We start from the raw sequence: 72,089 nt of genomic DNA, 5'->3' as shown, positions 1-72,089 counted from the left end.
GCCAGCGGAGCATCTGCTGTGCACTGCATCTTCTTCCAGAGGTTAAAAGCCAAGCTTACAAAATTTGCCAGGGAATCTTTTTTGCAGCATTTAGCAGCCATAGCTTTCTCTGCCTCAGTGGTTCTCCAGCATGTTCCTCCTGCAGCTCAGTCTGGCTTTTGGCTTCCCCCAGCACTCCTCAACCATCGCCCCCTGCCTCGCTCTCCTCCTGATAGCTGTGGTTATGCCCTATAGCAGAGATTTTTAAGGATTATCCTCTACCCCTGCTGGTTAGGCCAGACAGGAGGGCAATTGCTAGGAGTGCCTGTCTCCTTCCCAGCTGATGCATTGTGCTTGCTCTCTCTTTTATGTGTGCTGGCATGACTTGCAATAGGTTATTTCACTTGCAGTCGTAACTAAGGCTAATAAAATGCTATTATGGTTAATTATATTCACCAGTGAGGCACTTAAACTTTACATGAAATGGCATCCCAGTAGGCTTCAGTTTTCATAACACATGGCAGTTGGAATGGCAAGGTTTTAAAAACCATGTAATTTCATTAGAGAAACAAGACAAGCACTTGAGTAATTTTTTTATGACGCGCTTAATGGTGTTGCCATATAGATGGCTTGTAAATAAACAAACAAAAACCAAAAAAAAACCTGGTGGAAGGCTAGAGGATGTAAGGGACACATACATCTGGCACAGGATATTCCAGCATGCTTCAAGCACTTGCTGTTTTAATAAGCATTTCTCAGCACCTTGTGCTTATGAAAAGGTTCAGTGAGGTGGTGTTCATTCATGCCCATTTCAAGAGCTGACTTGTATTTTTTTTTTTTAAGAGGTCTGTGAGGTTATTATAAATTCTCTTCAGACCATTGGAATGTCCTGCTGTATACCAGGGAGTTTTCTCTCTTTCTTTGTTGACTAGAAGACATTTATTCCATACCGGCCTGAATGCTACAACTTCTAAGCTAGCTCCACAGTTTTGTGATGACCTTTTTCATCTTTTGGGAACCTTTGAAAATTATTTTGGAACACTATGTTATTAATTAAATGGTCTAATGTTAACCTACTCTTGTCAGTTTGAGCCTAGTTAAGACTATTTATTTCTGAAATCCGAAACAATATTACAAAGTTTTAAAGGTGTGCAGATGACAGAAAATAAAATCATATTTACCTATGAGATCAAATCAGGGAGTTTTATTTTCCTCTCCATACCCAGCTGCATAGGTGTGAGCACTCCCAGAGAACCAGGCAGCTTGGTTGTGCACAATTCGAGGCCATTTGCAGAAAAGACTCTTCAGTTTATTAAGAGTTTTGCTTGTCTTTACCTGGGGTTTGTCAGAGGGTTCATGCATAATCATATTTTATCTCTTTTCAGTTTTTATTCCTCAGATTATTGGACTTTTGAAAGATAGTTCTGAACTTCTGGGTTAGTAACTTTTCTTAATGTTTTGGAAATAACTATTGTGTCTTTGGCAAACTTGATATTTGACAGTAATTCTGGCAGATCTTTACCTGTAGAAAAGTGAGAAACTTCTCTGGGTTTCATAATGTAATTTGCAACTATCAGACAAAATGTCTCTGTTCTCCAGAACACACAGCTCATATTAACATGCAGTTAAAAACACATTTTACAGAAGGCAACTGCTACTGAATCCTGGCTGAAACTACACGTGATGATAAATAACCAAGACAAAGTGTTAATCTCCAACATGGCATGACTCCATCACTCAGCCTTGACTCTTTGGATATACTATAATAAAACACTTTTCTGGTGGAATTTATATCAGTTGTCCAATCCAATCTGTTAAACACTTTTTGCCATCAGAATTTTGAGTGGTTCCAACTAAGTCTGTGAATCAGGAGTGCTCGACAGATGCACAGAAAACAAGGAAAGGAATTAATAGGATTATTAAATCCTGGGGATAGGACTGCATTTGTAGGGAGTATGGAAGCACAGGATTAAGCAAATACATATGTGAAGTGGAGGAAAGCTGTAGGTGTCCTCCCTAGTGTAGGGAGGTAGACATGAAAGAGGCAGATAGCAGGTTACTGGGGGGAAACTTGCAGAAGGACAGGAAAAACAGACTGAAGGGGAAAGGAAAGGAAAAGCCCTTCCCTTTTCAACACAGTGGAAGAGGTGAGGGTGGGAAGGACCAAGAGCAGCAGAAGCATTATGGACAGCTTGGAGAGCTTGAAAGAACTGAGACGGTCATCGGAAAATGAATTTGTGGTGAATCATCACAAAGTAGGAAATCATGGTTATTGTAGAATAAAGGAAAGCCATCTTGCTTTTAGTTTCCCTAAGCTATATTTTTGTCCTTTTAGTAGGTGAATTCAGGGCTCTTTAAAGAGCAAAACCAGTAACACCAACTTGAGGAGCACAAACTGTGAACAGATGTTTTGCAGTCTCTTGTGTGTCATTCTGTCCCAGTATCTGCCACGTCTGACGTGACCTATAATAAGAACAACTCTGAATTTTCACTTCTCCTTTTAACCATGGACTGCAATAGTTTGGGACTGTGTGATGACTTTGTAATGTTGACAACTGAGGACCAAGAATAAGGTGCTAAATGCTTTTTAATAACAACCAAACATAAAGAGGCAAAGTGTCTAGAGGCAACATAAACTGCCAGCTCTGCTTTTAAAAATATAATTTGCTAAAAAGCAATCCACAATGTATATATCTATTTTCTTTTAAAACACTCATTTAAAACAAAAAAGTACTAAATCTTGGCAGAGGCTTTTGGCTAAAATGCAGGAAATATATTATGAACAGATTTTTACACTATTTTTTCATGTTATTTTTCCTATATACTCCAGACCTATGCGATATATAAAATAATATATTTCCCCTTTATGTATGGAAAATACTCATCAACTTTATGGTTTCATTAAAGCCAGAGAAGAAAGAAATTTCCAATGTAGTTAATGATAACAGTTTTAAGTGAAGAAATGGTGTCTTGAAATTGTGAAGGTGGCATTATCCAAGACTGATATTCAGACTACAAATAAGATAACAAATGAATCATTCAGATACTCCTTCATATTTTCAAAATATTTTCTAGTTACTTTGTTTCCAAAGACCATTTTAACAGTTCCAGAGGAAATCTCTTCAAGCCAAGGTAGGTTCTTCTTAAATTCTTTCCTTTGTTCCACTGCAATGTAACACCAATTTTTAAAGTGAGTTTAGAAATCAATGAGATAAGGTTTCTGAAGAACAATGAGCAAGCATGGAGCACAGGACATTTTTGGACCTTTCGAGTGTGCTTGTATCTTAGAAGCATTCCAGTTTGTGGATGCTTTCTTTTTCTGTCCTATTGCATTCTCTACTACAACAATTCATGTGCGTAGTGACCATCACATACATTATGACAGCAGTATCTCCATTTTACAAATAAACCATACAAGGAAGGAAAAAAGTTTTTCCCCTAACCCGTACAGAGGGCAAACTATAGAGGCCAGACAAGGATAATAAAAGGGTATGACTGACAGCTGACAGTATGCAAGTGAAAATTTCCCTTTCCCTTAGGGTATTGTTTTGATAATCTTTGCCGATTTAATACTTTATGGAACTAGAGATTTTTTTGTCCAAATGGATAGTTTTTGAGGGGTGGGGGTTGCACTTGTCAATTGCACATCAAAATAGGGTGGATAGACAGAGAAGTGAAATGTAAACAACAGCTCTAGGTTTGTTTTTCTCTTTAGGCTGTTGGGGGATGTTTTTGTACATGAAGGTTAATGGAGCACATTAATGGACTTCACTTCTTAAGGATGTTTGGCCGATGCTCCAATACAACCAACTGCAATTTTATTACCTGGTTTTGTATCCTAGAATTAAAAAAGTATTTTCTGAAGTTTATCTGTAATACAGCATAATGTGCTTACCTCTTAATGATATTTAAAGACTACACATTTGCTCAGAAACTTTTATATAATTTTCTATTCACAAGCCCATCATTTCGCCACATTTCTATCCACTTGCCATTGTCTTTTTTATACATCCACTGGGTTTTTGTGAGCATGTCCTGATGTCCAAGCCACCTGAGACACTGAACCCAAACTGTGCATGCCCTCATCATGCTGGGATGACCAACCTGTGGGGCTTTACACGAGTTCAGTGTCCTCAGGCTTCCCCAGCACAGCCATGGTGACTTCCTTCTGCTCACCACTGGCGCAGCTTTCTTGAAGCAGCAGCAGCTGCTCAGACTGTGTCCTTGTCCCCGTTTGTCTTCTGGCCACCCTTTTAGCTTATCACAAGGTTTATGACTTGCAAGGTGTGTGAAATTGTCAAGTTTCCCTCTTGCCGCTAAGCTGAGCCTGCAATGCACCAAATAATAAAGCATAAACAAAACAAGCTTCTCTTGCAGAATTTTGCAGATATGACTCCAAATGCACTGAAGAGAGAGATCTGTTGAGTTAGTTGATACCTTTTGTAGAAACATGATCAGTTTTTCATCTGGAATCTGAATGTCAATTTTTTTTTTTCTTTTGAATTCAATGACTCCATATAAAATGTTCTTGTTTTGCAATTAAAATATAATGTTCACTTTGCAAACTAAGGTACATTTTTTTCTACAATATTAATATGAAAACAATAGGACTGTACAGGCAAACCTGTACAAGTTACCTGTACCTCTACTAATTTCAGGTTATACCTTCTGTGGCACAGGTGTCCATTGTACTTGGTAGGATAACACCTTTGTTATTGATTGGAATTCACTAAGTTCTGTAGATGATGATTCATGAGCATTTCACTTTTTTTCAACTGAATGAGCTGTAGAGTTGGAAAGGGTGGATGCAGATATTTCTGCCTACAGATCTAGCAGGGACTACTTTGAGCACTCTTGGTCTTGAGCCCACCTCTGGTCTATCTACACCAAAGCTGTAGTGGGGCTAAATAGGGTGAGGTCAGCTTCACTCTGAATTGAACCACTTCAGTCTCGGTATTTTGGTACCAAAAGGGGCCTCTGATAAAAAAGAAAATTAAATAAACTGCTTTTGAATGTTACTAGATATAATGAATTTCAGTGAATTAGTGCCTTTTGAGTTAGTTTCTTCATGAAAACAATGTGCTATTCAAAAAATGATAAAAAAATTACACTCCACATCAAGTTAATTTATCACAGAGAGGTTTTGGCTTGGTTAGGTGAGATGGGTGTAGGTGCTTGAATACATTGCATTCATTTAGCCTTGGAGACTAATCCTGTAAAAATATGTCCAAATAGCCTTTCATACAGGCATGTTCCCTCTGAATTCAGTGAGGTTGTACTGACACATCTGTGACCTGGTGGTTGCTTTCACATAAAATATCATCTGGGTAGGCTCTGACTAATTCACTGGCCTCTGAAGAAGGATTCATGAAGTTTTCTTCTGTCTAAAGTATACCACATACAATTTTGCTATTGATATGCTATTGGACGTCTAATATTATTGTAAATAAAATATCTTCTTTTGTGCTCTTAGCCCTTTATGTCTGCCCTATGCCCATTTCTTTGTGCCTGGGGATGACCCTGTGTCATTTTTCTTTACTTCCTTTATGTAAAGGCAAATAATTATAGTTGTCAATTTATTTGTGGGTTTCTCAGCTGCATAGCTAATGCTCTTCTGCTTGATAGGATGTCTTTGCTTTCTGTAATTATAGTTCTGCTTATGCCCTTGAGGAAGAACATCTGCTGCTTCCCACTCATGAGTTACATTTCATCCTCTTATTTCCTCAGTGTTATTCTGCTCCACAGTGGTATTGTGGTCTTTGATGCCCTTTGCAGAAATTTTTCTTGGTGTTCTGTATAAGGTCCTCAGTCTTCCTCTCCACTTCCCCCTTCCTTCACCAGCCTGTTGTGCTGTTTTCCTCAGCAGGAGTGATGCATTTGCTTCTCTGGTTCCGCTGTGAGGGACAGGGCAGAGGTGTGCAGGGAGCTCCTACAGCAATCTGTCTCAGTGGGAATGTATGTGCAGCAGAAGCCCAAGGACAACACTCTGCAGTGCCCTCACCAAAACCAGCAGTGTCTGCTGTCAGCGTCAGCAAATATGACCACCCAGTTAGAACAGAAGATAAGAGCAGAAAAACCCTCATCTTCCCTTTTTGGACACTTAGCAGTTTAATTCTGAAAACTTGGCATATTTTTCCCACCATATTTGTTGTCTTTGTTTTTCACTGTTGCATGTAAATCAGCTGAATGATCTTTTTTCGTTCCTTTTTCTCACGCATTTATTCCCTCCTTTCAAATTAGTTTCTTTATATGCACACAAAAACATATTGTGTAGTAGGCAAATTTGGAGGGTTAAAAGATGCATTTTTTTGAAGAGGCAAAACAAACTGTTTGGAATTTCTAACACTTTTGTAATGTTCACTCTTGCATAATATCTATTTCTATGCATAATTCAATGTGCTTTTGGGCATATGGTATGACTCTTGGGTATGGCTCTGTGCAGGACCAGGAGTTGGACTCAATGATCCTTGTGGGCCTCTTCAACTCAGCATAGCCTGTAATTCTGTGATTTTGATGAATATTCAATGCATATTTTTACATGACCAGAACTGGGTGTGGTGTATGCCAACTAAGGAGACCACAACAAAGAATTTGAAGCATTTATGTTTCAGCAAGAGCTGGGAAGAAGAGGCCATTAATCACAGCCAAAGGGAAACAAAGGAGAAGACAAAAAGTGATAGAGCCTCATACATGGATTCTTGACTGTCAGACAAAGCTCACACAGTACAGATCTGGCTGGAGGCTGGCCTGCAGGAAAGGTGCTGCCATCCCTCAGCAGCCCTGCCAGTGCTGAAGTCAGTGGAGTGACCTGAGAAGGGCCAGTCCCAGCCTGTGGAAGAGGTCAGCATCCTGAACTTCCAGGTATTTTTTTCTTCCCTGGCTCAGCAGTTCAGCAAAGTGATTTTTGAAATAAAACTGTGGCAGTGTTGCAATAAAAACTGGTGAGGGGGGCTTTGCATTGAGATCAGCTGGCAGAAATGTGAACTTGGTATGAACACACAAGTGAATAGCTTTCAGTGTCAAGGGTAACTTTTGTTATAAATATTTGTAAAGAACTGGCAGAGTAAGGGAGCGTTCTATACTGAATATATAAATAGAATGGCACAATAGCAAACTGACTGTGTGTTGCAGGATTAGAAGAACTGTGTGGTACTGGGTATTTTCCTTTTTTTTAGAAGACAATTTACATGGGGCTTTATAAAGGATGAGATCCTTTTGGGGAAAAAAACCCCAACCACTACCTTTTATGTTTAATAATAGAGGAATAAACTAGACAGAGGCTAGGGGAGACATGAGGGTGACCTGAGAAAGGCAATATGGAAAAATTGTGTTTAGCACTTGTTGCTAACCTAAGTGTTAAGGGAAAGACAGTCAACTATAGAGAGTCCTACTGAATATGAGACTGGTCAAGCCCATGGAAGAGCTATGTGAGAAGATGGACAAAACCAGGAACAATGAGCATCTCTTGAGTGAAATGACCAAAATCACAAATTTAACAAAGTACAATACAGAGAAATAGATGAGAAGGCCATGTAGGAGATTCATAATACGGGGGAGACAGGTCTGTGAGCAACATGTGCAGTGCTTCACAGCCATGAAAATACAGTTCATTGCATGGGGACACCCTTGAAAAAAACACTAAGGAAGAAAACTATGCATGAAAGGCAATCCTGAGATTGCCTTCACTCTTCCTCCTTTGCATTGCTAAAAGAATTGTCTAACAAAATTGGATCTTTTATAGAGAAAAAGGAGAAGACTGAAAGTCAGTCTGAGAGCAAACATCTCTTTTTCATCTCAGACAGAGGTGACAAATATACCATTAAAACTGATATTTCAAGAGTAAAAGAAGTTAAAAAGCAGGAAATATTTCAAGAACCAAGGAGTAACTGCTGGGACTAGTTGCTATAATTAAAGAAGTGTCATCAGCCAACCTGACAAGAATGAACCAAGAAGAAAAAATATGGTTGAGGCATAAAAGTAGTTAAGTAAAGGAAAACAGGACAAGAACAGGAACTGAGGGGTTAAGGGTGGAAAAATCAAAGGGTGATGAAGAAGTGTAAAGAAAACAGAAGGGAATGAGCATACCAAATGAAATGAAAGGGGAAAAGAGAAACAAAATAGAGCAAAGCAGTGTACAATCAGATCTATAAACACCATTTAAAATTGTCAGTGCTTGCTGCAGAGTGGTTACAACGTTGTCTGGAAGCTTTGCTCTCATTGAATTGAGGAATGGTGAAGATGGAGTTAATTATTTGGGGGAGTGACAGCAGCACTTGGCCATGTGGGCCCTAATGGGATCGCCAGCATCTGATGGCATCCAAGGACTCTCCTGTGTTCGAGACAGGACAAGGTCTTTCCTTCCTTTTTCCCCTCTCCTCTCCTCCCCTTTGGGAGGGGATGGTGGGGATACTTACTGAGAAAAAGATAATTTTTCATGCACATGCAGATACACACACACACACATGCTCAGTTTCTTGGAGAAGCTTGTACTGCTTTCTGAAGGGAGACATGGGAAAAGATGCAAGCCTAAACAGATTCGGGTTTTTTTTTGGAGGAGGGGGAAAGAGGGACAAGGGACAGGCGAGTGCTGACATCTGGAGAGTGGTAACAGCTGTGAAGGCCTCGGGGCTGAGACTTTTGGTTCTGACCTTAGGGAGAAACTGGAGAGTACTGACCACATGGAGTGGTTGCAAGGAAGAGTGAGGGCAGAGGGGAGATGGAATAAAATAAGGGGTGGCAGCCTCTTATTTTTGTATCCTGGAGCCTTGGTAATATATCTCTGTAAAGAGGCCAGTGCATGTTCATATGAGAAGTTTCTCCATTCTGTCTCAAGTCACGTTAAAAATAACTCTCTTTGGGCCTTGGGGCATTCACTATAATGAAGTTAAAAGGATAAATGCTATTAAATGTCTGAATAATGTTGCTAACATAGCTTGTCTTCCTGATCATTTTGTTAAACTGCAGTAACATACAATCATGTCACCATTAATACTTCCTGCATGTGCAGGAAAGAAGAATACAAAGAGTATGAAATATCAATTGATTTTAGGATGGTGTGTTTTATATTGAAACCAGATGAAAAAGTTATTTTCTCATATGGTTGGTGGCTAGTACTGGAAACATCACACATTTTTATTGTTGAAACAGAGTGCAAACTATTCAGAGCGATACACCTACATCTGTATCATATTATACTCCATGCCTGGCTGCCATCATTTTATGGACTCAATATCTGTCCAACCATTATTTTTATTGGGTCTCATAACTCCATACTTGGTCCACCTGTAGAGCCTGCGAGTTATCAAGTTAGAGTCTTTTGCCATTGTCATGTGTCCAGTTTTCAAATTAGAGTGGTTTCCAACTGGACTACAAAGAACCAGAACTGCTATTCTTAGAGTGATTTTATTTTAACTACTCCCATTCCTATTTATCATTGCAGTCTGCTGGAAAAAAGTCTAATTTCCAACACAGAGGGTTATTTTTTTGGGTGGGAAAAAGGAACATGTACATTCTTCATCTCCTTTTTATTATTATATAATTGTTCCCACACTTGATACTTGTTTATAGCTATCACATTAAAAAGTAGGAATAGTTGTCCAGTTCCTGGGTTGTAAAATCTCCCTGGCATGCTCATGAGGCTCACACAGACAGTGTAGATTTATTCAAACAGCAAGGGCAGCTAGAATCCAAATTCTCCTTTGAAGATAAATAGCCATCACTCAGTACATTCTGGGAAAAGCCCTATTGCCTTTGTTGACTCTGATTAGCACTGACCTGAACAAAACCATTTTTTCTTGGTCTTTTCTATCATGTATGTCATTCTCAATTTTTTTTGGGGGGGGACATCTGTCTACACTCTTTTTCCAAATTTCTACCTTCCTCTGACATATCCATTTTTATTTCACAATAGGTACGTCTTCATGTAGCATTTCTGTCTGGTCCCTTCCTGATGTCCCACTAGGTGATATCGCTGTCTTCTGCCTTCCTTCTTTTCTTCCTCTGTCCAGTGTCCTACACTCAAGTATCTCTTTCCCTGAAGCTGTGCTTGCCTCTCCAAAACTTGCTTTCAGTTCCAGGCATATTCAGAACCTCAGCTGATCGCAGGCTGCAGCACTCCCAGGGTCCTCCCACTGCTCTCTGGGCAGATGCTGGACAGATGCCTCCACAGCAAGTCCGTGACCCTCAGGTGTGCTGGTGGTGCCACAAAACACACTGGCTGTGTGACAGTGGACAGTCTGAGCATCCACAAGGTGTCCCAACACCAGGATAGCCCCAGGCCATGGGAATCCTCAGTTCTCCATAGGAGCACCAAGAGCTGTTAGGAAAAAGGCCGCTCCTCTCTGGTCTGCTCCTCCCTGGCACCACGCTCCTTACTGCTCAACACTCCAAGCTCTGCCAAAGTAGCTGGCAATGTGCCACTGTCAATACCAAGTCACTTCCTGTATGGAAAGGTGTAAGCTGACTTTAGATGCTGCAGAAATCTCACAGGTTGCAACATGGCTTCTATTTTCAACCACCAAAATGACCCTCTGATTAATTTTAAATTAATTACTATGTTCCAGTTTCTGTATTCAGCTGATTTCACAATTGTTTACAAACCAGCTTCTACAGTTCCAAAATATTTTGGCAATTTTATGGACTAGAAGTACCAGTCTGAGGTTTTTCAAGGAAGCCTGTGGTACTAGAACTTTTACTAGGACTTTATGAGATCTAAAATGGGCAAGTTCTGTGGACCACCACTGTGTTATTAGGCTTATTAAGTTGTCTCTAATGTACCCTGAAGCCTTTGCAGTCTAGGAAAGAAACATCTGGTCCATGAAGGTTTCCATTTAGATCTGTTTAGTTAACTATTTTAAGCAACTAAATAGAAAAATGCATATATATACATATATATATATATATATATATATAATGCAATGAAAACAGAAGGATGTAACACTAAAATATTTTGAGGTCAAACTAGTCACAAAACTGTCTAAAATATCACAATTATTACAAAGAGCAATCACTCCAAGATTTTACCCATAATTAAGGAAGAGAATAAACTTTATTCATCCAATACTCCCCCATAAGAGATCAGTATCCATAAGTAAAAATATCTGTTTGTCCCCAGATGTGGATTTATTTCTCCCATGAGCTCATTCTGATTCAAAGATGATTACTTACATCCCTCAAGGACTAGGTCCCATTAATTGTGGTCTGCTTCTTCCTTATTTTGATTTTGTTTTGAACATTTGGGCTTTGTGTTTTGCCAAGAGAACCAAACAGCTTCAGGTAGGGCACTCACTGGTGGGCCAGGAGGAGCATTCACATTTGCTCATCATGCATGTGGAAAGTGTCCATCACCTCTGCAGACGTGCTCCAGACAATAGCCTGAAAGGGTAGAGCATTGAGTCACACCAACGTTAAAATTCCAGTGGATAATCTCCCATTGTGTAAGGCAGACTGAGAAGTTGTCGATGTTTTTCTCTCATTAGCAAGGAATCATATAAAATGGTAGTGGGAATGGTGACTTACGTTTTGGAGCTAGGTGGAATTAAATACAGACAGATAAAGCAGGTGAAAAAGGTCTTTGAAATGTCCATTTCCCCTAACTGATTGTAATGGAAATTTACAAGGCTAAATTTAGGCGGGTTGAATACACTCCGCAGAGCCCAGACTGCTGAAATGCCAGTACCTTATATTTTTCATGACAAATTATTTCCTTCCGCTTTATTTTTCTGGTAGGCATTTATTCCAAATTAATTGCCCAAATTTTCTTAATAGCCATCTAAAACAAGAGTTTCCAGAGGGTAATTCATCCCCTGTCTTGGCCATCTGAATTTGACTGAGTAAAATAGACCTCTAGAAGCTTCCATGTCTTTCTGCTGAGTATTATGCAAGCCTGAACAGCTAGCTCTATTACTCAGATAATTCAGAGAAAAACATAATCTATGGGGTATATTTTATCAGTCCAATCTTTTTCCACAGTCTTAGGGAAAGTTCAGAAAAGACAGGATGGGAGACCCTGTAGATGAGGAGCTGGGTTCTGATGTTGACTATTTAGAGTGAAATTTTAGAACTCTTTTTTAACATCAATGTCTCATTATAGCACTCAAGCATGACATATATAAACATTGTGCTGCTTTCTACCTGTATTGCTCTGTCATATTTTTCATAAGAACGACCATGTGATCTTGAAGTCATAAATAACACTGGAGTTTGCAGGCATGAAATTTTTATTTAAGAAGAAACCAGAGAGGAGAGAAATTGCTGGACAGTCCTGGATAAAGATGAGTTTTGCTGGGCCAAAGATAGAGGCAATGTGCACTTCCCTCTGCAGAAGAAATTACAGTGTGAGGCCAAACCCATCAAGTTTATGCAAGGATTATATAAAACTGAAACAGTCACCAGAACTCCTGGAAGGGATATATTTCCCTGAAAATCTAATATTTATTTGAAAAGGTCAACCCTTCTGTCCAGAGTATAACTATGTAAAAATGCCCAGCTAACTTGGCTGTCAGACTACACAAAATATTTGAATGAAGAAAAGTAAGAATTGAATTGTCCTTGAGCCCTGAAATGTTAGAATTGGTGGGAAACTAAATTCTCAGTGGCCATGAAAGTTATTGGGACAGTCATTTTACATCACTATGGTGAAAACTGGAGTTGGATCTATATGTATCACAGCACTTCACATATTACAGACTTCAGCACATTGATAGAGAAGGAGACACAGATGAGAAGACTCTGGCCTTAGTCCATGGGTTTAAAGGGTTTGATTCATTTATTTAGACTGGCTTTCCCTAGAACAGACTGTAAGACATATATTACCATTGTGAAATGAAATAAATACCCATGAGATTTTCTTTTCACTTAGAAGCACATAATTTACAAATTCAATACCTGTCCACTAAGATTGATAGTGTCATGGGGAGTGGAATAGTTAAGGCTTACTGGCAGTTCCTTAAATAAATATAAAAATAGCCTGGTGCTTATGTTTTCCTGCTGAGAAAAACATGGGTTTTGCAGTGCTTAGCCATCTTCTGAGTGTAAATACTGGCTGAGCAGTATTCACTACTTTTGAACTAAAGTTCACTCCATTTCTTGAGTATGATGTTTGACAACTCCTGTTGAAGTCATCATAGTTGGGGTTTCACAGGGCCATTTTCCTCTTGAGCACTGCACTGTGAGAGCTGCCCTGAGCCCAGGGATGTGAAGTGTCCTAAATCACTGCTGCAAAGACCTCAGCCACTGGCCAGTGTTTTATTTTGTTTAGGGGGAAAAAAGCTGTAATACACATGTACTGAATGAGAAGAGTTAGTGTCTTGGAGAGAGATGTCTCCCAGATAGTAGAGTGTAAAAATATAGAAAAAGCAGATTATATGTGATTTTCTGCATTTTCAGGAATTTACAGGAAACTACTACCTTACATGCTCTCAACTTATATATTTAATATTGGTGTATTTTCTTACTGACTAGTTCATATATATTTGCTTAGACCAGAAATGCCCTTTTTGACGTTGCTCATATCTAATTATTGGAAGGACAGGAGAGCTGTGACAGCTTGGAGACCTGTAAAACTGAGGACACACCAGGACTCAGCTGCAGCAGCTGAAGTGTCATCCCTGTGTGCCCATCCCAACACACCTCCCCTGCCCCAGTTATCAGCAGGGTGTGGAAGCAAGAGGATGAGAACAGAGGAACAGAAACCCCTGTGGAAGAGGCAGAGAAAAAAAAGGCATGAAAAAGTCTAACTCAGTTGCTTCTAGGTGAAATCTCTTTCTTTCTGCTCACAAAAGCTGACCTCCATATCCTTATTCTATCAAAGGCTTGAAATTTAAGCTGAGGAAAGCACCTGGGCAGTTTTAAAGGTCAAAGCTGTCATCAGCTTAGCTTTGAAGATTTTAGCATACAAAATTGGTACAATATTTGATGTAATATTTTAATACCAATATAGTAAAGCTGTATTGGTGCTAAAATGTTGATGGTTGACTTTGCTTTTAATGGCCTGTGTATCTCATAGTTTAGAGCTTCCTGTCTCATAGTGGAGGGTTTTTTTTCTTGAAAATTGGTGACTTCCTCATTTTCTGCCTAAAATACTTTTTTTAGCTGTATGTTAGGCAACTCAATTTAAACCAAAGCCAGAAAAATGGGACTCTTTCCAGTATTTTGATCTGAGACAGGCAAACAACAAAACACATTGGGGTGGGGGATGAACTGGAAAGTCAGCCTAAAGCTCATCTCATTTAACAGATAGCAGTAAACATCTTAAAAGTGATTGGCTTATTATGTACACTTTAAGCATCCACAGAAAGCAGCTTTCCATACCCACAGTAAGGTCATTAGTGAGGGAGAAGGGAGGGAGTTAGCTGATAGCACAACCTTCTTTCCTGTGCAGACAGTGACCTGGAAGCTTTGTGTTCTGACATATTTTTCTCAAAATAAAGATTCTCAGTAAAGTAAGGAAGAAATATTAGTAGCAGCAGAAAAATAACAAAAGCAGAATAGTAGCTTTGAAGAACCTCCTAAATTTAGACCTACATATGTGTGGATTTTGCTCCTAACACAAGTTCAAAGAGATATATTGCTACTAGGTATGACAGCAAAAGTAATATTACCACTATACTCCATTATCATTCTTTCCAAAATCAATATCAAAACAACCCAAGTCTAGACACATAAATGTCAAACTATTTAACAAGAAGCAGTTAGTGCAGAAAAAAACACTTAAATGGCAATTGAGGTAGTCTGATGGATCTTAAAGTAGCTTACCAGGATTTATGTAAGATAAAAACAGTTTAACTAAGCATGTAGAACAAAGCCTGGGGGCTTATGGCAAGAACAATATTAGAAGAACATCTAAGCTCTTTATCATACCTGTCAGGTCCTTGTACTTGGCTGTTCTGTCTAAGATGGAGGGCCTTCTAAATGTCCTCATTTTCATCTTGATTTTAGGTTTTAGGTTACTTAATAAAATTACCCATCACCTATTACTCAAAAGATAGAGTGACCAGTTCACAAAAACACATTTGAGCTAACCCTGCTACTCCTACGAAATCTATCATTTTCAGAGTGCTTTCTCCACTTTTTAAATGTCATTCCCTATTGAGAACTGACAAGGAGGTTGTTAGCAAGTGATATCCTCCCAGAAATGGAATTTTGGATTGAGACAGGCAGCAGAAATTAACACTTAATTAACATACTAAAATGGCTAAACATTGAAACCCATTTCAGTCAAGAAAAAAGGTATGAAAGAACTCAAAAATACAGATGCATTAACTTAAATATGATCAAATATTTAGTTCCTAGATTCTAAAAATGAACTTTGAATTCAAGTTGTTTTCTTTTGGCTTTCAAATAGACTTATAAAAAAGAAAATTAAAACCAATAATGGCTTAGGTTGAGAAAGCAGTTTTACATGGTGCATAATTAATTTTTATTGGCTCACAGATCATTATTTCTCTGTGTGCAATCAAAAACCATTTTGATTCTGACATGAATCAGTCTTTTTTATGTGTAACCACAGAAATTAACCCATCTGAAATGAAACACAGTATTGCAGTGCTGGAAAACCCCCGTATCTTCAATGTAAATAGAGCTAAAGGAGATTTTATTGTCTAAGACATCCTTCATTTCAAAACCTTCAACATAAGTCATTAACAGTCTCTCAGGACATGAAGTGAAAGGCCTCAAGGTGTGGCACAAATCACCCTGTTCCTCTGTGCATGCTGTCTCCAAAAGCAGATCTCGTCTGTACCCAGAATTACTTCAGGCTGACCTAGGATTTTCAAGTGAGTAAAAACTTCTGTTCTATTTTGGTTTTCTTCAAACCCTTCCACACAGCAAGAGCAAGAAATTTGCAGTGCATTTTTTAAGGGAAGTGATAATTGTCATTTGTCTATTATCTGCCAGGCCACTGGCAGCAGGATAAGTGGACACAGTCTTGAGCTGCAGCAAGAGACGTTTAGGCTGGACATTAGGATGAAATTCATCACAGAAAGGGTGATTAGACATTGGAATGGGCTGCCCATGGAGGTGGTGGATTCACCACCCCCGGAGGTGTTTAAGAAAAGACTGGACATGGCACTCAGTGCCATGGTCTGGTTGGCAAGGTGGTGATGGGTCCAGAGGTTGGATTTAATCTCGGAGTTCTTTTCCAACGTAATTGAGCCTGTGGTTCTGAGCGATGTTCATGTAGATAACTAAGCTATGTCTGACATCAATTATGACAGCAGTCCCATTAAGTTTATGGGATAATTGCAGTCTTAATGTTAGGAAAGGATTTAAGGATTTTGCAATCATTGTATTGTCTCAAATATTGTATTCTGCTTAGGACACCCTGGCAAGCTAAACTGCAACTCACTATTTATGACCCACTGTCTTCCTCAGCTGGTATGTGACCCCATGGAGGAAAACAGCATGCTTAAATTGGGATATACCAACCTGTAGAACAGGATTTGAGTGTTATGGCCTGTGTGTTCATACTGTGGGAATGTCAGCTTGTACTTGGACAAACAGACTTCAGACTTTTCCCCAAGTTCCATAAAACTGAACTCTCTGGCCCTAAAGGCAACTGCAAAGTCTCTGTGTGGTTATTGTGTTAATCCAAGGAGGTTGATGCATCACACTGGAAAAGTTTGCAGTTTGTAGTTTAGGTCTTCCATTTAAATTATATCCTTGTATGGAAAAAATCCCTGAGCACGGGGAATAAGGGACCCTCCAATCCTCTTCTGCCAGTTTGGCCAAAGTTCCTTCATTAAGACTCAACCCATCTTCTGTACCAAAGAGATGGAAGTGACATTAATGGGAACAATCACCATCCTTTCTGCTTATCTCTGAGAAATGCACGTAGTAACCATGCAGTCTGTGTGCTGCTTGATCCTCCACCCCCATGCCCTCAATTATTTCTGTAGCAGGGTCTCAGCTGAGCAGAAGGCATTGCAGCAAGGAGGTGGGCTCCCATCTGCCTCAGCAGGTAAAGAAACACTCCTGCAAAAACCATGTGAGCTCTCACAGGCCTGGAGAGGGTTAAGGGATGGACAACAGCCATTATCACTCTGTCAAAGAAACTCTGACATAATGAGTTGCTAAATTATTACAATCTCCACCACACTGTGTTTGGGCTATGATTTTCAATTTTGCCAGGAGTTTGGACCATAAATCCTGAATAATGTCTCTTGTAAAAAAACTTGTAAGTTATAATCCACATATATTTGTTCTTGGCTGAACACATGCATTATTATCAGACCAAAGCTGTAATTTGTTTCATACTCTGGACTTCACACTCCTTGAAAAGCTTGGCAGCTCAAGGTGGTACCACCTTTTGTGCCATGGCTTTGCACAGCCACATGCTTTGACCACAAGCACTTTGGGAAAACATAGGGTATATAACTACTGTAAAAAGTCACAGACACACAGAATGAGTGCGCTTATTGTCATCATGAGACACAATTTGCTGAAGACAGAAGTTTAGAATTAGTGCTGGAAGTTAAATATACTAGCTATTTTGAAGTGAAACCAATCCTTTAAACACTTAAGACTTGCTTAATTTTCAGCATATGCCACAGACTTCAAAGGGTCAAAGTCCAATAGTTTGAAGTAATGACAAGCAATAAATGCACTGGAATATTGGCTAAAGAAGAAAATATTATTATGGCAAGTGTTTTTAAGTGCTACTTTTATATTTAGCTTTTCAAGTCCCTGGCACATGTGCAAAATTTCCATTTGAGATGACACGTACATTTGCCTTTTTAACACCAGAGTCTGAAAAAAGCTAGAGGACACTGGTATATTCTATGGCCTTTCCTCTCTAATTAAGTATTTATTATTAGGATAATTATTCTCTGACAACCAAAAATGACTGTTAAGCAAATATTCCTTAAAGAAATAACTGCCTGGAACAAAATGCTGTTTTACCAATTCTACCACCAGGCCTGGTTTATATACATAAACAAAACTATTTATACTTAGAATATACCCAGACATGGTGTCACTGGTTTCTCCTTCCCTGAAAGGCTGACTTACAGGGCCTCAGGCTTAGGTTATTCTCTGTGCACAGACACTTGTGTCAGAATGGGGTATTTGTGTCAGAGGGAGCAAGGATACATTCTCATCACACTAAATGTGAGCCAGAATAAAAGCATCTGAATGACTAAAACCAGTAATTAAAATGTCTTCCCTTCTTGTATGTGACAGTCATGATTTAACATCCAGGACAGAAACACTCATGACTGCAGTAGCAAAGGATAGGTTGAGGATTACACAAAATCATTTCCTGAGGTCACTAATTTTGTAACACGCACACATCACAGTCACTCTGTTCTTGCAGTCAGTGTATCCTCCTTTATTTTTTTTGGGTTTTTTTGGGTTTTTTTGGGTTTTTTTTTGTTTGTTTGTTTGTTTTTTACCTTTCATCATTTATTTGGTATAAGATCTTGAGCAAGAGATTTAGACAGAGGAAGAAGAAAGGAGGGTGTGAAGAAAGAAAAGGCTGGTTCAGATTAAATATTGAAATAGCTTAAGGAATCAGCATAAGAGATGTTTGGGAAGTGCTTAAGAAAGCACTGCAACAGGAAGGAGGAGTGAAGAGTCTGGAGATGTCTTCTGTGTGAGGGATCCATGAGTCTGAACATCACTCTGAGTCACATCTCTTTTCTGTGTTTTAATCCCAAACACATTGGATGAATGACTTTGACCTTGTTACAAACCCTAAAAAGAGAAAAAATTAGTCATATTGCTGTATATTTTTTTTCCTAAGGTGACAATATCTCAAATGACAATCACTTTCTTTTCAATAATTTTTTTCTTGGGTATATAGCTCGCTCTGGTCTGTTCCTTTTACTCTTAAAATAAAGAATATAAATTCCATACAAAATTAGTAAAATTTCTATTTGTCATGAAGAGTTTAGATGATAAGTGCAACAAAACAGCATACAAATTATTAACTAAATTTTACATTTCCTGCCAAACCATGGTAGTCTATAACCCCCGAAATATTACTAACTTGTGTAGGGGTCTTTTTTATAAAATACTGATATTCATTCATCAATAAAGCTGACAGAAAAAAACCACACCCAAAAATGAGCCACAAAGATTATCTGGGACCTCTCATTAAGGAGTCTTTTCGTATCAATCACAGCCTCACTGTCCCCACAGCGAGAGAACAAAACGATGGGATATTTCACCTTTCCAGATGACCAGACCACTTTGCTTTCAGGAATGTCTAAGTGAGAATACATTGCAGCTGGTAGCACTATTGAGAACAGTTGGATAATCCTTCAGTCTCGAGCCCTGACAGAGCAGCTTCAAAGCATTCCCTGCCCATCTCTCATCCTCGCGTGTCGGGCTGTGCCGTAGGCGATGTGACAGCTCAACATGTGCGGCGTAGGTAGGAACGTATGTCAGTGCTCAGGGCTGGGCTCTGTCTCAGGGAACTGCTGCATGGACTTGTGTGCACACACATAGTTATTTCCAAGGTGTGGTGGGAGCGAAAACATGTGAAAAGTTAATTCGTTTTTGCACCTGTAGGTATTAGAAAGAAAGATGCAAGGTTTGAACTAGTTTTGTTAAATCTCTGGTTGAGCATGGGCTATTTTCACCTGGTTTCTAACAGTAATTTATGTAGCTTACATTCATAGGATTTCCAAATTCCCAAAAAAATATCTCATTGTTTAGATTAGCTTTCTGCTTGGGCAGAGCAGTTGGACCAGATGCCCTCTAGACATCCCTTCCAACCTCTGCAATTCAGTGGTTCTGGGGCCAATGTGACAGTGTGCTGTAAGGTACACCCCAGCTGAAATGTTAAGGTTTATATGAGTAGCCTTTGGAATTTGTATAAATTCAAAAGGTTGAGTCTCCTCCACTTCTGAACACCCATTGAAAAGGAGGCAGTAAGGTCATGGGCAAATTCAGGTCTCCAGTGTGATATTTCTTCTGATACTCTCATGTTTAGAAAGGCAAATATTATGATCACATCCTATAGGAGCAAAATGAAACTCCTTAGAGATTTTGTATAAGACAAGTTCTTTATAGGATTACTATGGCAATACAGTGATGGCGACACATCTAGACCAGTAAGTAGCATTTTTAAATAAAAGACATGATATCTGTTACCACAGAAGCCGCTTCAAATTGTTCTCAGTATGTGCTATTTACAAGGCTGACTTTTTGCTCTAAAGATAGATCTCTTTTAGATCTCAATGAATCAGATTAACTCTACTAAAACTCATGAAATTCTTACATAAGCTGGTACAGGTGAAAAGGAAACTAGGTGTTGGCATCTCACCTTGCATCGATACAGGAGAAAAAAAGGCAATAAAAAAGTTGATTCTGCCTTTCATATAAATAACATTGTTTGCACAAAACCCCCCCAAGACAAGGGAAAAAAACACAACACAGTAATTCTTAGGCTTCCTGCTATTCCTTTCTGTGTAAAATATGTGGTTTTTTCTATCAGCAGCTGGTAAAAATGAAGTGATCATGGTAACTACTGCACACTGGGTCATTCCCAACGCACCTTCTGTGGTGCAACAATGAAATTAATGGGTGGTTCAGAGATTCACTTGTGATTCTGCTCAAAGAAGTGACACAGACACCCCTTCACATTGTAAAATGAAGCATAGTTTAGAGGAGAGTAGGTGTGCTGTGCCAGGAGTATGGAGTATTATCAGCAGATTTTACAATGTGCTGCCTTTAACTGGGAATCCCACTGAAGGAACAACACCAGAAGTTTCCAGTGACAATAAAAAAGAGGAACAGTACTGCCAATTATTTGTCCAATGAGATAAAATTCTTCAATTCTTTTGTTATTACTTCTAGATAAAAAGGAAAAAGGGCTGGTTTTTAGTTATTGTTTTGTCACTGAGACCAAAATGTAAAGTGACAATGGTTTTGCAGGTTTTCAAGTTTCCTTTTTCTCTAATAAAAGGAAGAAAAGGAATCCCAAACAAAAAAGAAAGTGATTCCCTCCACCCCTGTGTCTCCAGAGGAAAAATACCAAAAATAAGTGGAAAAAGGCCAAAATAATTTCAATTATAAAACTGTTTGACATAACCAGCTTGTTTTCTGGACTATTCATGAATAGAATAATAAGTCAAATTTGTTATCACAAATGATTCATGCACTCAATCTTTCATCTCACAATATCATAACCAGCAAGACCTCTGGTAATGCAGACAGTCATGCTCCTTTATAATGCTTGTTAAACTAGCTAATTTGTACAGTTAGAAGCTTGTTAGAAATGCTCACAAACATCAGGCTTGAAAAAACATGGAAGAGTTAAGACTAGATTAGTAGTTGTCTCATCAGATTAGACTGCTCAAACAGTGAAGGAAAAAGATTGGAACAAAAATAAAAATCTCCATGCAGATTGCATGAAATTAGGGCTAACCAGACAAAACAGGAAGCAAGGGAGCCTTCCAAATTCTGCATTGGTGCCAGCCCAGCACTCATGCCCTTACTCTTCTCACCTGCCTGGGAAACACCTCTGGCTTCAAATCCCTGGATGTTGATTGTGTTCAGGGCATCACCACTGGTTTTTGCTGTTTCCTTACCCTTGGAGAAGTGTCTGGTTTTGGTGTTTCCCCCACCTCACCCCAAACAGATGTTAGTGCTCTGAATGCTGCACTTGTTCTTGACTCCACCAAGGAGTGAGAGGGCAGGAGCTTGTCAGTGACCCCAGGAGGCAAATCCTGCAGCCTGGGGCAGGCTCCAGTGAGGATGAGATGGACAGAGGGGTGCCACGAGGCTGTGGGGAGCTCTGGGGATATCAGCTCAAGCCCCAGTAAAATTTGACTATTAGTCCTGCAAAATAAATGATGTTACAACTGTGGAAAAGCACTGGGGAGGTATCTTGACTCTAGAAACTGTGATCAAATAAAATGCAGTCAGAATGATCCAGGAAATTTTTTATTGGCTTCAGAAGTTATATGAAAGTTAACAAATGTGATTTTACCTGACTACTTTTGCCTTTTCTGCCCCAAACACAAAGTACAAAAACTAAGTATGTAGATGGCCAACTCATTTGAGAAACTATCTCTACAACTTGATGATAGAGAAGTCTGTTGCCATGCTGGAAACCTCTGCTCCAGTTCCTGCTCCTCCAAACACTTGTTTACACAACTGTTTGAAAAAAACTCTGCAACAAACCACATGTCAGACAAACCCCTGCCAGCACAAGTGTTGGGTTTGACTGTGCTTCAGATCAGCCTCAGGAGATGTGTCTGGGTCTGTCCTGTCCCACCCAGGCAGTGTGACCAGCAGGCCACTGACTCCTCCCCAGCTACATTCTGGGTGGGAACAGAAATTTCCTCTGGGACCTGGTTGCTGCTCCAGCTCTGTTGATTGAACAGTTTATTGTAGGTCGTACCAGTTTCCTACAGCAGAAAAACTCCAGGACACCCCATTGGGAAGGTGTGTTTTACAAGATTTGGCCTATTTGTCTTTGCTGATGCTATTGACTATACTCCCTTCCGCCCCTATGATCACTAATTTATTTATTTCCCTCAAACAGCCATTTATCTTCTATTTTTTGTTGGTTCAATGAGCCACAATTTGGAAGGGAGTTTTCTGTGCACAGCAGGACTACAGAGGAGCAGACATCCAGCTGTGGTTGGGGTTGAGATCCCTAGATATCTTCCTGCCTAATATCTTTGGTTCATCATGAAAGCTGTAGCAGTATTTTTCCATTCTTTCTGATAATAAATACTCTTCTCTTATAATCCCCTTTCTACAGAACAAAATATAAGACAATATTTTGCTTTATGATCATATCCTAAATATGATAGACATTAACAAATAATCTCAAATATGTTCTTCAACAGCTTAACTGGAATTGCCTTAACATTTAAAATTATTTTATTTAGATTTTAGATAAATGAACAAAATAATAAAGATGACTGTTTTTCATTCCATACATTCAGTAAATTGAGCTTATATGATAACTTTCATAGGATAAATGTTAGTTTAAATTATCTGCATTTGACCTTTAAGCTAGTATTAAAATGCTAAACCAATTTATGCTGTTAAAATGCATTGAACAAATTATATGACAATAACTCTTATACAATGTGAAGCAATTTTGATGATCTTTAAAGATAGTGGATGGTATTTATGATAACAGCTCTAAGCGCCTTTATATCACAGCTGTGGTGAGGCTTAATGTGGCAGGAACTGTCAGACTGGATCAATACATGCTTTTCAGGCTTCTTTTGGTGCCATAATCCAGCCCCTGCAAGAAGTGACCTCATGAGCTGCCTAAGCTCTTGTTGTTCTTGTTCTGTTTTGTTAATTGAAGAATATCGAGGCTTATGAAAATGACAAAGCTGAGCAAAAGCTAATTATGAAAGAAAAACAATAAAGCCAGGGGTGAGACTAGGTCAGCTTTCAGTGGGAGTCCAGAGTCTACTATATTTTTTCTGCCATCTGTCTGCTGGTGTTTGAGAGCAGAAACTAACATTTCTTGCATACTAAATTAGTGAGTAAAAACTAGCGAGTATTTTAATTTTTCCAGAGAAGCCTTTTTGCTTTGAAAAGAAAGCCATCCATTCACTAAGAGGAAGCTGTAGGTGACAAGGAACAAACTGCAGACAGATAAACCACTTGTCTTTTCCATTTAGTTCTCTCTCCTTTTACCTGTGCCCCCCTGCACCCCCAGCTCTCCGAGTGCTGCTCGCAGCCGGGCTGCGGGATCGGGCGCTTCAGCGACACAAAGGCAGTAGCACCTTGACTTATTCAATCTAACAAGGGCTGCAAGGATTAAAAAAAAAAAAAATAGAGCTTTTACCATGAAGGAGGAAACATCCTTGGCAGTGAAAGTGAACAGTGTTAGAAACCTCAAGGGAAAACACATAACTGTTGAAATGAATTTTTACTTTAATTTAAAAGCCTTTTGTACGGAAGCGCCAGGGCAGACAGCTTAGCGTGTTCAGCTGCTCAGGACTCAGTTGACTGTAAGCAAAGATATGACAGATTCCTAAAGTGGTGTGTAAGAGATTGTCTAATACCTGGACAGAGTCACCAAGTAACAGCTGCAAATAATTGCCTGCACCTTTTCTTAAATATTTTAGTAATATACAATAGATTATTAGCCATAAAAAAAAGCACCCTCTCACTGAGATCCCAGTCTTTGAGCAAGATCTAATACTCCACCAGGAATTCTTTTCTTCTCTGAGTCTCAAGCTTAATTATCACAGAAATTTCTCTGTCTTTGAAAAAGTTCTGCTACACCAAAGCCAGATGTATTTCTTATAGGCTAATAGCTCCCTATGCCTTTTGTAGAAAACGCTGTGCTGTGTCCAGCTGTACATTATACATTTGATATGCAGACACTAAATTAAAATATAAATGGACTATGTAAGTGACATGTGGTTGATATAAATGTTTAAAAAACCTACAAATGAGATTAAAAATCTAACCTAAACATGTAAAAAGTTCCTTATAGTTTTCTAGAGGACAATTTCACACTACAGAAGTTTAGGTTTATGTTTTTAAATGCAGAGTATTAATATTTTCAAGCAATCCATATGAGATCATACAAACATATTCCAGAGCCATCTTTTCTGCATCTGAAGCACTTGAATATAATGTCACTATTGACATATGAGCACAGCTTTCCTTTTCTTATCCTTAAAGTTAAGTGGGCAAATGGAATTTATTCTTTTCCTTAAACACCAAAATGTCACAGTAACAGAAGTACAGTCCCAATAGCCAAGCAAACTGAAGATCCCCCAGGATAATACACATGGACAGGGCAGTGTATTCCTACTTCCTGATATAAGCAAAATAATCTAGTATTGACATATCATTACCAAAAGCTGCTTAAATCATGTTGATCTACAAAGAAAATCAGAATGATATCTTAGATAGAATAAGGTACTGAGTCCTGCCTAAGAATTTAGACAGAAATCTTTGAGTCCCTTTAGGATTAAGCTGACCCACAAGGGATTTTTGTTCAGAAAGACTTAAAATACATATCTGGGTACAATTAAAACTCAGAACTGAGAAGCAAAACTTGTGGTTTAATATTTGTTTCTGATTTTTCCCAAAGCACCCTTGGATTTTGCAGAGGATTTCTGCAAAATAAAGCAGCCACAGGAGCAGGCATTTGGGAATTTTTCCTGTGTGCATTTCCTCTGGGTACTGGGCACTCATCTGCACCAGCTCTGGGCCCAATGGCTTCATAGCCCCATGAAACAGAAAGGTCAGGATTATATTAAAGAAAATACAATGGTAAGCAATAGGTAGAAGGAAAAAGTGCAAATAGCAAAACTACCAAACCCACCCAGGAAGAACTCCTGCTGTCACAGTGCTGACAATTTGGTTTGGCCATCCCAGCCTTTCTACTTGCAGGATGTCATGGAGCATCCTCAGCATCCCCCAGCCCAGGTTTGCCCATGCAGGAATGCAGTCCCCATTGGCATGAAATCCATGCAGGAATTCAGTCCATCTCTGCAGCTCTCTAGGGCCAGCTGCAGAGGAAAACCTGCCTTGTTGCTGCCTCAAGTGCATCTTACAAGTCTGAACATCTCCAGGAGAGAGGAGCAGTGCCCATGATCCAGCTCTGCCTGAGCCCTCCCTGGCTGACCTCACAGCTTTACCCTGGGATGTAGCTGCCAGCCCACCTCAGCCTGGACTGAACCCCAAAACCTGCTTTCCCCAGCCTCTGCACGTTCCAGGGCTGAATCCTGCCTCACAGGCAGTTTTGGAGATGCATCTTGTGATGAAGGATTCACTGGGGCTGGGGGCAAATCTGCTCCATCCCATCTGTGCTGGAGCAGCCCACCCACAGCAGTGCACCCACCCAGGAGAATGAGGGTGGGCTTGTTTGGGCTTTGTGGGTTTTCTAGATTCCCTCCTTTAAACCAGCTGAGGGAAATGAAAATGCTGAGTTTGCTGCAGCACTGTCTTTGTTCCTCTGTCTCCTCTGCCCCGTTCCCATGGGGCTCCTTGCTGGGGCTGGGGACACGTGCCTGTGGAGTCCCCACCAGGCACAGGCAATCCTGCCTAGGAATTCTGGCTATGGCTAATTCACATTTTTGGGCAAACTCCCACTGCTTGTCTGCATCTCAAGCCTGTAGGTTAAGAGCGGGCTCAGGCTCCAGTTTCCATCTGCTGCCCTTCCACTGCAATCTGTCTGGGGGAGCCATCCTCCAGATGCTTGAGGAAACCATTGCCAATCTTAAAATGGATTAACATTTATTATGAATAATGCTGATTATTAGTAAATCTGGAAGAGTTCAGTCATTAATTGAGTACTTTTTTCCCTAGAGTTTGCTCACATTCAGAGCTCTTTCAAAAAGCTCACAGTAACAGTGGTGTTTGTTTCCCACTATTCATGGGTGGAAGAGAAATTACTTCCAATCTAAACACATCTTTAATCTAAAAGCAAATATTGCTGCATGAATCCAACACTGGTCACATCTTTTTCCAACATGACAGGAACTGAACCCAGACAGGATTTTTTTTTCCTGTGCTTATTAAAAAATCCTTTGAAGCTGGTGGTGACCCCTGAGAAAGTTTATGCAGAATAGCCATGCTTAAGGAAATCACATTAGAGTCTGAAAAAGAGACACATTTTAATTTCACTCCCTTTATCTTTGAGGAAAGAAAGCGGTAGACAAAAACTGACAACATGAGACAATGGAAGTGCTTAAAACTTGTAAGTCAAAGGTCTTTTTTTTTTTTTTTAATGCAACAAATTGCCAAATGCATCAATTAAGGAAGCTCCAGGAAGGAGCAGAAAAGAGCATTAAGCAGAGAACACCAGGAGGGAGAAAGCAACATGTTAAGGCATCTAAGGAACTGCAGAGGAAAAGAAGTGTCAAATGAAATATACTTAGTGATGTGAAACATACAGTCACCCGACATTGCTTTGCATTTTAAAAACAAGAAGATGGCCAAAAAGGAATTTAAGATCATGTAAAATGGAATGGAATGTATGAAGAACAGGAATTCCTGAAGCATGAAAAAGCAGCCTGCCAAAAGAAGCCCGACACACACAGTTATACTGAGCACGCTGGGCTGTTGGGGTCTTTCTCCTGGGTGCACAAACTCACACCAAAACCTAAAGCCTGTGCTCCACACCCAGTCCTGCATCCTGGCTTTGTGCACTGCAATCAACAGGAGCAGCACTGGGAGAGACCTTAGAGCCTCTCCTGCACACCTGGGGTTCTGTACCCAGGGCTGCTGAGTGACCCAGCCCAAGCAAGCAAACACTGCACATTGCTGGCTCACTGCCTGCACCTAAATGTGCTCCCACTGCAGTGTCCAGCAGCCTCACGTGGGGTGCACAGACCAGGACCAAGGACAAGCATCTTGGTATTTTACTGCTCTGTGTTATGTCCTTAGCACAGACCTGTTAGAAATGCACCACATAGTGACCTGGAACTCATTTCCTCATGATGGGCATGCTGCTTCACCAATCAACTTTTTTAACTTCATATATTTGTGCAATGCTATATTGATTTATGAAGGTGTAATAGATACTCAAAAAGCACTGGAAATAATATGTAGTAATAGAGGTGTATATTAGTCTCACTCCCACATTCTGGACTTCGGATTATTTCCTATATTAAAATCACTGCAGTGTTTCTTAAAATGAATTATATTTTCTTATGTGCTCAGTTTTAAATAGCTTTTCATGATTTAAAGCAGGATTTTTTTCCTCTGTAGACTTCAAAAATGCGATAGAGTATGGTCAAATATTTTACTATATTAAAAGTAATTTTTAGTTCTGTTTTGAAGCCATGCTCCATGCACAGAGAGGTGGAGCAAACAGCTCTTCTAGTCTGTATGCACTGCATTATTTGTGTGTAAAACCAGAACACCAGCCAGGCCTCTCTGAGCAGAACTTTGCTGCCTTTGACTGACTGCTGTGTACACTGGTTGTCTAAGCTCCCTTTGCAGTCAGTGAAATCACCTCCACCATCTTCTAGGACATTATTTTTGGTCCACTGACTGCAAAGAGAGCCTGAACAGCTATCTTAAGTTGCCACCTAACATTTTCAAACCAATGGATGAGCAAGACAACCCCCCTGCCCTGCTGTAAGGGTCTGTTTGAACACAGATGAGCAGAAGAGGGCTACTAGGAGTGAAAGTGAGAATGCACACATTGGACGCATGCATATACACAGCAAAACTTTTTATAATGTTTTATGTGGGAAATACAACCATGAGAAACAGATGTTCCTCTAAGATGTGGAGTTGAACATCCTCTTCAACTTCTCATGCCCTTATCCATCAGGGATTTTTTTTCAGGGAAGTGACAAAGGTGGATAATAAATCATTTTTCTTTAACTGGCAAAGAAAATGAGCATTTGTAAAGCTGGATTTGCGTTGGTTTTCTGCATGTGGAACCCTGCTAATATTAGTACCACTTGGCCTGGTTATAAACAAAGGATCTGGGTTTTAAAAATTGATGCCTGGCACATACACTTTCATGATCCTGAAGGTTGTGTTTGTGCTTAAAACCTCTTCAGCAAATTATAACAACAGCCACCAACTGCAGAAAAGGAAGAGAAAGCTGGTTATTGCTTTCTGTCTTTTAACCTCTTCCTCATACACAAAAGCAGGAGGATGGAGCATTATTCAGAGCTGGTTATTACAAGGTAAATGCTTACAAGTAGAGATGTTCAAAGACAAAATAAGTGCATTTGTAAACTGCTCATGGCTATGCCACAAACAATGCACTTGCCTTTTACACAAGTAACCCTTCATGGTGCATTTGCTCGCCCGTGTCTCACAAAAGCAGCAACACTGTGAGCCATACCTTTTCATGACTTAATTATCACCAGTCTTTGTTAGCCTGTCTCTCTTCATCCTTGATGTCAAAGTTACAATGTGCACAAAGCTGCCAGGCTCCCAAGTCACACCTGGCCCTCAGAACATATCACACCTATGTGCTCCTATTTAAACTGGCTTCTTGTCACATTTTTGCCTGGACTTTCAAAATGCTCTTTCCAATCTATGAAGCTTAGCACAGAGTCACCATTTTTGTGCAACAAACCATTTCTGCCTTTCTGCCCTATTTGCTCTTTAACAGTTCCTGGCAAAGGTTGTCTGGGGTCAAATCTTCCCAAATTCCACTGTAAACTATAATCTCCTTTTCTTTTCTTTTTTTTTTTTTTTCCCAGTATTTTAGAAATGAGGGAAAGTAGAGATAGACAACTTCAAAAACCATATTGTAAGTCCAAGTAAAAATTCTGTAATAAGTTACTTTTTTAATATCACAGACTCAAAGCCCTAAATTATATTTTGCAGCCTGGGATCAATTAATGGGACCTCAAACCTGCAGCTCTGTACCCGAACTTGGAAACTGCTTAAAAAATTTTGTTTACACACATTGGCAAAATTTAAAAGTCTGTATAAATGTAGTCAACATTACTCTAGATATTTATCTACTAGCCTTGTGAGGCTGTTTGGGGTTGAGGCTAGGTAAGGATCTTTTTAAATACAATACAATTGGCATATATCTTTCTCCACGTGTAAAATAAGTTTGGGGAAAACAAACAAATGAACAAAATTAAAAAGTCATGGGGTTTTTCTCCTGCAGAACAGTCCTCAAAATTATTATTAATATTTGTATCAGTATTTTCCAGTGCATTTGCTGAATACAGACTGAGATTTGGTTGCATATATTTGAAGTTTTTCTGTGCCTTGACATCAGGCACTTGGTCTTCATGGGTTTCAACTTTATAGAAACAACTCCTTCTTCAAGGAAACCTGTGATTTCTTCAAGACCAGGAACAGGAACTGAAATGCTAAAAGTAGGAAACCAAGCAAGAAAGAGCCATGGTCTGTCTCTTGTTTGTCTCCTTAAAGATCACCATGCATCGAGAGACAGGCTGTGGATGCTGAAATCTTGTCCCTGCTCAGAATGCTTTGGGAGGGTTTGTGGGTTTGCTTGCTTTATTTTCTCTGAGTCAGAGCACAAGAGTGCTGGAAGCACCAGGAAAACACTGGCTGGAACTGAACTCCAAAATCTCCTTTTCTTGCTGTTTTTTACTTTGTCCATTCCCACGTGGGCAGAAGGACATTGCAGCCCACTGGATTTGCCAGGTTGCATGCAGTTAGCCCCCAGATGTGCAGAACAAGAAGGTGTGAACCAGGGAGTCGGCAAGAGTGGGCTGGTCAGTTATAGCTGTGGCCAGTGACCCCTTTGAGAGCATCCTGCCCTGGTTCTGGAAATGCTACACAGAACTGGGAGCTTGAAGAAACTTGCAAATGGTCAGACCCTCCTGGTGCCCCATCTGCAAAAGCTCTATTTGGTTCCTAAGAAAAAACTCAACAGCGCTGAGGTTTTATCAAAATTCACCACACACATCATGTGCCTGTTACACAAATGATAACTCCAAACACCTGGCTAAATTCCTGGATCCAGGATCTGACCCCAAACCATGTGGGTCCATATTGCTTTGCTGCAACAGTAGAATTTGCCAACTACTTTTGAGCAACTGAGGGGGGAAAAAAAGGAATAAAACCCTCCTGCGAATCCAGATTCACTTGAACCAAAGTCAAAGCCTTCAAATTTTAAAGGTGATAAGAACAGGCCATGAGTGGTCTGTCACTTATTGTGGTAGACAGAAACCACATGTTTCTCTGGGCTCCAAGATTGCTTCTCTGCTCATTCTTCTGGCTCTGGACTAACAGTGAAAGTTCAGGAGAAGCCAAGATCACAAATTTTCCTTTCTCATCAGATCTGAGTCCTTGCAGTGGAAGAGTATAATGTTTTGCTAACTCAGAGATCTTGACAATCACTGTAATCTTCAGAACCGGGATTTCAATCATTAAGAAAAGTGTGTGCAAAAATAGTCAGGCACTCAATAATTTACGCACTTCATCTCCAAAAAACAAACATGACATTATCTTAAACTTACAATTTAAAGCTGCACTTCATGTCTTTAACAACTGCCATGTAACATGCACATATTTCTCTCAGTTTCTTTGGAAAAGCAGGTTGTATCAATGCTACGTGCACTCTTGTGGAAATGAACTGTGAAGACAAAGTATAGAACAGATAAGGATTTGCTTTGCCTTTGCCTCACAGCTTTTTGGAGCTGCAGAATGACATGAAAACCAGGTCTCTGATAAGGTAAATTATTAGCATTCTTCTGAAGTCAATAGAAATACAGGAGCAGGACCGAGGAAGATTTGTTTGATTTTTAAATTACATATGTAAAGAGAAGGCTGTCAATTGATAATAGACAGTGTTTATGTTGGTGTTTAAATAAACAATTTAAATAAAATGATGAACAGAGGATGGTAAATCAAATGGTTACCCATCACTGAAAATGTCAAAGTTCTACTGCCAGTAAGTGCCAGATACATACTTAAAAAGCCAACAAGGTGACTCTGCTTTCAAGAAAAAAAAAAAAAAAAAAAAAAAAAAAAGAAGACTGTGCAAACAGAGCTTGTAGTAGCATTAATATCATCTGGTTTTGCAGTTTAAATATGTTCTGCTCAATTTCCTACACCAAAGATAGTTTATGGGCCTTAATCAATGATGTATGGTCAGTATCCAGTACACTTCATGACAGCAGATACCGGACAGGCTCTGTGCCTTCCACTGGAGATGCCCAGCTGATTTCTTTGATCTCCTCTTTTTGTGTTCAGGCCATGTCCTTCAGAGGGCAGGTCTGTGTTATTGCACACCTAGCTCTTTCTCTACTGAAGTTAGGCAGTGCTGCTTTGTAAAAAGACTTTTTTTTCAGAGATTCGTAGGCCCCCAGGATAGCTCAGTTCACAGAGGAAAGAAATATTCTGCTTTCACTGCTTTCCAAATCAGTTCCCATTGAAACCATTTTTCCTCAGTTGTAATTCATTACTGGGGGACTCTGTGGCACTGCATCCTCCTAACAGCTCCGCTTCACAAAAAACACACTACACCTAAAAAGCCCTCTCCTCTTTATATGGCATGAATTGCTGATAAGGAGATCATAGGGGATAAAAAAGAAAAGGGCTATGAGATATTTTGCTGCTCTGAAGAAGTAGCTTGTGAAGAAAATGCTTTTCTCCACTGCTTGGGATGACTAGGGAGCCTGGTGGACCCTGGCTTGTTGATGCTCATGTGAACATGGTAATCCCTGAGGGCTGGTTGTGCTTAATTCATCCTGCAATAAATTTGCTACCGATGGCGCAGATTTTGTCCTTCCCTCCCCACCGCCATCAACAAAGCAGGAAAATCACTCAATTAATTTCCTGGCGGTGGCAGGAGCTGCCTGGCAAGGGGGTACTGCCCTTCTGCGCCAAAGTAGGGCTATAAATTTTTCCCTGTGAGCAGGGCGCATTACGGCTGTGTGCTCCGAGGCAGGGAAGTGCATGCATGCATGTAATAGGCAGCTGATCATTCCCATGACAGCTGCTGGGCAGGGGAAAGGTGTGCCCAGCGCCCCGTGCGCCGCCTGCATGTGACCCCGGCCGAGGGGATTTCTCAGCCCGTGGCTGCCTCCCAAATGAGGACTTCCTCCCCTGGATGCTTGTGTTCCAGTCATGTGCCCCGTTAATTTGAGCAGCGGGATTCGCCAGGTTTGCGACGGATGGATCTTTAAAAACACAGTGTGCTTCCAGCTCTGGAGCATAGGGGAGCTATCATTTAGTTTTTAGCTCTTTGGCAGAGGAAAACTGTACATGAGGATGAGCAGGTTAGATTTGACTGGGTAATTACATATTATTTTGCATGAATAGAAATGTCACTGCTAATGACAGCTGTGGTGTGCTCCAAAATATTTGGGATTAAATACATTCGGTTTTATACACCAGATGCACATAAATATTTGTAAACATTTGTATGCTTTTAGTGCATCTGAGCAATTTATTCAGTATTACACATGCAAAGCAGCAATTCTCAAGGCTTCATGCTCCTGTAGCCACCAACCTGGCCCATATTCGAAGAAAAGACTGTAAAACACAAAGGTGTCAATTCTCCTCCCCACTCATCTCTCCTCCCTCTCCTCCTTTACTCAGAGATGAAAATAATTTGACCTCTAAATCAAACAGTGCAAAGCAACTTTTAGCATTGAGCTCAGCTTCTCAGGAACCTGGGCAGATATGTCCATGCCACTGGTTTGACTGCAAAACTTGGCAATTGCCAGAAGATTCTGAATTCATTGTGCCAGTTACAAATGGAAAAATGGCCATATTTATCTTTACAGCTGCTGTGTGGAGCAGTTAAGAGCAGTTAAGTGTAGGAGTTCTTGAACTACAGCTGAGCTTGAAATCAAGTTAGCCCTTTCTGTTTTGCAGTGAGTGTTTTCCATTCATTTTGGGGTGGATGATCTTTCTCACTACTTTCACTGTGATCATTTCCATGACCCATTTATGTGTGGAATGTTGTCAAAAGCTTTCCAAAATTTCTCTTGGCTTAAAGCTGCAAAACAGGGCTGTACAAAATACTTGCCGTACAATTCTACAATTAGTAAAAAAATGAAGTATTTTTTCATCATTCCCAGAATTCCTCTTGGAGGACAGATGGAAGAAGTATTTCTGTGAGAAATGGTAGCTGACATAGAAGCTTTTTAGATGCCTCCAATAAAGTTGAATTCATCTTAACAAATTTCATTTGGGAATCATTGTCAAGATATTTTTTTCAACATAAAACATAGAGATACATGGCTTAATCGTTTACCAGTACTTGCTAAAGAGCTAAATACTAAAGAAAACAGTGACCTATTTGGTAAGTTATACAGTCTCACTTTCTTATTTCAAATAGTGGTTTTCCTTCATAATTTCTTGCTTGCATCGCTACCACTGCAATTTCAAATTCACTAGGAGCTGGCTACAGGCTGGTGGAAAGGCTCCCAGTATAGGAAGACATGGTCTCTGCTCGTGATATGATTTGTAACAAGATGCAGCATGTTGGTTTTTAATTTCATTTGTACTCATTAAAGCATAAGCAGTTGCTCATTCTCTGTATCTTGGCACACAAGATGGATGTTTAAATTGTTCTGGGAGTAGGGAAATTAGGCAAATAATATCAGCCATAAGTGAACACCCATTTTGGAGAGGAAGCTTCTATATCTAAGAAATTCCTATTTTCACTTTAAGGTTGTGGAGTTCAAGTTGTGATGGCTCTGTTTCAAACAGGGAAAAGAAGAGATGCAGGATTTGGAATTGTTGCAGTACAAAACCAACTCGGTCTATTCAATGGAGTTTATTTATATTTCAGGAAGGTGAACAAAAGCTCTCTGAAAAAGGCAACAAGAACACACCACAGGAGGAAGGAAAACCTGGCAGAGGTCATTGTTTTGCCTTGATCCAAATTTCCTACTTGCCTGGCTCCTCCTGCACTATTTGGAGATGAGCAGACCTTCATTCCCTTCGTAGACTTTTCCAGTGGTTTTCAGTGCCCTTCTCCAGGTGTATTTCCACAAGATCCATAGGAGGCATGTCTCTCTTCACATGGCTGCTGTCTAAAGTCTAAAGCTTTCCAGTGGTTTCAGCAGGATCTGAGAGCATGGGGTCTTAGAGCATGGTACTACTCATTTTTCAATCAGTAGCAATCCTGTCTTTCATTTCAGTGATTCAGAAAATAAAGCCCTTAAAGCAGAAATTGCCAGACTATATTGAATGCAGAACCATCCTTTTAGTGCTCTTTCTTATTCACTACAATAAACAATGCCATTTAATATAATTTCCAAATCTCAATTTAAGAGGGGAAAAAAAAATCTCATTTAGCTGTTACTCTGCCTCACAATGGAAAGCTGCCTCAGAGCATGTTACATTTCAGAGGAGCCTGTGAGATTTTGTTTTAATGGGAAGCTAAATTAAATGTTTAAATTTTAAATCAACAACAGAACATGTTCAAAGAGCTATATTTATAGGGTTTAAGTGAAAAATGCTCTGGCATCACTTTTAAATAATGCTGGCAAGCAAGGGAGGAAAGAACACCACTCACTGATTCTTTGCATGGCTTAGTCCACAGACTTATCCAAGGCTCATGTATAATGTGAGTTGTTGGCTGTGATACTCTGGTTGTAGTGCTAGTGGAATTCACTGTAGGCAAAGACTTGTGATGTTAAACAAAGTGGACAAAAGGCTTTTACAGAATAATAAAAATAACAAGTCGCCATTTATGACTTAAAGTTAAATGTTCTCAGTGAAGACATTACCCAGTAAATAACTCTGTGGGAAAACCTCTAAAATATAAATGCCCTGGCAAGATGGGGAAGGCACTGAGGGTGATAGAAATGCTTGAAGTCAAAAGGGTGAAAAAGGACTTTGTGTCTTGCTCAAATCTCAGAGCTCTTTGCTGAATTGCTTTGCTTGGGGCTCTCAGTTCTAGTTCAGCTGATGTCGCCAGGGAAGCAGAGTCCCAGTTTCAAGTGTGCTGAAACTATGCTGGGATTTTGTGCTCAACTAAAATAATATTGAGCTTGTGTTTCCATGGAGAACATGCAGAAATGGCTCAGAAGTAAAAAACAAATATAGTCAGACTGTGGGCAAAGGAGCAGAAAGAAGACTGCAAATGAGAATTTAATGACAGAAACTGCTCAATGAAGCCTAATTTTTTAGTAATGTTCCAGGTTTAGAGAGAAACCTTGCCAGAAAGCTTGGACTGAGGCAAAGCTCTGGGTGAATTGCCTGATCCCCATTTGAATCCTGATAGGACCTGCTATCAGCTGAAGAAGGCTGCACCAGGCTTTGTGTATCAGGCCAGAAGTATCTCAAGAAGTTGCCAAAAAGTATTTGTAGCTATACTCTATTCCCTGCAGCTATTTGTATTCCTGTATCCCTGTTTTCTACTGGGGTACAAAAAAAGAGAGACATTTCAAATCTGTGTGAATGGTTTAACCTGAAATAAGTGATGTGTTGACAGAGTTGACTGTCCTCACTAAAAGAGGCCAAAGTATGCAAAATATTTTGGGAAAAGATTTGAAAACATTTATGTTTTCAAAAAAATAAAGAGTGAAGTTTCTCCTGTGGTATTCATTCTTCTTATTATAATTATCATTATCATTATTATTTGTTCTATCATTTTTATCCAAAACCTTCACCAAAGAACAATTTTAATTACCATGAAAAATGCACTTTTGTGGAAAAATGCTAAAAGTTAAATGTGAATAAAACACCAGAGGACAATATGGAAGGCAGGAACAGGAAGTTTTGATGATATTGTCAATTTTTAAGTAATAGAGATTTTGCTTTTATAAGAAACAGAAACCAGAAATTACTTTGTCTGTGGATACTTCTCAGTGCTTCATTCTTTCATTCAAGAGTGCTGACTAAAGGCATAACATCCTTATCTCACCTTTAACCATGAGATCTTTAGGTTTCCAACAGGAGCGTGTGCCACTGCAGCATTGCTCTCTATGGCATGAGTGCTTGCTTTGTTCATTGTCTGCCTTGGCTGTAAGGGAAAGGTTTTGCCAGAAGAAAACAGTGGACCTGAGTGCACACCCAGTTCTCAGCCTGCCAGAGCACGCTTTCTGAAGCCATATATCCAATGCTGGAAAATTCCTGCACGTCCCACATCTGCCTCTTTGAGAGGAGATTCAATGTCACCTCCAGGACAGAATCAGTATAAACCATCAAACCAGCCACAGAGGGCCAGTATTGAGATTTATGTCTGCCTCCTTTGGGGATAGATCAGGAAGATAATTCTCCGTCTACAAACACATTTAAGAAAGAAAAAAATATTCTTTCTAAACTCTGTGTGTAGGTGTGAGTGATGGAGATGATAAGGGAATAAAAACTATTTTCTGTTATGATAATGATATTCTATAGCAGTAGTTTTAGAACAAATAAAAAATATTTCTCCTTGCAATAAGTGCTTCACTCTAAACTAAAAATTGTTTAACAAGCATAAGGAATTCCCTCAGAAATATGGGATCTAGGCAATGATATTTCTGGCTGCATTCCCCATGGAATATAGGATGCACATTCTGATGTTCTCAGTTGCTAGGCTTTGGAAATTTGTGACTCTGGGCTCCCTAGCTGTACAACCAGCCTGCCAGGGAAAGAAGAGGATGGCTGATTTCAGATAGGTGGCATAAAGTAACTAAGGCAAGTTTTGTTAGAATTATAATGTTCCCACAAATTTGGATGAAATGGATAAAAGTTCTGATGGGAAAGCATCTGGGTGGCTCAGAAGAGGCCAGCATGGACCCATCCTGTTATCCTCTTCATCCCCCACAGCACAGGTTGGTGATGCTGGTGCCCAGGATGCAGCTGCACCAAGCCCAGCTCGTTCTGAGCAGAGGCTCAGTGAGTCTGACATTGATGGAGACATGCCCTTGAGGATCATTTTTCAGAGGTGCTACTCAGCCCTGTCATTTCCCCTGCTGGCTGTTGAGGATTTTTTCAATCTACATGCAAAGGTTCATTAGGGAAATGCATTTATTAAATTAATATGGAGGTCATCTCTGATTAATGATCACTTTTCTTCTAAGCAAGAGCAGCATAATTCAACCTCTCTGTGGTTCTATTCCATAATCCCTTGCTCATTTCCTTGCTCAGTTATTTTCTCCACATGCCCATCTGCAGCAGCAGCTCTGACATCCCTGTGGTGTGTCAGGTTCTACACCCCCACACACAAGAGCAAGACCAGAGGTTGCTCTAAACCAGGCTATCTTAATGAGTTTGATTACCCCAAATCTGAAGCTTGTAATTAAGATTTAGAGGTACTAAACTGATTTTCCAAAGAGAGGTGCTGGCCATGGTGCATCAGTACAAGGTTCCATTGCTGCATGCAATTTGGGTTTCAAAAGCAGGAAAAGTAAAACCAGAAGACTCCAAATGAGCAAATACCCAGTTAGGAGACTTGAGCAGAGAAATACAGAAATGACAAAGTGTAAGTACTCAGAAGCAGGGCTGCTGAAAGAGAAGGCTCATGTAGGAGATGATGATGTCTGCTTCTGTCATCCACATTGCAGCACTGCTACCCACAGGGATGGTGTTTAATTTGAAGATCACCTTCACTAAACCATTGCATACAGAATATGTCACAAGGTAAATTGAACAGCTAGACATATAATCAGACAGAATGGCACACTAAAGTAATTAAATACAGGCAGCCCCAGGATGCCCCCTGTTTAATGTAGAATGCTAATTGGTACTCGAATACCACACGGTGTGTGTGGGAGAAAGACAGTGTAACTAATGTACCTGTGTGTTGTGTGTAATAATACAGCGTGAGACCTTGAGGGTACATCTTCCCCTGAGGATTTCACACTGCCAGCAGCTGATACCAATAACAACAAAGGAATGAATTTCCCCTGGTATTTTCCTGACATATTCTATCCCAGTTCCTGCTTCAGTGCAATATGTGTGAAGCTCTAAGAGTGATATGGTGCACTGGAATTAAATATAACTTATAAAATACACATATCCTAGTTTTAGTAGTAAAAACCCAGCAGACAGAATTGTGATACCAGACTATAAATCCCTGACTCCTTTCTTTCATCCAGTTGATTTGAAAAATTTAAATAACCTTTTCTCTATGAAAAACATTTTTCCTATTATGATTTTATGATGCTTCCATTTTTAACAGCTACAGTTTTCTGACTTCAAAGTATATGGAGGAAAACTTCTGTTGGCTTAAAAATACTGTTGAAATCTTCTTTTAAAAGAAAATGATAAATACATTAATTTTCACATTTTTGTCTCAAAGTAATTTAATGACAAACCCTGTATTTTTGGTTTTGTTGTTGTGGGTATGCTTAACTGGTAACTAATAAAATATATTGAGGCAAAAATAAACTTTTTATATATTCAGAACAAGACAATATATTTTTAAAACTGTAGAAAACATTTGCACCAAAAATACAGGATGTGAAAATCACTCCTACAGCAAGCAACTTCTAAGGCTCAAAAAGCAAAACAAAAAATGAAAGACAAGTTGCAATACACACTTGAAAGGAAATATTGTGGTCTGAGCAGTGGTTATACATGTTGGAAGGTGTTATCCCGGATCTTGACAAACAGTATTCCACTTAGATAAAAGGAGCATTTATGAAGTAGATCTCTATGAGTGTGAAGAGGTAAAAAAACCATGTTCATATGTGCATGGGTATATTTGAGATGGTGCTCTTTAAAAAAAAAAAATTATCTTAGAATTGGTTATAGCCTGACAGCTATAAATATAGTAAAATACTTACTGTTGTGCATAGATTCATTACATCAGAAACATTGATCTGCAGAATCACACTTGTTCTGTCCTCCTCCCAGAAGATTTTCCATTAGTGACCAGAAATCCATTCTGTATCCCTAAAATTCATTTCATCCGCACTTCCAGTGGGAGGTGCTGCTCCCACTTGCAGAAGGAAAGAAAAGTGAAAAAAAATAGTGGCATACATACAGAAAAAAATTAACTATGGTTAATCCCAGGTTGGATTTCAAAAGTATTCCACAGCACCCTGAGTCCCAGAATGGCTGAATTTGGCAGGGACCTCTGGAGATCATCTAGCCCAAGGTCCTCCTCAAGGCTGGGATCACTGCAGCGGGTTGCTCTGGACCATGGTAGTCAGGTTCTGAGTGTGTCCAAGGAGAGGGACTCTGTTGGAAAGGATGGATAAATATGATTGCCTGGCAAAAGGTTCACAATAGTACAGACAGGATGAAAACAATCCTCCGTACTGGCTGGACAATGCCCTTACCTACAGATAGGTCTAAAAGTCAAATGGACTGTTCCATCTCAACCCCCAAAATGTATGGTTCACCCTGCACCTGTAACCCTCCCCTGGAACATCAGGTGCCTGTGACCCCATTGGCCCAAGTCTTGTTCCAGCCCACCTTGAAGCCCCCTGATAAGGGGTCTCCAAGGGGCCAGACGCTCTCTTGGACTTCCCCCCTCTTGGATCTTTCACCCTCTCCTAGAGCATCCTCTCTACCTCTTGTCTCTCCCCTCCCCTACCCCCTCAGGCCTTGCCCCGTGCTGCATCTGGCAGCTCCAAGCAGGACCATTCTCCATCCCTCCATCCCTAACAAACCTGATATCCCAAGAGCAGCCTTCAGAGATCTCTCGTCTCCATTCATCTAAACCGTCCTGGAGCACAGCATTCCCTACAGGACTCCACAACCTCTCTGGGCACCTGTGAGAGTGTTTGGCCAATTTTTTTACATTTAAATGGAATTTCATGTGTTTCAGTTTGTGCCTCTTGCTACCCTAAATACCACTGAGAACAGTCTGTTTCCCTCTTCTTTGTTCCCTCTTCTTCAATTTTCAGATTAAGCATTATCAGACACTTATAAAACTGAATTTAAAGTACAGTGAGCTCCAGCTACAGTGATTGAGAGGTTGGTTTCTTTAAAGTGAACATGAAAATTCTTTGACCAGGGAAGGGAAGGGAAGGGAAGGGAAGGGAAGGGAAGGGAAGGGAAGGGAAGGGAAGGGAAGGGAAGGGAAGGGAAGGGAAGGGAAGGGAAGGGAAGGGAAGGGAAGGGAAGGGAAGGGAAGGGAAGGGAAGGGAAGGGAAGGGAAGGGAAGGGAAGGGAAGGGAAGGGAAGGGAAGGGAAGGGAAGGGAAGGGAAGGGAAGGGAAGGGAAGGGAAGGGAAGGGAGAAACCTTCCCTTTAATGACTTCACAGGAGAAATGTTTTGCTGTCTTTAAAAACTAAAAAAACTTCAAGAGTCTCACTTCCTATGTGAGGAGCTTCCTTAGACCATGGCAAGAGCTCTTCCCAGAAAGCTTTCCGGCTCAAGTGGAAAGCCCTAAGAGCCAAAATACTCAAAGATATCATGCTATCTTACTTCCCACCAATATCAAGGAGAGCTGGGTACACACAGGACATAATCTAGAGTTAAAACAGCTGATACCACCTACAATAGTGTCTTCAGCAATATCCATTACCAGCAACTCAGTATGTCTCAGCTGCAGAGCAGCCTGGCTAACTTTAAGGTGTCTGGTATTTAATTTCAGTACTGGTGGTTTTAGATGTTACAAATGCCACATTTGTTCCTTACAGATGGCAAAACTAATAGTAGTTCAAAATAAACTATTTCTGGTGCTTTCAGCAACCTGGTCTAGTGCACAGTGCTCCTGCCCATGGCAGGGGGCTGGGACTAGATCATCTGTAAGGTCCCTACCAACTCAAACCATTCTATGGTTCTTATGGAAATATTCTTTTGTCACTAATTTATGACATCTCTCATTTTCATATCCTGACTGTTAAAGCATTTTCAGCTGGCAAATGCTGGTAGCAGTTAGAAACAGCAAATGCTGACTGAAAGGCCTTGTGCTATAGGGACAAGAACTGATTCAAGTATGTTCATTCTAACAAATAACAATTATTGTTTTAAACTATTTATTTACTGAATAAAATAGCAATGCCCAATAGGCATTTTAGGATCTGGCAACAATAGTTATAACCTGCTTCCAAAAACTCAGAACAACTTGTATTCTCATTGAAACAATAACAATTTTCATAATGGATAGGCCTGTCGAGTAGAAAGGAAAAGAATAATTCAAATAATGATTATTACAATATGCACCAGTTATGCACAGACAATGTCACACACATAAATTTTCTTCCAGTCTGTTCACAGCTATTCCCTTTGGTGCTATCGTTCCATGATAAATTCTGTTTACATTCCCCTACTTGAAATCCTTTTATTGAAAACTCCCAAAACACAATACAATGTTTTTTGGAGATCCTTAGTAAGAAAAGATTGTGGCAGATTCTTTGCACTAGCATGTTTGCTAGGCCAAACACCAGAAAAACGCTAACAATTTGGAGGGTGACCTAATTTCTCTCTGTTGGAGGGAAAGCGGAGAGGGAGGTACCAGTCTCTTCTCCCTGTATCCAGTGACAGGACATGGGGCAGTGGCTCAAAGCTGCACCAGGGAAGGTTTAGGCTGGACAGTAGGAAGCCTTTCTATACTGAGAGGATGACCAAACACTGGAACAGACTTCTTAGAGCGGTGGTTGATGCCCCAGGCTTGTTTGTGCTTAAGAGACATTTGGACAAAGTCTTTAACAACATGCTTTATCCTCAGGTCAGCCCTGAATTAGTCAAGCAGTAGGACTAGATGGTCATTTTAGGTCTCTTCCAACTAAAATATACTTTTTTGTTCTATACTATTGAATATTTCATGCAGTAAGCATACATGAGAAGAGAAAATCATCTTCCCAGTCATTTTCCATCAAGGATGAGAAAATGCCACGTCTTGACCTGGCAAAGTCCCCACAGCCAGGGATGATGTGCAACTTCCCAGTCACCATCTGATTCCACTTTCCATGTCTTAGTCCATATCAGGACTGACTTAAAGAGGATTTAGTGCAGGATGTACCAAGCACATACACCTAGAACATTGCTGGATGCTTTGTGTTATCTAACACATGTCCTTCTGAAGAGCAGCCAGCCTACCCCCCTGGAAATTCCCATGCCTGAAATGACAGAAATTCCCTGTGTTTGAGCACTCCAGATTTGCTCCAATAGACCAACAATCGAAAACTGCTTTCAGTTCACCTCCAAAAGTTTGACTGATCTTGCCTGCCTAGGATATATTCTGCATATTATTGAGCACAATTTATCAGCTGATTTATGAACAATTCACATTGTTTTGAGAAAGAGTGAGAGAATGAGCACTCATAGGCAACAGACACAACACTCTCCAAAGTGTTTTAAAACTCAAAGCACATGAAGTAGATGCACAAAGCTGTGCACATCAGTAGTACTCCTCATCAGTCAGACCCAAATCCAAGATTGCCATCCACACGACTTCATCTATACAAATTTCCTTTAGGAATAGAAAAATCCATGGTCTTTACTGAAGACAATGAGTGTTCTTGTCTTTAAATTGAACTTTACATAAGCATCTCAGATATGTTTCAGTTACAAGAGTAAAAAATGCATGGAAATAAAAGTGGCCAAGGATCAGGTAACATACCTTATTTCCCCATCAAATACTTTACTGGGGTCACATTGAATGAAAAGCTAAGGTGGTAATTTCAAACCAATATACATTTATTTTAACATGTACTTATATATAGAATATATGTACAAATTTCTGGGAAAAGACACAATAGATTTTGATCTGAAATGTTAATAAATTACTTAAAATACTTGACCTCGGCATGCTAGATATTTTTTAATCTATGTGTAAGCGTTTTTTACCCTTGCCTTCAGCCACAAGGTCAATGTTGTTTTTTTTCAACATATATATAGGTAAAGTTGACTTTGAAGTATATGTGTAGTGAAATATTTAGCCAAATAAACACTATGCTAGATTGCACATGGATAGAAAATAATAAAAAATATAAGAAAACCCCTAAGAGAAAGATAAATTTCAATGTGCTGCAAAAATTTGTTGGCCTCATTCTTTTGCTTTCTCTTTCACCATTCTGATTTCTATTACACCCTTAAAATATTTAGACATTTTTCTCTGAAGGACTTTCTGGTTTCTCTAACTTTCATAAGTCCTAAAAATTTGGAACTTTCTCCTGCTGTTTAACAGCATCATGTAATAAAGCATATGTGTTTCAGCTGTCACTGATAGTTACATCAGGCTCTGTGTGACTCATGCATCATGTTCATGCTTTATATTTATTCTAAAAGGACATTTACAGAGTTGGAAGGAGGTAATTTCACTTATCTTTATTCCCTCTACTTAGTAAACTGGTGGGTAAAAAAATCACTGTTTTGACAGAGATGAGAATCAGTTTGAAGCTGAAATCTACAGCATGTAAAACTGATGAAAATCTACTCAGAGAGATGTTGCTCAGTGGCAGTGTTGCAGGGCCCCACCATAACATCAGCTGGAGTCAGCACTGTGGGTAGATCCAGTTTCAACAGCAGCTTTCCAAATTGTTTTCTACCACTGAACATTGTTGTTGCCATGTATTGACAAAAAGATAAAGTTCAACAGCAAAACAGAGAAATTCACAGGATTTTTTTTAATGTGGGTTTTTAAGAATCTTATCATTTTCAGTATAATAGAACCACTAAAAAGAATAGTTCATCACAGTTTTAGAAGTGGTGTATAGTTTTTCCTAAATAACTCCACAATTGAGTTAATATTCAGTGTAAAATTGAACCCCCTGTTCGGCTTTTATTTACTTGCTTTTAAAAGAAAATATAAAGTTCCTGTTCTCTTGTGTGTCATGTGTAACTTCCCTCAAATCAAAGGGAATTATCTGTGCTCTGCAGGAAGATAAATTGACCGTGAGCCTTGCAAACCACAAAACTAGGGAAAGGAAAAGTAATAGCTCATGCTTAAGAAAATATCTGCAGTTGTGCAAAATGCTCTGTGAATTCCATCTTGTATTATAGTGCTATTTTAATAAAGATGGATGTCTTGCAGAAAATTCCACTCAGACAATCAACTTGATGATCAGAGGAAAAATCTCCATTTCCACTGAGGAAATGGACCCCCAGCAACTCTCTTTGACTGCTGTTTAAATACTCAGAAGTCAGCTGGAATGGGAGTTCTTCTCTGACTCCTATCACTGTGCACCCAGCTGGGCTGTAGTTCTTGGCTTTCTCCCCATTGAAACCAGGGAGCAGGAGGCGATTGGTGGCTGCTCAAAGTGTCAGCTGGGAGAACACGGAGTTTTGCAGCTCACAAGTCAGGAGGGCACCTGAAAGAGCATCCTGAAAATTACCACAGCACCATTTCTGTGCCATGCAGGTCCTCGGAGAGAAGCTAAACTGATCATTAGCAATTCTTAATCCCAAAAATGCTTAACTTTGCTGGACATTTCCATGTTAGACCAGCAAGCACCTCAGCTGGTCAGGCCCTGTGTAGAAACACTTGTATTTCAGTCTGTGTAGGCAGGTGTTAGAGCCCAGAGATGGAGAGCAGTGTGGGATTTCATGGCACAGAACTCGGACTGTTGGGCCTTGTTCTGTAAGGACCTGTGTCCTGGAAGGGATCTGAAGTTTGGCAAATCCTGAGCAAATTCACACACAGCCAGTACTGAGATCAGTACCAAAGGCAACAGCTGTGGGCATGTTCCCTTGGAAATCTCTCTAGAAAAGCTTACCTTGACCAGTCAGCTTTAATCCATGGAGTGACAAATTAAGGATAAAGAACCTTCTTACCCTGGGGAAATCCAGGCCCATTTTTGACAGAAAGGGGTAAACTCCCAGGTGGTTGCCTGGGCTGGGTGGCAGGATAGTCACTGCTGGCCCTCCTACTGAAGTAAAGCCATTGTTTTCTCTGGTGTGCAAAAGTCAAAGCCTCAGCAGGAGGGCACGCTAAAGAGAATTATGCTGCACAGACTCATAGCCTTGGTACTCAGCTAGAAAGATGGAACTGGGCTCTGCTCCCAGGACTATTCCCATTTACAGCTCTAAAATGTAGCCAGCATTGCAGAGCAACTGGAAAACTACCAAAGGGCCAAAGATCAAGGATAAGAGGACAAAATAGGACAAAATATAAAGTATTCATCTTCTATGTTATGTTCCTGCCACTGTATTATAGAAATAATTATTCCCACTTAGTCTTCCCTTGGTTTGATGAGAGCTGCCTTAAATCTGGGGTACTTTTAAAACACCATCAAGGAAGGAGGCAGAGGTCTTCAACCCTAATGGTTAAACAGGAGTGGGAGGATGAGCATGGGTTGGCATGGCCACTTGTCTCTGTGAATTCAGATTACCTTTGGAGATGTAAGAAATCATACACATTTTCCATTTCCCAGGCACACATTCAAATATGCATGCAAATACCTGCATTCTTAGGTGAAAACAACATTTACCAATCTGAGTGGGTCTTACAAAAGGTGGTTCTTGTTCAATTACATACCTATAGTCACAAGATGAGCTGCAGTTTCAAGTAGATAAAAGGTACACATCCTCTTGAATCAGAAGTCTGAATTCACTCAAGAAAGATAAAAACACCACCCCAGGTTTTGCGTTCTGTTGACAAGCCTTTAATCCTTTGGAAACATCTGACTATTAATCAATCATGCAGGAGAGAAAGGTTCTCTAAATCCCCCTAGTATCTCTCCTCCTACTAAACTGTCACACCTGCTGGGTTAATGCAAAGAAAATTACTTTCTGCAATGTGGTGTCTATCCATGAGTAAATCAGGGAGAAAATAATTTTGTTCATGTACACCAAGCATGCTTTCACTCACCATCAGGAATGTTCAAGATACACTTGAAAGGCAGCTGATTTTCTGTAATCTGTACCCCATTTATTGTCACTTTCTCCAGATGAAATAAATTCTGCAGTTGCCTGCAGAATTCTTATTATGAATTTCTGCTGTGCCACAAAATTGGCATGTAAGGGAGCCCTGGCATCTGAAGTCCTGCCATTGCCCATCATTCATGCTGCACTTAAAGAGCAGATCTGCTGCAATTGCACTTGCTTTGTAGATCTAAATACACTGCATGTGCAAGGCAGAGGGCTGTGACATGTCACAAACTTCTCTAATTTCTGCTGTACTTTGGCAGCTATGGTCAACAGAATACCTATTAAGTAGTGAATTCTGAATTCTGGTTTCAGGCCATGATATACGTGAAAAGATGATTTACTATTTCTTCACCCTTCAATATGAACTTTGGTTGATTCCAGTCAATGAACTTAAGGGATTTGTTAGGCAGAAAGTTACCTGCTAGGGAAGCTTGTCCTTTCAGACAAACACTATGCTGGATCACTGGATTATGTCAGTATATTCTTAATTTAAGAAAATACTACAGTAAACTATGGACATATGGATATAAACTGATCTGAAGTGAATAGATTGCAGACAAAATTCTTCTCTCATCTGGAGTAGATTCATTGGCTTCAGTGGAACTATTTTGGATTTACAGTGATGTAATTTGGAACAACATCTGGCTTCAGATATATAAGAAGGGCTCATTGTAATGGTTTATATCACTGACTACTTATTGAATACTTTTTCTATGCTTTTCTTAGCTCTTACTAGCTACACATTACTTGTGGTTTTACATCTTACTCTTGTATTTCATATAAAAACCTGTAAAAGCCTTGCAGAATGAGGAAAGAATACATTTCCTGCAGGTCATCAGTGTGTGGCATCTCTTGTAATTTAGTTAAAAACAGACTACAATTTTTTAAACTTTTTATTTTGATATTGCATTACAAAAGGCAGATAAATTGAAAAGTCCTCTCTGTTGTATTTGCTCTTCACAGGGTGAGTAGTTCAGCAAGCCAGTCACATTTACCTGGAAAGCACCTTAGAATTTGTGTGGCTTTTCCCATAGACTCTCCTCTGTTCTGGGGCCAATAATATGATGTGTTGACAGGGATTCATTCAAGTCACCTTAGCCCAGGTTTTTTATTATTCCATTATGGATAAATAAGTCCAGGGCAGAACCTGTCTCCTCTCAAACCTGTGGCCAAACTGCCTCTCTTTATCCATGACAATATAAACTCAGTGTCACTACAGGGCAAAAGGGAGAGGTAGGATGAAAGGCACTGTTTGCCTGTCATCCTGTGGATATCTTCAGTATGTCCTTTTTTCATTGCAAGGCTTTCAACATCCCCTTGTGTGCACCCTTGCCACAATCTTCTCTGCCATCAGAATTTGCTAATGTGATGTTTTGAATTTTAATAGAAAATTGTTTAATAAAACTACAAGACAATGGGGAATAAATATGCAAACGTGCCAAATACCATTTAGAAATCAACATTTGCTGTTTTACCACACGTGCAGCTGTGGTTTTCTGTTATGCAAAACTATAGCATCTGAGCTTTTAATGGCAAAGCTGTACTTTACAAATGTGTTCGGAAATTCACATGTGTTTCTGTTTAATCTTATGACACTTGCTTTTCCAGCTTGAAAATTTAATTCAAATATCATACTTTGCTTAATTAATGTGAGATATGTAATAAATATATTGTTTTAAACCAAGTTGCTACAAGGTCATCTGTGGTAGCCAAAAGAAATATTTGCATCATTTGCATTTCTTTGAACTCCTAATTATGTGGCACATGCTTCAGTAAAAACTAATATTACAGTTGACTTCATTTACTCTCTTTCATTACATCTGGCTTCCTTTTAGATATTTTCCCAAAATCTACTCACAGAGAATATATAAATTATATACCATTATCTTTTTTTTTTGAAAGGCAGCTCCATCCATCATAATGGATTACAAATTTATCACCTTGAATCAATTTCTGTTCACAAGTTCAAAAGGAAATATAAGTGCTTGAGGGTCCAGAAATATTTATTGTACATATGGATATTATTACACTTTATTGAAATCCTTCACCAATGAGAATTGTTTCTGTTTTGTTTTGCAACACATACAGCACTAATGCTAAAAAACCAACGCCTTTATTGTCTAAAAACTAAATTGGCAATGCAGCATTGATTTTGAGGACTACTGATTCTGACTAGATGTACTAACATATTTATGCAAGCATTCATTTAATTAAGACATGACAACCTCAGCTTGCCTAATTTAGTGAAAATTTGTTTTGACATAGTTTCTTGTATAACATTTTCCCACGATGACGTCTATTTTCAAGTAAAAAATACTTCTGCTAGCAACATCGACAGTAATTCACTCAGACTCTTTTCCTTGTAATAGAGCAGAGAGAGAAAATGGAAACTTAAGATTCATGAGAGTCTTGTTTTAAGACTCAGTGACAGGACTACATCTGGTATCAATACGATTCTTTGGGATCTTGACCACATCTTTCACAAAGTGGTAAGTTCCGCCAAAAGGACACATCTTGCTGGCTGCTAACTACAGCCTCCGAAACGCCGAGCCCGCGCAGGGGAGGAATGCAGTAATGCTCTGCTGGAGGGAGAAAATGAAACTACAATTCTAATTACATTTTTATTTGTGGTGTTAATGGGAAGTTGAGCTCTTAAAGCCCATAGTAAGACATGCTTTCTTTGAAATTGTATAGTACCGTGTCAGTAGTTAACATGAGAGCTTTGCTGGTTGGGGTTTTCTTCTTTACCCTTCTTTTGGATTAACTTCTTGCTATACTAAATTAATTAAGCCCTTGGAAATATTTCCCTCTGCAGCCTCAGAAGGAAAAAAGCAGCTGGGTTGCTGTGGACAGAGAGACATACAGCACAGGGCAATCAGATGTGACGTTCAGTGGGTGAGGAAGCCACCGATGGAGATGTGCAGCAGCTGCCCAGGTGCAGATTTCACGGCTTCAGATACAACATTTGTTTTTGCTAAACAACTTGACTTATTGGTGTCTAATGAGTTTCCACTGGGACTTTAGAGGGCAGTTTTGTATTTTTGTTTATAATCTAAAGAAACCTAGGGAATGTCTTCTGCAAGGAGTCATATATTTCAGGAAAAATATGAATATTTCATGATTCCAAGTGTTTGAAAGTGTTGTTCTATCAGGGCTACCTGTGAAAGAATTTTACTTGAAAGCATAGATGCCTCAAAATGAGGAACAGATCTGTATGACTAATGAAGATTAAGATGAGATTTCACACAGTCTTACCAGTGACTATAGCTGTTTCCACATTAAAGAGTCAATGTGATGCTAGCTTTCTAAAAAAATTTTCTTCTCAAATATATACACCCAAAAAAAAAAAAGAGTTTTGCTTTATTCCAAGGAACTTCAGACAGATGAATCCAATGTATATGCTGTATAATGATATTTAACTTGGGACTTTTAAGTTCCAGTAAGAACTTTTCATGTGGCTTTTTTAGCAAGAACAGACTTAAATCTGGTTTAACTGGCCAAAGTAGATTTTTTCATCTGAAATCATATTTTACTTCCATGAAGTTGCAGTCCTAACTTCTGCTCCATTTGTCCAGGGTATTAGGATGTGACCATAAAGATATTTCAATGTATAGATTGGTAGCTGTTAGAATTGTTAGCTGTCCCTGTGCCTTTGATGCTTCAGTTAAGATAGAGGAGCTGATATTTCATTGTCTGTGGTCCTGGGGCATATTAGCTTTTCTCAGTGGAAGAGCTGGGGGAAATTACTTGTTACACAAACTTTCCTTTCCTCTCATCATAAGATTGCAGCCTGCCTTGTTTTACATCAGGTTTGTGCTGTGAAACTTATCTAAAATAGCTGTGTCTGAATACAGAAAATCCCTTATCATCACTCTCCAGCCCAGCTCCTGGTATGATGGAGCCTGAGCAAAAGAATGCATCAACATTGGTGTTTGGCTCTAGGAGAGGCTGTTCCACCAGAGGAAAACTGCTCCTTAAAACACGTTGTGTCCCTTTTAGGGCTGCCTGTCCTGGCTCCATCAGCAAGCCTGAGAGGTTTGGTAGTCAAGTCAAGACATTGAGCCAATAGAAAAATCCAGGATTTGATTTCATTCAAAGATACCCCTTTGCCCTTTCACACACTGTTTTTTGTGTCTGTTGTTCTGCTGGGTTGCACACACTGCTAGCTTTAGTTCTGTGCTTCTATTTGCTTTATTAAATAGCTGAACATAAAAAAAAAAAGGTCTTCTTACGGAGCTGGTGAGAACGACTTCCACCAAATAGTGCCTATGCCATATTTAATTCAATCAGCTTTAGGTATTCAGTCAACATATGGATGACTTCAGGGCTTTAGTGATGCTTTAAGGAAACATCAAACAAAAGTGTGAATGTCTATGTAAACCACATATCATATGACAAGAACCTCTGATGTTTAAAGGTTACAGTTTGGTCCAAAAAGCTGTATTTGTGTAGCATTTTCAAATTTACTAGATAAATCAAATGCTACATAGGAATGGGCTCCACTGTAGCTCTTCTGCAAGCACACATACAGCCATGATAGATTTTCACATATTGTGAATGAAATCTATTTTGTACAAGTCAACAGTTCTGAAATTCAGCAGTTCTAGTTAGCAGGTATCACCCATTAATAACCTATATTATGCATCTGGAATGTTTATAATGTCTATATATCAAGGGAGAGGAAATTATTGTTATAATAAGGAGGGAAAGTAATAAAATTATTAATTTTATCCCAAGTTTCCACTAGCTGTTTTTTAATTGCTGCTGAGTTCAAAGTGTTAAAGGAAACATTTTCTCCTGTGGCATTTTTTTCCTTAGATTTCTCATGCATTCTCTTTCCTGTGAAACTCTGCTTAGTAAATATTAATTTACCCTCAATTACTAATGACAAGTGAAAGAAACCCTTACATTCATCAGGGCCACAGCCTTAGGACATATGTTTGTCCTTCAAAGCATTCAACCATTCAACAATTAGAGCTAATAGCTACTCCAGGCTATCAGGGCTGAAACACACAGCACTCCCCTAGTGCTGAGCTCTCCACAGGCACCCATGGTGGTCCTACAACCTATTGACTTCATCAGCGAAAGTTGGAAAAGGGATTTGGAAAGTGGACACGTTAGACGTGGAGTGATTGTCTAAAATGTGAGAACACTTATGGGCTGGAGAGGGGAACTAGTCAATTAGTTCGCTAATAGACCTTAGCTATGTAAAAGCTCTTTCACTTCTTACATCAACACAGTTTGCAAGGCTGAGGATTTTGCTAAACAAAAGAAGAACAGATAAATAAATAGGAAATGCTAAAGTGGAGCATAAAGGAATGATTGATATTGACACTCTGGTATGTTCCTTTACAACGCCTTAAAAGTGCAGATTCAGCCTTTAAGCCTTTTTTGCTGGGAGCTTCATCTTTAATTCCCCCAGCCTCTGCAGAATCAGCTGAGGTTTGTGCTTGGATGTGGTTGCAAATGCCCCCACACACACACAAACATTTCCAATGGTGACCTTGACTTCCTACTTCACCGTTCTCCCACTATAAACGAGGCTGGTTTGCTCAAACAGCTCCGATTCCTTTCCTTTGCAAAAGCATAATGTAGCATTTATTTTATTTTGTTTTCTGTTTTCATTATTTAACAATGAAGAAATTATTTTATTGCAGTAAACACAACAAAAGCATATAATGAAACCATAATATTATTGGAAATAGCAACTTTGTAGCCAAATACATTATGACAGAAGACTGTCATGAGTACACAGATTTTTTTTCTTGAAAAGGGACTGGAAATATTAATTATATTCCCCTTCTTTAAGTATTTGTATATTCAAGCTTACATATTTATTAATGATACATATTTTTTACACCTTGCAACTAATTTGAAGAAGGCAAGATGATATTGATATTTTGTATCATTTCTAATGGAACAAAAGAAAATTTAGACATTTGGGAAAACCAAAGCAAAACTAAAAACACCTCAGGACACAAACAAAAAAACCCATCAAAACAAAACTACAAATTTATTTATAAGATATTATAAGAAAATTTAAAGATGGCTAAGCAGCACTGCTGTTTATTGAAATGTCTAATTCCCAACAAACCTTCCAAGAGTTTGAGATATCTGAACTGTAAATGGCTACACCCAAGACTTAACTTAGTGCTCCCTGGACACCCCTCATCATTAACAACTGGCACTTAGTGGTCACAAAGGACCTTCCTTGGAGGTTCCAAGTCATACCAGGATACCACCAGCAATGGAATCTAGTGGTTCTATTCACTGAATTAGAGTGAAGACAATAATAATGAATTCTGAATTATTTAAAAATTCAATGTTGCTAACACCAGGACCAGAACTAAAATCAAATCTATTTCTCAGAAATAAAAAAACACCAACAAGCCAACCAGACAAAAACCAACCAACCAATCAAACAAAAAACCCCAAACTACTAAAAACCTATAATGCTATAATTTTTATTGTGACATTAATATTAAACAGCATGAAGAATTTTTTTCAGATTTATACTTTTTTTACTTCTGATATCCTGTGTATTATGAACATCCCATATATTATACATACTATAGATAAAAGAAATAAAAATATAAATGAGAATTAAATAACAGTGTTGATTGGCAAACTAGAGCTAATCTCATGCACAAGGAAGGAACAAGGATATTTCTAGTACCTGATATTTTCTGACCTCTGTAAAGTGGATATTTATAGACTGCTTCAAAATCTCAGCACACTATAACACAAAGCACTATGAATTTGTGCATGAATTAAAAGCATGGAAATTAAAATTAATGTTAACAGTGAGCAATGATGTCAGAAAATATAAACAGCTAGTAGACATCCCATGATTACTGAAGGATATATTTGAAGTCAAAATTGAGATAAGATTCTTCATAAAGAAGAAAATATTCTTTGTTTTCCACAATGATATTAGTAGGTCTATGCACAGCAAAACTTAATGGAATGATATGTGAATGTGTGTGGGGGATTTTTTCAGACTTTTCTAGAACTATTTCACCCTAAAAGAAGAAAAAATATAATAATAGAGTTTTAAGTAATCCCACTTTGACACTTTGACATTCAGCCTGATCTCTGTAATGAAATTGATGGCTTTTCTTCTGTCAGTTTTCTAACACTCCATCAGTTGGGGGAATTAGATTTTGGGAATCAGGGGTGGGAGGCAGAAAAGTTTGGATAGTGTCCAATCGCAGAAAGTTGGGAGAAAATAGGCACAAAATAATGCAGCTATTTTGTGAAAAAGTTAGCAAAAGGAGCTGAATGTAAGCAAAGGGGGTAGAGAAGGATTTCTGTTAGGTCTTACCAATTAAAGATTCTTTATAAGGCAGAAGGAGACAAGAACAATGCAGCAGGTCTGAGAAGAAACAGCAGTGTCAGAAGGATGTGTTGTGGGAAACAGCTGATAAAATACACTCTACCTCAAAGCCAGTATAATGGGAAATGGAAGTTAAGGAGAGAATTCAAGCATCATTAGTTTCCCAAATTTCTACACCATATGTTTTGAAACAAAGCATGCTTAAATTTGCCAAGTAAAATTTTATTCTTACTTGGCAGCTTTGTTCAGAAAATGGTCATAAATCCTAAATATAGCTTAAGTGCTTATTTCATTGAAATTATCTCATTTCTAAAATCCATACATGCTTCCAATCAGTTTTGGAAGATTTTATATTACATTCTACTTTCTTTATCTTCCAATAAAATCTGAAAGAATTATTTCAGTCTGATCTAGTTTTAGGCTATCTTTTCTTACACTGATTGGGAAAAAATGAGCTGCAGCTCTTTTGGGATTATTTTCTTTAAAAAACTGACAATTGACCAAGTCACCCTGATTTATTCTTGTGAACTTATTCCACAAGTAATCCTCCTCATAGCAGTGACATCATTAAGTAAAAAGGTTCTTGCTATTGCTATGTCCTAAGATATGGGCATGGTCTTTCAGCTCTGCTGCTCCTGTCTTCAATCCCAGTATCACTACAGTTTTAGGTCTTCTCCTGTAGATCTGTTTTGTCTGGAAGAAAGGGAAATACACTCCAGCCCACCTCAACTAGGCATCTGTTTCACTGCTTTGATGGCTTAGAAGACCTTTTCCATTTTATTTCCCTAGAATCACATATTACAATATCTGTTGACTAAGAAATCTTGTGAAATGCAGAAGTCAAGTCAGGACTCAGAATATTTAAGGAATGGCACCCTCAGAGTACATTTAGATTAGCTGTGTGGACATAAAGACATAGTCTGTAAAGTTAAGTGCTGGGTTGTGAATTGTTGTGCCTGCAATTCACAGCTACTTACTGACAAGAATCATTGTGATCAATGAGGTAACATTAGACAGCTACAAATTTCTCTAATGTAATCAGGCCTTTAAATATCCCAGTAGATATTATACAAATTAATTGTGTATTCAGAATTAGACTAGCTGAAGTAGATTGTATGGAAGGCATTCTGAGGAATATTTTTTCTGCAAGGTGTATGAAGTTTATACTGGGAATTGGGAAGTGGAAAAAGGCTGTATGTTTTTCTTCTCTCTTAAATACTATAAAGAGAATCAAAAATTGCATTTTTTTCACAATGAAATGTCTTTTTTTAAAAAATAGATAGCTTTCCCCAAGCCTTAAGGAAAAAATGCAAATGAGCTCCACATGCTCTCCAAAGTGTTCAGCAGTAATTTTGCAGGCACACTATAGGCATATAATTCCCAATATACATGGGCCAATAAAAATGGTACATTGTGCATTTCACGGTCCAGAATTCACAGGAAACCAGATAGGCAAAAAAAAAAAGGCCAACTTTTAGACACATGCATCTGGAACTTCAGACCACATCATGGCTAATGGCTTTATTGTGAAACGCTTCCTCTCACTGGGATCATTGTCAGCAAGGCTGTTTGTGTTGCTAAGCATATTGCAAACCCAGCAGCTTGATACATCTGGCATTATGCTCTTCTCTTTTTGCATGGAGAAGAAAAGAAGAAATAAAAAATGAAAAAGAAAAAACCAGAGGAGAGGGGAGCACTGGAGAGTGTAACTGATGTTTCAGAAAGGCTCTTTGGGATATCAATTCTACGGCAATGCATAGAACTCTACTACAAAAATTGTGGCTCCAAAAGTGTTACAGGCACCTTGTTGAATATATAGACAACACTTTTGCTTCCCAGAGAATGTGCAGTTTAACTACAGACTTGGCACAAGAAATACTGCAGTTAATAAATGAAAGCAAGGGTTACAATTACGACATTGTGCAATTCTGGCATGTGCCATGAATTCTTTGTATGACCCCAGCACACTTCATCCCAGACTTTGGCTGGGCTATTTATAAGTCAGAGAAAGTTCTGGCCTCATCATACCACAGTGACCAGTTACATATTTAGCTCCCTTGCCTCTTTTCTCCTCAGTTCAGCAACAGTAGGTACAATTTTTTGGGGAAAAATATAGAATATTAACTCATGTTTCTAATAAGGCCGTAACTGTTAAGTTGTTGGCTCCTGTATGAAACTGGTAAAGACTGGTATTGCTTTAGTCAGAACAACTTTTTTGCATTAATTATCCCTTTAAAATCCCCACTGCTGCTTTATTGGATGAAGCTGGTGACAAAGTACACAGCTACAGAGAGCTCACTCAGAGCTGAACTCTCTGATATAGCCAAAGAAAGACTGTGAAAGCATTGGTGCTGGAGGGCAGGCAAGCCCTCTACTCCTCTTGCCAAGACTGAGTGCTTCTAAGTATTTATAAGACTTGAAATCTTGACCCTTTATTGCTTTGAAAGTGTTAGCTGGCATAATTCCTTCCAGTTTGGTGAGTAGTTCCTGTGGGACATTGTGCTTGCAATTTTACAGCACAAGTGGTTTTCATGGCGTGATTATAACCATGGCCAAGCCTTTTTACATGGCATGAGGATACTCTAGGGATGCTTGGAGACTTTCAACTTGTGTGTCACTAATACTTTGGTATACTTACAGATGATTTACTTCTTCGTGGCCTTGGTCCTTAAATGTCTTTAGTTTTTATTCTGAAAACTGTTTGTAACTACCTATGTCTACAGGAGCACATTCCTGTAACTCTGGGGAATGTAATGTCTCTTACCAAGAGCCACAAGAGTGTCCTCAGGAGCACCTTAGAAATGTTAAATTAAGCAAATATATAAGCTGTTAGCATTTCTGAGGTGTGGCTCTATACTTAATTGCAGATTTTCTGTGATGCTTCTACAGGCTAACATTGCTATTGCTTCTTACTAACTGTTAAAGTCAGAATTCTTCACATTGGCTCCTTTAGATGCTTTTATCTGCCTTTGGATGAGATCAGTCCTGGGCAATTCTTCCTGCTGAAGGAGGGCCCAGCTGTCATTACAAGAAATGCAATGAAGGAGCCACTGGAGGCATTCAGGAGCTTGGTGTAAATGTAGGAGAAATGTATCTACACTCAGAGATTATAAAATAGGACCATAATTTACTCTTTTCCATCACTTTCAGCCTATTGTGGGCAGTGACATATTTGCACAAGGCACTTGCTCATTTTGTAGACATTTCTGTCCTTCAACAATTTCTGCTGAGACTAATTCAGACTCATTCCTTTAACTCAGTATTTATGCTGCTTCTTCTACTGGGTTCTATATATTCCTTTCTTCCAAGGCGACAAGACCTTTTCTATTTGTTTTATGTTTATTTTCTCTAGTAAAAAGAAGAGTAAGGAAAAGTAGATCCAATATATAAAATATATATGGTTTTTAGGTGAGAGCACACAGGACTACAAAACATCACAGAGCAGCTTTCTCTGTGATTAGTGACATTTCCTAGCCCATTGCACCTGGGAAGCAGAGTCTGTGCTTCCAAACTCTATATACATTTCCTTGTGTATGAATGTGTTCATGTTCACGTGTGTGTTCATCTGTACTAAAAATGGAATACAGCTTAATCATTTCCAATTTCGGGGAATTTTGGCTGCACTTCCATTTTATAGTATTTGGAACAGTTTTTGCTTTATATTAACTTAATGGGTTTGCCTGTTTTTAATGAGCATGTTTAGTGCAGTGAGACATCATGGTCACTCAATAGAACTTAAGTTACTTTTGCACACATTGTGTTGCAGGCCAGATTCTGACTGATTAATACATTGCAGGTGTCAGCCAGAATACAAAAGGATAAAGAGAAGGCTAAGGGAGTGAAGTTATTCCTTCTTGCTGGCTGACTGCTCTTTTTGAGGGCTGCAGAAGCCACTCTGAGACTGGATTGGAAAGACATCCCACTCAGAAACACAACCCTAGAAACTATACTTCTCTCATCCTTTCCATCTGCAAAAATTATTCCACTCATGGCAGAACAAAGAAAAAAAAACCATCAGGCAAAGGGGCCCTTTATGAAGCTCTTGCCAGCCAAAGTACATATGCCCATTAAAGTTAGGTTTGCACCTGTTTTTTGGGAGTCAGATGAAACTCTGGGAGTCATATTTCTCATATTTTGTTACCCATCTGTACAAATCCCTCAATCTGTGCAGGCCTGCATAGTAGCTAAGATAAACATTGTATATTTTGATTGTTTGATTAAATCTTGTCTGAACTATCAGTTGTGTAATGAGAAGAGCTGGCTTACTCTGAGGTGCTAGCTGTCAATGGTTATTGTTAATCATAATCTAACAAATACCAGATACAGCTATTTGGCAATTGAGAACCAGCATTTTTCTTATTTAAGGTGATAGGAATGAAGGAAACATAAATCATAAAATACTTATTTTCCCATATCTGAAAGTGCATTAATACTTAACATTTGTCTGCATTTCAAGACAACCAATTCATGGTTATTACCAGAGGATTGTACATTTTAAATCATCACTCAGGTTAACATTAGAGCATTCATTGACTGTTTCTCTTTTCTGGGTTAATTCCCACCAATGCTGGACCTTTGTAGAAAAAGCCAGTTCAACCTCAGTAAGGAGAATTGCTATAAACATTACAGATGACCATACAAATTATGTATACATTATTTTTAATGGTTTAATGCTAATTTACACTTCTGAAATATGCTTATAGTACTTTTATCTGTATATGTAAGTAGAACAAATTTTAGTTCTTTTCAGAAATTCAGCTTACAGACAGCCCACAGAAATATTTTATTGAATTAAGTCCTGATAATGTAAATCATGTCAACTACCTAGAGAAACCAGATGATAACCATTAAATAAAATTGAAGACAAGTTCAGACCTTGAAAACTTAATTTCATTGAGATCCCAAACATCCTGAAAATTAAGTACCCAGGCTAAAGTAAGTGTATAGGCTCCCACTCACAAGGGGCTTCATCATGGTTTTAAATCACAGCATGGTGCTGTAGGCTAGACAGAGCTGCACTTCCCAGCTGGAGATATTTTGACTGACTCATGGGGTTTTCTGAACAGACCTAATGACTCTTTGTAGGGTGTAATATAACCACATGCTTGCATACTAGTATGGACAGTGTAAAGGAGTGACCTCTTTCTGTTTTCTTTGGGGATCTGAAAAATTCGTTTCATGTGTATCTCGTATGGCACAACAAAAATTTTCCTGAATTAGTTGTTGAAATTAATATTTTCTAGTGCACTTTTGGTGGGTTTGCTTACCTCATACACTTTAAAAGCAAGAAGCTTTTTTCTGTATAATATAGCCCAGATTAAAAACAGCCACAGTATAGCCCAGATATAAAACAGCCACTGAAAAACAAGCATCACCTAATTGAAGGCAACCAAAATAAAAATGTTCATACATATGTAAATAAGGAGGAAACCTGGGATCTGAGATGTCTCTCAATTCCTACTCAATGTAACTAAGATGTCTCACAATATAATCTCAAATGACTAAATGCCTTTCTCTTCCTCAGAACATCTCTTAGCATAATTTTGGTCCTTGACTGGTACTGAATTATACAAAACAAGGATATCACCTGCAGATTCTCATTAGGCAAGACTTCCCATGAGGAAGGGGGGAAGTGGCCCCCCTACATCAGGACTGACAAGACCCCATCCTTGAGCACATGTCCACAGTGTTGTGTTGAAATGCCTGTCACCAAGAGAAGGTCTTTGACTTGCTGGTCTCCAGCTACTTTGCTGAAGCCTAGTTAACCTGATGGATCAGGACTGCAGCACCATCCCATCCAGAGCTGGGAGGTTTTTCTGGCAGATCTCACTAATGACAATGCAGAGCAGCAGTGATCACTTTAGAGGACATTCAGCTGGGCCACCATAGTTCTGGAAGGATGATTAGAAGGATGCTACGTTGTTCTGTGGCAGGGGTTTATAATGAAATGATCCTTAAGGTCCTATTCAACTCAAACCATTCTATGATTGCCCATGCAAAAGGTTTTTTACAAAAGAAGCTGTTTTCCAACCTTCTCTGTAAACTAATATACACATGAAATAAGGTCCAAAGAAAGAAACCAGGAAATGGACACAGCAGTCACCACTGTCAGCTCAGGTTTGTGGGAGAAGACAAATCATTCTCACAAACCTAAAGAAAAAAATAGTGGGCTTTGCCTTGTGTAAGTGACATTGGGATGAACATCAAGGTCTTTGCTATTGCTGTGCCTGTGTATCTCATCAGAGTATAACATGTAGCCTTCAGTGTCTTTTTTACCAGCATTCAGATCTGTGTGATGCAAACCTAAGCTGCTGCCAGCCACTTCTCTTTGGTTACTACACTTCAGTGTCTGGTCTCACTGAACTCTGGCATCCTTTGGACTTGACAGATTAACACATATATGAATACATTTGCATATTTATTCTAAACCAGATGTTCTTCACGCAGTATGGCCAAATTCCCATCATCACTACAATCATATTCTGGGTTTCTAAAATAATGGAGTCATTAAAATTCCACCACATGCTTCTTAGTTAGAAAAAAAGGGTTATTAAAATTTTCCAGGTGAATTCTAAATGAATCCTAATTAAGGAGAAAGAATCCCTAGGTAATGTTAATTGTCACTATTTCTATCACTGAAAGATCTGGATTATACCAAAGACTATTATATTCTTTTGCAAGAGCTGTCATCTCTGTTACAGAAAAGACACTTGGAATAAAGTTTTAAAACATATAGTATATTGTTTTTGCCATAGACTTTTATCTGAGTTTTAACATCTGAATAAAACGTCTGAAATTATAACTTTGAGAATTAAAAGTCTCAAATGTAAGTTACTTTAACTTACAAATGTAAGTTAAAATAGCAGTCTTTTTATGTGAAAATTGATATTTGGTAACATGTAGCACGATTAATTACTGCTAAATCAACTAATCCAAAGCTCTGGAATGCAAAGAATCAGAGTGACATTGTTTTCTGTTAAAGCTGGAAGGGAAAGTTTCAATCCATAGAGTGACAAAGAAAAAAAATCATATAAGAAAGAGAGATTTATTTTCTGAGAAGGGAGCTAAGAGTAAGAGGAACTGGGTGAGGCTGGAGACTACATTCAAATAGACTTTTCTGATTCAACGTGACATTGTTTTTCTAAACGAAAAATTCCAGACAGTCAGAAAGCAGAGGGAATACCCAGGAAAAACATACATTTGGAACTGCTACTTTGTATTAAAAAATAATGTCTTGGGGCCAGGAACTGCCCTTTGAATTGTGGCACTGAGAAGTGAGCACAGAAGTCAAAAAATGGCACACCTGGTCGTTTAGCATTTCTTAAATGATTAAATCATTCTCTCCCAGCTGACGGCGAGAGCTGCAGGCAGCAAAAGGCATCTCCCAGCGGCTGAGGCCCTGAACATCCCATTACACGTCCTGCAAGACACCCAGATGCCAGAGCAAAGGAGAAGATTTATTGAGGTTATTTAAGTCTCAAGTTTGCTTTGGGGCTACACATGGTATAAGGCAGTTCAGCCTGAACAGGCCAAGTGGAGGAAGGGAGGGGAATATATTTAAGTAATCCAAAGCATAGTGGGTGATGGAATATCTTAGTATCTTATTCTGGTCAAAAGCAGCAAAAGAAAAGAGTCAGTGAGAGAAGGGGAAAGAGAGAGATTGGTCCAAAAGAGGTCACAGCTCAGAAATGGGACAGGTCTGCTGATGTGGCAACCACCACACCACTCACTGGAGTAGGAAGGAGCTAATTGGTCACTGTTAAAGTCCCATCCAAATGTCAATGGAAAACTGCAACAGATATGATGGAAAGACACCTCTTGGCAATGGCACAAGAGGTTCTGCACTTGGAGCTTGCACCACCAGGCAAAGGTCAGCCCAGGCACGTAGCTGCTGTTGCAAAACATTGCTGGACATTTCCGAGAGAATGCCTGGCAAACTGTGCTCTCAAAGAAGCTGGGTGGATAAAGGTCTACAGCATCTCATTAGGTCCCAAGCATTTCATTAGCATTTCATTTAAAAAACTTGAGTTTGTTAAAAAGCTGTGTCTGAAATGTTTGGAAAGCTCAGTGTAGACAAGCATGCTCTACTGCAGTAAGTATGAAGTTCTCTTTAATGAGACCAAAGTCACTGTAAAGTTGACTTGAGCACAGGAACACAGAGAAATGTTAAACAGTCCGAGTCAAAACAAGGCACAACACTGGTGAAAGAAAAGGCTATCACTAATCAAAATGTTACAAATGCACCTTTCTGGGGGCATTCACATATTTCTATCATAGAAAAGAAGAGCTCTTTGGAAAAACACTTGCTTCTCTCACACAATGTTTACATGAATATATATTTTTTTAGAAAACAGGAATGTAAAGATAACTTCTAAGAAAGTTAGAAATCTTTTCTAAGAAAACTAGAAAGATTTTTTCTAAGAAAATTATCTTTAAACTTTTTACTATGAGTGTGTGAGTTCTGAAGATTTCATTTAGGAAAGATGTTCCAGTAAACAGCAGATAATTACTCAAAAGAGTTTGAAAAGTTTCCCAGTTCAGCTTATATTCACTTTATCACTAAAGTGTTGAGGAAAACAATAAATCAAAAAAAAGAAATACCCATTTCTGGTCACTGTATTTACAAGAAAAGAATGTGGAGACTTGCTTCATTATGTTTTCCTTCTTCTGCATCATTGATTCAGACACAGATTTGCAAAAATGCTTTACTAAATTTTCTATGCCACTCAGTCTTCAGCCCTTGCTTTTTCAGCTATCAATTAAATTTCTTCTTCTAATAGTTCCAAACCAGAAGTGAATCAATCTCTGCAATGGACTAGAAATGGAATGGGTTAAAACAGAGAGTGGGAAGGAGAGGAACGCATTTTTAGAAACTTTAACAGTCTTCCCAGTTCATGGCATTTTGTTAGGACTGCAAAATTTTTTAGTTTAACCTTCTATTTAACCTCAGCCTTCAACAAAGCCAACAATAATATTAAGCTTTTGCTAGAGAGGTAGTAGCAATCACTTCACAATGGTTTGAATTTTGTAAGCCTTATGTGTCAGTGCATACATTTATATCCCAACTGCAAATGGCCCACATGTTTGGTGTGAGCAACCACAAGCAATTACAAAAATGGTGAGGAGAATTTGGGTATTTGAAACAGATTTTTCTCTTCAGTCTTGCCCCACTTTAGTAATAAAAAATGTAAATTAAAAATTAGGCTGAAATGCTATGGGGAAAAAATCAAAATGTAAATTAAAAATTAGGATGAAATGCTATGGGGAAAAAATCAATAGGCAATTTCCTTTAATGGAATTGCACTGGTTATTGAATGTAACCATATGAGTGATGGCATCTACTGAATCCAGTGAGTCCTTGAAGTCTCAGGAGTCCAAGGATAGCACAACTCACCTGAGCTTGCTGTTGCCTGCTGTCCTGAAAGGTGATAGCTGGTCACCATTTCTACATCCAGCCTGGGTCAGCTGTGAGCCTGGACACCAAATCCTCTGTTCCCAGAGCCAAGGGAATGAATCTTTTGGTTTATAGCTTCGCTGTTCGGGAGTTACATGACAGGCACCCACATGGCACACAGACCTTGCACATGCCTTTAACACTATGCTGCTCTTGCCTTCATATTGGCTAGAGATTCCTTAACAAAATCTCCATCCTGAAAACAATTTTATTTTATTTCACCCTGGCTAGGCAAAGCCAGTATCTGGAGATGGCAAATCCCTTTGGTATCTTAATCAAGCTTCAGTCCATTTTTCTTCAATGTCCCCTTTTAACCCCTGCTACTACCCAGCCAATTTCTCCATAATCTGTTTTTCAAAAAGTCTGGGGAAAAAAGGCTTTTCAACTTGAAATCAGAGCACTGGTCAAAATTTTATCTGTAAAATAAATGTCTTGATTTAGCCCTAGTCTGGAGGGTATTAAAGAGATCTTTCTAACACAGTATATGTAGTCGCACAAAGACTTTTGTTTTGTGGCAGCAGTCACAGTTATAGCTCCATAAAGTAAAAAAGCAAGCAAAAACAAAATCATATTTAATACTTTTAGCAATTGCCCAAATTTACCAACTGCATTTTGGATTTCTGCTCCTCAGTATTTTTGGACTTCTTAGAAGTAACGTAAGGAGCCCATGAAGGCCTTGGAGGGATTGATCCTGCTCAGAGCTCCCTACCCAAGCCCTGCACACCAGACTCTGGTGTGGAGGGCACAATCTGACATCCCCTTGCTGGGGATGAGGCATTGATTTCGGCATTAGAGGTTCCATATATTTATTCTATTAGTGGTAACAGGAGCCTTTGTAGCTCCCTGCCTGGTATTGTCACTACCAAGAGGTCCATGACCTTGGTGGAACTTGTGGGATCCACAAAACCAAAACAATGACCCAGAGGAAATAAAAGAGAAGACATCAAGAAAGGGGTTTGGAGGATCTCTCTTATATAGGCTATGGGATCTCAGCCTTTTTAGTCTATAGAAGAGAAGACTGAGAGATCTCACCAGTGCGTGTAAATATCTCAAGGGCAGGTGTCAAGAGGATGGTGCCAGGCTCTTTCTAGTAGTGCCCAGTGACAGGATGAGGAGCAATAGTAATAAACTAAAACACAAGAAATTCCAACTAAACACAAGGAAGAACTTCTTTTCATTGAGGGTGGCAGACCACTCTCTGGCTGCCCAGAGAGGCAGTGAAGTCTCCCTCTCTGGAGACATTCCAAACCCACCTGGACATGTTCCTGTGTCGCCTGCTCCAGGTGATCTTGCCTTGCCAGGCTGTCAGACTAGATGATCTGCAGAGATCCATTCCATTCTAGAGTTCTGCAGTGCTGTGACAGGCAGGATTGCCACACGCCTTTACCCTCCTCCCTGGGAGCTCATGCAGCAGCAGCTGTATCTGAGCAGTGGAATCAGGTCACCTGTGAAAGAGCACGAGCACAAAGTGGAGAGGCTGAGGCAACATGGACCACATCTGCTGCTCTTGCGCATTGGTAATTTGGTAGTTTATAGTAATTTGGTAATTTGCACCAGCTGAATGTGAGGCGTTTTTTGTAAGTTAACTTAGCCCTGCATTTTCACATTAGGGGTTGTAGTGAAACCATTTGAATAATCTGAGCCCCATGATTTAGTGCACCAGTTGGTGAATGCCAAATATCCTTACAAGCAGGCACAGCACATGTGGGATGCATACAGGAATTTTTAATGATAAAATGCAAAACTGTTCTCCCCTATAGTGAAAAGCACACGCAGTAACATTATAAATAAAATTTATCCTTAAAACAAAAATTGTGACTATGCAAGAAGAGGAAAGCATGGAGCTGTCAGAGATATCAGAATATAAAGCTTTTTAACTACAGGATACTTCAGAAATTATTTCACAACCTTTTACTCTCTGGAACACAAGAAGTTGACTCCAGAGCTCAAGCTGCAAAGAGCAATTGCTGTAGCTGAAAGTATTTGTTTCAAAGCACTGTGGAAGTAAATGAAAGTGTCATTTTGTGCTAATGTGATAGGCAGCTACTCTGCCTTGTCAGAACAAGCAAAGTCCTGTAAGCTTTATCCCATTGCCACAGGCACTTGGGCACCTCTCTGGAAATCAATCACAGATTGGCCTGAAGAAGAGCAGAGCTGAAACAATGGCACCAGAGTAGAGGACCCCTAATGAAATCCATTTGCTAGTCCACACCTAGGCTGTCTAGACAGCACCTCCTGTGCTTTGATCACTGATAAACCATCCTAAATGTTACCAGGGCTGCTTTTTTGTTTCTGTTTACAGGCAATCAATAGGCCTCTGGCCATTGCCTCTATTTCAAAGCAGCACTTTTCATCTGACTGCAATCAAATAAAAAAGAACAAAGAGATGGGCATTTTGGATATGAGATACTTATTTTCCTGTGATTTATACAATTTCAAATGAAGAGCGAAAACAAAAAAGCAATTGTGAGTGTACATGTGATAAATGTTTCTAATTAGGCATGCTCTCTTAATCAATTTGAAAGCTGTATTCCCTCCCAAAACAAAAAGGAAAAATTTAGTGTATGCTTTTGTTTGTATGCATGCGCATGTGCTCATACTGCATAACACCCACCTGCAGATTTTGGAGCCTGTTTTATTTGCATTGGAGCTACATGTCATGGTGCTATTTTGTGCTGTTTGCTAGTACAGTCATGATCTCCACTCTGAAAACTCCACATGGAATATCCAGGTATTTTTCCAAGAGGCTCTGGTTTATGATTTAACCACAGTACAATTCAAACCATAGGAACTGAAAAATCTACCCCAAAACATTGTATACTACACTTGCTCAGCATACACTGGCTCATAAATAATTCAGACTTTTTAGCCATACATACTATATGGCTAAAATGTATACTGATATATACATTTTCTTAAGATTTGTCTAGGTACTGTTTTGCATGTGGGTTTAAGCATGTTTTACCCAAATTCAAGTCCACAAATACCATGTGGTTGCCTTTAGCTGGATGTCAGTGCTTGAACTTTGAGCCCTTCTCATCTTTTATCTTCAGCAACTTGAAGTAGCCTGCTTAAATTCAGCCTTTGAAACCCTCCCAGCCCCTCCCTATGTATGTCATGACAGTTCAGCATCTTAAGCCTCAATCACATGCATTCTTTCAAAAACTCCAAAAGATCGTAAAACCAAGAAGAGATTTAATCTCATCTCTGAATTTGGCTCAACCAGTATATCATTTCAATACACTTTATTTCTTGTGTAATAATCCAAAGGCATTTTGGAGGCAGCTTAACAAAGCTAAAAAAAAAAAAAAATCAGTTTTGTAAGGCTAGGCATTTTTACTTCTTAATAGTTGAAAATATTTATGTTTCAAAACTCAAGTTCAAAATCAACTCTTTCTGGCTCTTCTGTAATCTCCTAAATAATTGATTTCTTTGCTATTTCCTCTTCTCCTCTTTCTGATGATTTAATGAAGAATTTAATTAGGTGCCTTCAAAATTGCTGACCTCATGGGAAAGGGAACAGATAAACTCTTTCAACAGCACATTATGCTTATACTGTTGAAGAATGGCACAATCTGTGGTCCTGTTTAACCAAATCTTCGACTTCAGATGCTGAAGGATAAAACATTGTGTGCTTAGCCTTGCCCCAAAATATTGCACAGGATTTTACTCCCTTATAAAAATCTCATTAAGTTAACCAAGATTTGCCATTTAGTGATTTACCATTGAAGTGACAATATATGGGGGGGACCAGGGGTCCAAAAAAAAGTGGCAATGCATCAAAACCCCTTTTAAAATAGGTCACAGAAGTAGGAAAGTAGGGGGGGAAATAAAGTCATAATAAACTTGTTTAAGCACAGAAGTGATGAAGAACAGAGAGACTAAGGCTCTTTCCCAGGGCTGTGTGCATACCATTGATTTACTGATGCTTTACTCAGGTCCCTTAGAGGATGCACAAAGTTTTCAGAGTTCAAGTCCCTACATTGTATCCCTGATTACAATAGGAGGGGTACATTATAAAAACACTCCATAAAACACTTCCATGTCATTCCTTTGCCAACATTTTCTTTCAGATTGATGTTATTTGAAGTGAGAGATCCCAAGGTCTCTGCAAAAAGGCTGTGGGGCTGCATAGGAACATCAATTAACATTTAAAGTTTTAGTTCTTCGCCTCCCTTGTTTCTTTTCAAAAAGAGGACACGAGTTTTGTCTGACTGAGACAGGACTGGAGCTGCTGAAAATTGTTTTACACTTTTAGAGTAATTATAGCAGTTTTAGTAGTGGCCTTTTAAGATGAAACTTAATGCAAGAGAGAAAAGAGACTGAAATCATTTATAAAAACCCTGAGATTCGTACATACTGACTCAAATGTACAGTGGGAAGCACTCATTATTCTCTTATCCCTAGCAATATTTTTATTACAGTTTAATTTAAGAACCATTCCCTCTCCTTGAAGTCAAAAGAGTTAACTGTGTGTAAATCTCCCAGGAATAAATGGAACTGAAACAGTGCCCCTTGGAAAAAGACCAAAACATCTTTCCCAGAAAGAAAAAAAAACTTTGAAATCCTATGAGTACCCAATAACTTTGTGAACAAATTGCAGATTTGAGCCAAAAAGACATTAAAAACAACAGAACTCTGCCTGAAATCAGTTTACTTTGAATTAAGTTTTTATTTAATCTGTGCCTTCAAATGACATATTTAAACACTCTTTATAACTAGAAGAAGTAGGCAAAAAAGAGCAAGATTGAGAATTTTTTGCTCTGTAGGAATCTTTCTTCTTCTAGCTGCAGTTAGCCATCAGATCTGTCATATGTCATTTTTCAGCTCATTAGGTGGGATTTTGGATATTTCTGTGTACAGTAAGAGGTATTGAGCAGTTGAAGCTGGGAAGGTCAAATATTAAGCACAATGTCATCATCCCTAATAGCTTCCAAGGAAAATTCTTGCATAATTGTTTAATGCCATGAGCTGCCTGTAGTGGGACATACTCATTTTTGCCAATTTCCATTAACTCTTGAGGCTGACGGCCAGAAGCCGTAGGAGCAAAGGAACGTACTCAGATTGGATCAAGCTGTTTTGCTGATATTCTTCCTGCCCCATACTAATTTAATGAGACACCCCAGCAATGAGGAGAAGCCTCAGAGAGTGGTGCAGCATATGGTCCAGTAACACACCAGAACACACTTCCCTTTGCATCCAGAGATGATAAATCGTGCACAGGGCACTGCTCAAGTAGCTTTTGCATGCTTTGGCCCCAAATCAGCAAACAACTTGCACGTGCATTTTGCTCAAGCAAGTCCCTATGAGATCAACAGCACTGCTCATGGTGAGAGGCACATACATCACTGTGAGCAGCATGAGGGCCTTCTTTGGACAGAGATCTGTGGCAGAAAAATGGGAGCAAAGCCTTCCCTGCTGCAAACCAGCCTGCTCCTGGTGCTGGCTGGGGGGTGCCCTGGCGCTGCGAGCATCATGCCAAGAGCCAGGAGAAGGAAGTTTTCAAAAGTGGCACAGAGCAACGCTCCACAATCCAACTGTTTCTTTTAGCTCCACCATCCCAACTCTTTCTTTTAATGTGGTGTTTCGCAGTAAAGCTGTTTTAAGAAAATTCATCCCTTTTTTCTGAGAATGTTTCAACATTAAAGGCAGAGCTGACTTTCAAGACTCATCAGTATAAAGTAATTAACTGGGGTAACTCAAGTGGAATAGATTGTCCCAGGAAACCTCTCTGGTGTGCATGTATAGATGCTCCACTCCACAATAAGTGAGTTGTAGTCCAGATCCCAGTGTGTGCAGAAGCCTAAGGGTAATTACTCTGCAATAATTTAATCTATTTTTTAGCCTCAGCCTTAAACTGCTCTCATTAAATCAGTACCAGAAAAAAACATGGTTTTCTTTAAGTAAAATACTTAAGTTAAAATTAAGCAAATTTATGGTTTATAAACTAGTTTATTTTGCATTGAAATATCAAATCATGGTTGAGGGACAGTAATTTTCAGCTGAAGGAGAGAAATCAGCAGAAAAAGAGCAATAATTTTTTTAACCACTGAAAACAGATAGATGACAGTGTCCTTTGTCTTGCATTTGCTAAATTTGTGTACACAGATTTTTACATGAGTTTTGCTGTGTCATCATTTGGTTACAAAACTGATGCCCCTGGCTACACCCATATTTTTGCAATTTAAAATTCAGATTTGTTTTGCAACAACACATCTCTCATTTGAGACCAAACACTTACCAATACTACATTTTAAAAATATTTTGCTTATATATAGATATTCATAAACTGTAAAGATAAACAGCAATATACAAATAGTATCAGTGTTGCAAAAATACTGCAAGTTCAAAAAAGAAAGTTTTTACACATAATCAGGTAGTTAAATGCCTCTTTTTTTGATCAAAACATACTTCTTCTCTTTCACCTGTCTACCAATTCCCCCAAAATTCTGGATTTGAAAACAAAATCCTACTCATCAGCAAGTGTTGGAATTTTATGTGTTAGGTTTTACCTTTCCCAGAAGGATTCTTTCAGTAAAAGAAGATTAAATTCTCTCAGTTCTCTGTAGCAATTTATGAACATGTATCACTGATCTTCTGGTAACAAAAACACCTGCATTCATAGGCAAGAGCATGGAGGATGTACCTTATTAAAGTATAACTTCTGCAAACATACTTCTTTCCAATTTTCTGCATCCAAAATAAATAAAACTATTCAAACCCTGGCTGAAATTCTGGCCAGCAGGAAATCAACATGGAATTCACTGTTGATTTCACTGGGGACCAAAATTTTACTTTCAGATTCTCTCTGTTTTCCACTTTATGATAGGTAATGTGGCATTTTTTGATATTTTTGTCACAAAGCCACAGAAGTAGATGATGAGACTGATGGCCCTGAGTCCACAGCAGGAGCCTTGCACACATCTGAGCAGGGAAGGCAGAAGCTGAAGAGAAAGATGTGGTAAGATTTTCTTATTTCCCAATCATCATTTGGATTGTTAATGTGGTAGCAAGTAGAGTTAACATTAGGGATTTTTCCTCAAATGTGGGCCAGGAAATAAGGCCAGAGCTGTGCTGGATGCAGAGATGTGGTTCTACACACCTCCTTCTGTGCACACACACAGTATCCTGACACAGCTTTGAAGAAGAGAGATATAGAATATATCACTGAACTTATAACATTGACAAGCAAAACAAAATAATTTCTTTTTTGCAAGACCTTTAGAACTGCAAACACACTATGTTCTACCATTATCAGAGGCAGAGAGGACTAAAATGAATATTAATTTAGTCATTCCTACTCAAGGCAAGTCTGTATCTGAATGAAGAGGTTTTTGGGGGGTTTTTTGGTTGCTTTGCTTGAAAAAAAAATGTAACAAGTTCTTTCTTTGTTGAAGAAGCCTAATTTAAAGCAGATAAAAATCAGGAAAATATTTCTTGCATTCTTTAAAATAGAACAAAATGTGCCTGCAATTGTGAGCTGAAAAGGAGCTGTCCTTCTGTTTGTTAAAGAGAAACTAAAGATGCATTGTGCAAGCTTATCTATATCTACCCCATGTGTCACATAATCCTTTTAAAAACAAGGATGCTTATTTTATTCAGCTCTTCCCAACAAAACTGCAGTATCCCACACATAAATGAGTTAGTAGTTTTGCATGGTCCATTTTTGTAATTTACGTAATAGCAGCATACCCCTGTAAATAGCTGTGAAGATAAAACAGTTTTAGCATGAAAGGATAATCATATAATCCCAAAGGAGTAGGAATTACAGGAAAAACTTGCCCTCATGACATTCATCTTCTCAAGAGGCACTCTTAGATGATACTGAAGAAAAACAACAAAAAACCCCTGTGATATAAATAATGCACTGGCTTTTGCATTTCCAAGGTGTTCTGAAAGTATGAAGCCAAATAGGAAGCTGCATCACTGAATTTATCTCTTCTTGTCTGTTCCCACAGCGCCATGGCACAAATCATGTAGACAAGCTTAGAAAGAAGTGGTTATGATGCCAAAAATTGCAATCATGGATTCTGAAGGTACTTGTTTTACACATTTCTACACAATGATTGCAGAGTGTGTGATCCAAGAAGACATTGCTCCCAGCTGAAATGCACACAGCCCTGCCTTCCACAGCACCACACGGAAATGCTTAGCGAGAGTAACAGGTTAACAAAGCATTGGCAAGTGGCTTCTTTGCTCACACTGGTGCAAAAATAAGCAGACAGGGAAACTGGGGCAGGGAACTGCTTTAAATTCTGTAATGCATAGAACAATTTCTCATTAATTAATTCAGTCATTAGTAGCAGTTTCCCTGAGGGTAGTGTAACCTGAACAGGATATCACAATTACAGCACTCGTTCCTTTTTTAAGCTTGTTGGCATTTGACATGGAGTATTTATCAAAAAAAGTCATCTCTGTTCAGCAAACTCTTAAGCAGCTCTTCCTGACTTCCTTTATACATTGATTGTCATTTATTCTCCTCATAGGCAAGGTCTGTAAGAGCATCAGAAGTGACAGTACTGCTTGCTTTTCAATACCTATAAGACCTCTATTACTGTAGAATGGGCATGCCTACCTACCAAAACATCAAGTTCTCCCAAATCTTTGATTAAGGAATCTTGATTTAATAGCTAAGCTTTCCAAAGTATTTGGGCATCTGAAAAAGGGAAATATTTAAGTGTTTTTAAAACTCTGATGACTGAGTTGATGGAAGAAGGCAATAAAAAAGCAGGGACTAAAGCTATATGGCAGGATTCTTTGTCACTACACTTAGTCTTCATGGATGTGTTGTGTGCATGGATGGTTGGCACACGGTGACAGAGAATTGCTTGTGTACAGACACCAGTCACTGTTTCACTCTGTGCCCTGGCCCCAGGCCATGCCACCAACTACTGCTCTGCTCCTAGACAGGAATAGCTGTAATTTAGACAATACTAGACTGTATTCTTGAAAGCTTAGAAGTCACTCAAGATTGAAATTACTGGGAGCTGCCCCTTAAAAAATCTGAAATGCTCAATCCTCTCCTGTAGGTCCCCAGCCCTTCAAAGACCAAAAGGAAGAGGGAAGAAAACAGCCTTAAATTGCAGAGATCTACAGAAAATGAGCTCCATATTCCTAGAGAAGTATCTCTGAATTTCTCTGATGATCTGATGAATTCTGCTCTGCCTCACATGATTCATATGAAAACAGAAATCTTGTGAACAGAACATGCCACCTTCATTGCTGAATTCTTTCGGAAAGCTCTAGGTTTTATTTCAGTGTAATTCATTT

At 39.1% G+C, this 72,089-nt stretch overlaps 1 long non-coding RNA gene across 2 annotated transcripts; it reads right to left on the bottom strand.

Annotated features, from left to right (window-relative positions):
- Positions 1–18,367: 18,367 nt before the first annotated feature.
- On the bottom strand, positions 18,368–69,415 carry LOC110481887 (uncharacterized). 2 transcript variants are annotated; one of them, XR_002467339.2, is made up of 4 exons: positions 69,332–69,415; positions 64,073–64,264; positions 39,051–39,447; positions 18,368–18,669 (listed from the first exon to the last, which is right to left on the bottom strand). It is a non-coding gene; the product is annotated as an uncharacterized LOC110481887 (long non-coding RNA). The 2 variants fall into 2 exon arrangements; XR_002467338.2 differs by lacking the exon at positions 18,368–18,669 and having other exon boundaries at positions 38,836–39,447.
- Positions 69,416–72,089: the final 2,674 nt, after the last annotated feature.

The sequence above is a fragment of the Lonchura striata genome, chromosome 4 (assembly GCF_046129695.1).
Source record: "Lonchura striata isolate bLonStr1 chromosome 4, bLonStr1.mat, whole genome shotgun sequence".
In the NCBI taxonomy this organism is placed as follows: Eukaryota; Metazoa; Chordata; class Aves; order Passeriformes; family Estrildidae; genus Lonchura; species Lonchura striata.
Note: the sequence above shows the minus strand (reverse complement) of the source record. Positions and strands in the feature narration are given on the sequence as shown.